Source organism: Elaeis guineensis, chromosome 15 (assembly GCF_000442705.2).
Source record: "Elaeis guineensis isolate ETL-2024a chromosome 15, EG11, whole genome shotgun sequence".
NCBI classification, from domain to species: domain Eukaryota; kingdom Viridiplantae; phylum Streptophyta; class Magnoliopsida; order Arecales; family Arecaceae; genus Elaeis; species Elaeis guineensis.
Window position 1 is genome coordinate 39,221,529 of NC_026007.2, and position 72,089 is coordinate 39,293,617.

The window sequence follows — 72,089 nt, forward strand, 5'->3', positions numbered from 1 at the left end:
TCTGAGTTAGTTTCCTGTGACCTCTCGCCCCTTATCCTGTCCATCTTCTTCGGGATCTTTAGAGTCTTCATTCGAAGTTATTCGAAATGTCATCCGGCTCTTCCGCTCCCAGCGGTTCCGGGAGTTCTTCTGCCTCAAATCCCCAGGTCCCTCGCTCTGTAGACGAACCCGCGTCTGGGGCTGGGCTTCGCTCGGTTTTTGCGCCGGGCGCCATTCCATGTTTCCTGACTTCGGATGAACTCCTTCTGATAAGGGTTCAGTATGGAGTTCCTCCAGAGTACGATCTGGAGCTGCTTGGCCCCTCTGACCGGGCTAGCACTCCCCCACCCGATCGTTTTTGCCTGTATCAGGAGGCGTTCCGTGCCGGACTCCAGCTTCCGCTTTCGTCCTTTGTTGTCGCCCTCTTCCGCTTCCTAGACATCTCCTTGGCTTCTGTTGCTCCGAATTCTTTTAGGTTTTTGATAGGATTTCTCTCCCTTTGCCACGTAGTCGAGGTCCAACCGTTCCTCTCCCTGTTTAGGCACTTCTATACCTTCAAGCATCATCCTTCGGCGAAGGACTGGTGGTACTTCTCCTCTCAGTTCGGCAAGAAGGGGTTGCTGAAAGGTGCCCCTTCTTCAATCCACAATTGGAAGGGGAAATACCTCTTCGTCCACTACCCGACCCTGAGGCTTGGCCTGCCCCCTTGGGGCTCTCTGAGGGATTCTGTCCGTCGGGCCCCCAGCCTGGGGGAGGATGACCTCCAGGCTGCCCGGAAGCTTCTCGCCTATTCCGCTCCTTCCCTTCCCAACCTTCTGAGGGAGCAATTTCTGTTCAACATTGGCCTGAGCCCCCAGGATCCTGCGAGTACTTCATCTTTTCCTTTCTCTTCTTTTCTTCTGTCCTTCTTCTTTCTTTTCTCTTTTTCTTTTTCTTTTTCTTTTTTTTCTTTCTCTCTTTTTTTTTTTTTTTTTGATCTCTGATTTCTCTCCTCTTTCTCTTCTTCTTTTTTTTTTTTAAGGGATGGACGCCGAAGCAGTACGGATGCTTGCCAGGGGCCTCAAGGCCCACAAAAGAAAGGGTGCTGCGGCCGTCGGATCGACGAAGAGGGCCAGGGCAGAGGAGTCGAGCTTGGCCGTGCCCGTCCAGACGGCTCCAGCGATTGACATTCCCTTAGACGCTGAACCTATGGCCCCCCGAGCCTCTTCGAGGAGTCCACCGACCGGGGCTCCCGCTTCGGGGGTCCGCCCCATGGAGGCGCCCGTAGCCGAGAGGGGGAAGAGAAGGAAGTCGGTGGCCCGCAGGGTGAGTAGCCGTCGAGCCACCGCTGACGAGTCCCTCTGTTCCGAGGAGGAGCCGGAGAATCCCTTCAATGACAGAGACTTGATCAGGCGGTTAATCGACGGCTGCATCTTGTCGGAGATCGTCGAGAGGATCGACCACGCCGATCCTGAGCAGCGGGTCTGGGACTCCCTAGGGTCCTTCCTCGAGGTAAACAAATCTCCATTTAATCGGCTATTCGACCCCTGTTCTGACCCCTTTGTCGTCCTTGCAGATTGGGCACCAGCTCCTCGCCAATATCGAGGCGACGAACCGGGCAAGGAGGGACGCCGTCCAGGTGGAGGAGCGCTGCCAGGCCGAGGTCGCCCGCCTTAAAGAAAAGGCAGCCGAAGTAGTTGCCCTCCAAGAGGCCCTGGAAAGAGAGAAACAAGCCCGGGAGGAGGAGAAGCAGACCTTGGAGGAGACAGCGAGAAAGGCGGAGGCCGAGGTCGCCAACTTGGCTGAGCAGATTCCAGTCCTGGTCTCGGAGGCCAGGGTCCTTGCAGTAGAGGAATTCAAGACCTCCGCGGAGATGAGGGACCTGAATGTCCAATTTGGCCAGGAGGCGTTCATCAAGGGGTTCGAGCTCTGCCAAGAGAAGGTGGCCAGAAAATTTTCGGAGCTCGACCTCAGCTTCCTAGGTGAGGAGTCCGAAGATAAGGCCAGTCCCTCGCCCGCTACCACTGCTATCGCGGCCCCCTTTTCGGGGACGTCGAGTTCTCCAACCCCTGCCCCTAAGGTCTGAGACCTCCAACCTTGTATTTTTATTTCATCATAATTTTTCTTTTCCTTTTTGTCTTCAAGAATCATCCAATCAATAAAGTTGAATTTCTTGTCATGGGTGGCTTCTCCCTCCTCCCTTTCTTCTCTCTGTTTTTCTTCCTGCGATGAGTCGTGTTTTGACGCTTTTGCCTTCCGATGGCAGTGTCCTGCAGAAGCACTTCCCCTGCCCCTGGGGATCCCGCTGAAGTCGACGATCCAGCGGCTGAAGAAGGAAGTCCTTCACTTGACAAAAAAGTCAAAGAAGATAGAAGGCGAGCTTCGCAGATTGAGAGAAGGTCATTCTGAAGCCACCGCGGAGGCCACCCACTTTCGGAATCTCCACGTGAAGGGGATCATGGAGTATAGCCGGAGGAAGGTGGATTTCGTGAAGGAGCTTGAGGAATGCAAGAAGAGCGCCAGCGGCCGAATTTGGGCTCAAGCCGCCAAGATTAGCGCCCTCAGGGTGGAACTATCGGCTGCGATGGAGAAGATCGGCCAGCTGGGAGGAAGTTCGTCCCGGCTCTTGGCTCGGGCCGACGGCGACCAGGAGTGGTCGAAGAAGGTCTCCGACTTTCAGCAGCAGCTTCAGGACGCCGAGGTGAGCTACGACGTGCATCGGGCCGGTTGGCGCAGGCAGGTAGAGGAATATAAAGGGAGACTCAGGGCGGCGACCGACGAAGTCGCCCGTCTTCAGAGGCAACTGGCTGACAGGGCTCAGCTGACTTCTGCCTGGGATTCCAATGAACTCCAGTCCCTGAGAGGAACCGTCGAAGGGCTTTCTGTCGCCCTCAGGGAAAGGACGGCTGAGCTGCAGCAATTGAAGATCCAGCTAGCATACGAGCAGCAGTCCATTGCGGATGCGGAGGCGGAATCTGAGGTCCTGAGAAAGAGGCATCGAGAGAGCCAGCGACTTCATCGGGTGCTCCAGGACGTGCTGCAGAGAAGGAGAGAGCTTGAAGAAGAAATTGAGAATCTAAGGCAGTCCTGGATGAGGGGTGGAGCAGATAATTCTAGGTCGGAGGGAGCAGAGCTTCCCTATGGCTCTTTTCGTCCTTCTGTCTTTTCATGTATATATTTTTCCTCTTGTTGTTTCATCCCGCTTTTGTCGTTTTGCTTTTCTTTCCTTTGCCTTCCGGGCTTTGTAGTGTGTATTTCGGAAATGGAATGAAAAGAAGATTTTGTGTTACCTCGTCCATGTGTTGTATTAAATTGTCGTCCGCCGAACTTTTCTTGTCGTTCGACTTGTCTGATGTTGACGTCGTTGGGAGGTGCCCAATCGTCGATACGTTGGCTTGCCTTCCTCGTCGTTCATGGCCGCAAGCTCGAGCTTGGCGGTTCGAACTCCGTATTACTTTGGGGACGTCGCTGTCTTCTTGACCTGTGTCGAGAGCCTTCTTAGAGGTCGGGGGTGTTTGGTAGGAACTCCCCATCTTTGTTGAGAAGAGGTTCTTTAGGTCTTTGGTGTGGTTCGTCCTTTATTTATTTCCGTCATAGCTCGTCGCTCTTCCTCTTTAATTTCCCTCCTCTTTTCAGAGTGAGGGCCCTCCCCTCGCTTTTTGCGGGGTTGCATAGGAGTGTGGAGGTGCCGCTGAGGGGCCTTTTCCCTTCATCCGATCTTGTCGGGCGATCAGATTTCGTCACCATCAGGACGAGGTTCTCCTCCCGTTCCCGTGGGGGCACGTAAGGGCCATCGCCAGGGTCTCTCCCCCAATCCGATCTAAAAGAACCAGACCTTCGACTTTGCTCATGTCAGGACGAGGTTCTCCTCCTATTCCTGACATGGCCGTGGGGGCGCGTTAGGGCGTTGTAAGGCCTCTCCCCCCATCCGGTCTAAAAGAATCGGGCCTTCAACTTTGCTCATGTCAGGATGAGATTCTCCTCCTATTCCTAACATGGCTGTGGGGGCACATTAGGGCGCTGTAAGGCCTCTCCCCCCATCCGGTCTAAAAGAATCGGGCCTTTGACTTTGCTCATGTCAGGACGAGGTCCTCCTGTTCCTGACATGGCTGTGGGGGCACATTAAGGTGCTGTAAGGCCTCTCCCCCCATCCGGTCTAAAAGAATCGGGCCTTTGACTTTGCTTATGCCAGGATGAGGTTCTCCTCCTGTTCCTGACATAGCTGTGGGGGCGCATTAGGGCATTGTAAGGCCTCTCCCCCAATCCGATCTCGAGATAATCGGACTTTCATTTTAGGTATGTTAGGATGAGGTTCTCCTCCCGTTCCTAACATAATTTTGTTTTAGGCGTTTGAAGGGGTTATACCCAGTCGTGACAAATCTATGCCAAATGGGAAGAGCATGTCAAGTCGAAAGGAATTTAGATTCAAGGCAAAATCGTAAGCGATACATTTATAGGTTTTTCGAGTCCCATGGTTGCGGGAGGTCTGCTCCTCCTTGAGGCCCTCCGACGATGGAGTCGATGGTCCCGATGGGAGGCTGATCTCCGGGCTGCTCCTCCCTTCTTGGCGGTTCAGGTTGCGGCAGGGCCCTTGGTCGATCTCCTCTACCCTCAGGCCGACGTCAGATGAACCTGTCGAGTCGACCTCGCCGGATGAGCTCCTCGATCTCGTCTCGGAGCTGGATGCATTCCTCCGTGTCGTGGCCGTGGTCACGGTGGTAGAGACAAAACTTGTTGGGATTGCACTTTCCGGGGTGTGTGCGCATCCTCTCCGGCCTAGGGAGCTGCTCCCTGACCTCCATCAGTACCTGGGTCTTCGAGGCATTGAGGGGGGCGTAGTTGCGGAACCTTCCCTGTGGAGAACCCCGTCGAACCCCACGATCCGGACTCCTCTGCCTGCGCACCCGGGGTGGAGTATGGGCACGCTTGTGCCCAGGAGGGGATCGAGAACGCGGCCGGGCTTCCCTCGACCTTTTTTCGATTGCGGGCTTACTCGAGTCTCCCGCCTGCCGCTCTCTCGTTGTCTCTTCATCCTTCATTTTGAAGGCTTCTTTCGCTCGGGCGTATCCTTCAGCCCGAGCCAACAAATCAGCAAAATCCCTGGAGTACTTCTTCTCCAGGAAGAACAAAAGATCATTCTTCTGAAGGCCGTCCTTCAAAGCGGCCATTGCGACTGATTGGTCCAAGTTCCGGACCTCCAGCACCGCGACGTTGAAACGGTAGATGTAGGCCCGAATGGACTCCCCTTCCCTCTGCTTGATGTTGATGAGGGACTCCGAATCCTTCCGGGGGCATCGGCTACTGACAAAATGGGTCACAAATTGGTGGCTCATTTGATCGAAGGAAAAGATGGTACCCGATTTCAGAGTCGAGTACCAATTTCTCGCCGCTCCCTTCAAGGTGAATGGGAAGGCCCAGCATAGAATGGCGTCGGGAGCACCGTGAAGCAGCATCATCGTCCAGAAGGCTTCCAGATGATCAACCGGGTCCGAAGTCCCGTCGTAGCTTTCAAACTGGGGGAGCTTGAAGTTTGGCGGGATCGGTTCCTGCATGATCATTTGAGAGAAGGGAGGGTCAGTGCAAATATCCTCACCATAAGCGAGGGGAGCATGGCGGAGTTCTTCGATCCGCCAGTTCATCTCTTGGAGTCTTCGGTCTAGGAAATCCTCCCGACTTCGAGTCTCGAGGGTCCTTTGGCAGAACGGGGGCAGGGATCTTCTAGGGGTGGAGTCGTGGTCTGATTGAGGGCTCTCCACCCTCGGGTTCATTTTCCTAAGAAGGATGGGGCGGCTGGCCCAAGTGGCCCGCCTCGCCGCCAGATTCTGGTGTTCCGGTGACACCCTTTCCAGGCGCACTGACGCCTGCGGCTGCTACTGCTGCATAGCCTGCACAGCTTCTGTGAGGCCTCTGACCTGCTGCATTAGCAGATCAAACTGCTCCGCGCTGACTGCCGTCGTCGGAGGGGGAGGAGGAGGTTGAGAAACAGGAGGGGAGGTCGAAGCCTGAGATCTAGCCGCGGAGGTCGTGGATCGTCGCGTGGACGCCTTGCGAGGAGGCATCGAGCAAGGACCAAGTGGAGAAAGGAGGGGGGAGGGGACGCCGGAAGAGATGCCCGGGGGCGGTCCCGTTGAGCGCTCCTTTAAGAACAAGGATACTGCGAAGACACAGGGCCCTTCCTCTAGCACCAATCCTGTTAGTGCAAAAATCCGCTTGCGCCGGAGAAGCTGGAGTCGAGGGAGTCGCGGTCGCCGTCGGGACCTACAAAAGAAGTCTAAACCGGAGGTGGGGTTGCTCCGGCAAGACCCTTCGATGCTCAAGTCAGTTCTCTGCCTCAACAAGAATGGAGTGCTCGAACGAAAATTTTAGCAGAGGTTTTAGGTAAAAATGAGAGCTTATGGAATAACGTATCTGGGGTTCCCCTTTTATAGGCGGAGGGGGCAACAAACTGATGGTGACGTCTGTAACCGTTTGGTAGTGGGCCACCCGTGGTCAGAAAAAGTTTGTTGCGGCGAGTAGTGGGGTGGACCCGTGGCCATTACCGGGGCGTGCCACGTGGAGTCGACCACAAGAAGCGGAGCGGCGTTCGTTGTCGCGACTTGCCAGAGGATAGGAGAATCACGCGGTATCCATCACAGAAAGTGGAGCAAGACCGTGGCCATTATTACGGCCTGCCAAGGAGTGATGGAGCCGCATGGAATCCATCGTAGGAGGTGGAGCAGGGTCGTGGAATGCTGGAGCCGCGTGGGATCTGCCGCAGAGAATGGAGCAGAATCGCGGCTGTTACTGCAGTGCGCCAGGGGGCGGAGGTCTGTCGGCTGAAGTCCGACTGGAATGTCTGGCGAGGAGAGGTAGTTAGCCATCTGTCCAAGAGGAGCTCAAAATCTGGCTTTCGCAGGGGTTCAAACGGAGTCTTCCTTTAGTCACAGTCGGGGACGGAGCCCGGCTCCCATAGGAGTCCGGGCGGAATCTTCCTGTAATTAAAGTTAGGTGCGAAGTCCGGCTCCCGTAGGAGTCCGGACGGAGCTTACCAGTAGTTGAAGTTGGTGACAGAGCCTGGCTCCCGTAGGAGTCCGGGCGGAGTCCTCCTTGCGGTTGAAGTCGTGGGTGGAGCCCGGCTCCCGTAGGAGTCCGGACGGAGTCTCCCTTGGAGTTGTGGACGGAGCCCGGCTCCCGTAGGAGTCCGGGCGGAGTCTTCCTTGGAGTCGTGGATGGAGCCCGGCTCCCGTAGGAGTCCGGGCGGAGTCTCCCTACAATTAAAGTTAGGTGCGAAGTCCGGCTCCCGTATGAGTCCGAACGGAGCTTACCGGCAGTTGAAGTTGGAGACGGAGCCCGGCTCCCGTAGGAGTCCGGGCGGAGTCCTCCTTGTGGTTGAAGTCGTGGGTGGAGTCTGGCTCTCGTAGGAGTCCGGGCGGAGTCTCCCTTGAAGTTGTGGACGGAGCCCGGCTCCCGTAGGAGTCCGGGCGGAGTCTTCCTTGGAGTCATGGACGGAGCCCGGCTCCCGTAGGAGTCCGGGCGGAGTCTTCCTTGGAGTCGTGGATGGAGCCCGGACTCCTACGGACGGAGCCCGACTCCCGTAGGAGTCCGGGCGGAGTCTTCCTTGGAGTCGTGGATGGAGTCCGGCTCCCGTAGAAGTCCGGGCAGAGTCTTCCTACAATTAAAGTTAGGTGCGAAGTCCGGCTCCTGTAGGAGTCCGGACGGAGCTCACCGACAGTTGAAGTTGGCGACGGAGCCCGACTCCCGTAGGAGTCCGGGCGGAGTCCTCCTTGCGGTTGAAGTCGTGGGTGGAGCCCAGCTCCCGTAGGAGTCCGGGCGGAGTCTCCCTTGGAGTTATGGACGGAGCCCGGCTCCCGTAGGAGTCCGGGCAGAGTCTTCCTTGGAGTCGTGGATGGAGCCCGGCTCCCGTAGGAGTCCGGGCGGAGTCTCCCTGCAATTAAAGTTAGGTGTGAAGTCTGGCTCCCGTAGGAGTCCGGACGGAGCTTACCGGCAGTTGAAGTTGGCGACGGAGCCCGGCTCCCGTAGGAGTCCGGGCGGAGTCCTCCTTGCGGTTGAAGTCATGGGTGGAGCCCGACTTCCGTAGGAGTCCGGGCGGAGTCTCCCTTGGAGTTGTGGACGGAGCCCGGCTCCCGTAGGAGTTCGGACGGAGTCTTCCTTGGAGTCGTGGACGGAGCCCGACTCCCGTAGGAGTCCGGGCGGAGTCTCCCTGCAATTAAAGTTAGGTGCGAAGTCTGGCTCCCGTAGGAGTCCGAACGGAGCTTACCAGCAGTTGAAGTTGGCGACGGAGCCCGGCTCCCGTAGGAGTCCGGGCGGAGTCCTCCTTGCGGTTGAAGTCGTGGGTGGAGCCCGGCTCCCGTAGGAGTCTGGGCGTAGTCTCCCTTGGAGTTGTGGACGGAGCCCGGCTCCCGTAGGAGTCCGGGCGGAGTCTTCCTTGGAGTCGTGGACGGAGCCCGGCTCCCGTAGGAGTCCGGGCGGAGTCTCCCTGCAATTAAAGTTAGGTGTGAAGTCCGGCTCCCGTAGGAGTCCGGACGGAGCTTACCGGCAGTTGAAGTTGGCGACGGAGCCCAGCTCCCATAGGAGTCCCGGCAGAGTCCTCCTTGCGGTTGAAGTCATGGGTGGAGCCCGGCTCCCGTAGGAGTCCGGGCGGAGTCTCTCTTGGAGTCGTGGACGGAGCCCGCAAGGGTCAATCCCGCTGAGAACTTCGACTGTGGGTATTTTATACCCAACAAGTAGGATTCTTTATGCCTCAACTATAAGAAGCCTCATGTATGCCATGCTATGTACTCGACCTGATATTACCCTTGCTGTGAGTGTCACGAGCAGGTATCAGTCAAATCCGGGTGAGGAGTACTGGATAGCTGTGAAAAATATTCATATGTACTTAAAAAGGACTAAGGATCTATTCTTGATCTTTGGAGGAGATTCTGAGTTACGAGTTGAGGGGTATACTGATTCAGACTTCATGTCTGATGCTGATGATAGAATATCTACATCTGGGTGTATTTTTGTTCGATATATTAGAAGGGTTTTGAGTAATCGATCAATAGAGGCTGAGTATACTGTAGATGTGTAGGACAAATTTTGATTGTAATGTTAGTTGTGAAACTGGATGTTATGCCATTAGATGCCATGACACAGTACTGCAAAGACAATGGCACCATAACATTTGCTAAAGAACCAAGGTCTCATCAGAAGTCCAAACACATAGAGCATCGGTATACGCGACTATCTCATGTCAAGGTGCGAAGAGTAGACTCCGTGGATAATGCGGTAGATTCACCGACAAAATAATTAAGCCAACTAAAAATGAAAGTCCACCTTGAGAAGATGGGACTTAGATTTGTGGCCAATTTGCTTTAGTCTAAGTGGGAGATTGTTAGATGTATGTCTTAAAAGCCAATATGACTGACACATTGTAATTAATGTAGAGCATAACTTTGTACTTAATACATTGATTTGATCAATAAAAGAGCTAGTATATTTTTCATTCAAGTGTGATGTGTCTTTGAATCGTTTATGGAATTAATTTTTGATACATATTCTCAAGTTGTTGAGAATTAGATAGATGTATTTAATTTTTAAATACTTTCGAATATAAGATTATCATGAGGATAGTGATCGATCAGTTGAAAAATATGTCCCAAATAACAATCGTCAGCCTGTTGAGTGTTGAGCAACCAAATATTGTAATTGATTTATTAATAAATAAAATATATTTTTGATATTTTCATCATAAGTTTTCATCTTCTAATGAACTCCATTATTGTGATGAAGTCCTTAGGATTATTAAAGTTCGATAAAGAGAGAATTTATCGATTAGTCCTTAAAACTGTTCACGATCAAATGATAGGCTGTTAATAAGGATGACAGCTTCTATCGAGCATAGGTCACTGTAGGCCATATGGGTTGGTTGTCATCTTAACCAAGGAGTGTGGAGACACTGGTATGGCATACAGATAAGATGTAAGGGTACATCATCATTAAATGTGACCAACTCCAAAGTATTTTGCTATCAAGAATATCTCTGATGGAATATAGATATAGGTGTCCCTTAGACCTGAGATCACCTCAGTGACTTGCAAGCAACTCACTGTGCTTTGGTACTGGACTAACTGAATTTCTAATTCAGTGACAGAAGGCTTCTGGGCACAGTCAAGTACTTGCAAAGTCAAAGTGTGATCGAGATGGGATTGACTACTCCAAGAGTTGGGAAGAATGAGTCGTTGTATTTCAATTTAGCAAAACCTTAGCCAAGGTAATCCATTAGATGGATTTGATATTTTGAAATACAATGTGGACAACCTGATCAGAGTTGACAATTAAACTCTAAGGTGTCCTATGAGCATTTTGGTCAAGGGGATGAATTATATGGAAAGTATATCCGTATGGATTCTAAGGATGTTTTTCTACACATTCGACCTATCCGACCGTTGGGTATCATTGCTAGATGGTCACTTCGATTGGTATAAAAATTTATTCCTATGCTACCAGATTAGGTTCGTACCTATGAGGTCACATACATTAGAGTTCACGATCCGATCGGATGGTTGATCAATGATTAAGAATCGTTCTAGGGTTAAATGATCAATACAATTGGCATTTAACCTAGTGCAAGTATTGTAGGAGGATTGATTAGCAATTCGATTGCTAATTGGCTTAATTTGATTAAACCAATAGGTTGAAATTAAGTCTAATTGAATATGATTTAATTAGATTTAGTTTGGGCTTGATTGGATCAAGTCTAATTGGTTTATTGGATAAGCCAAGTGCAAGAAAAAACTAGTCCTAGTCCAATTAGGACTTGGGTCAACCTAATTTTTAATTTGATTAAAAAATTAAATCAGATTTAAATTTAATTTAATTTAATTAATTAAATTTTTAATTGGATTAAGATCTATTTTAATTGGGTTGATTTGGTTTTGATTTGATTTGGTTTGAGAAACTAAATTTGAGCAAGTCATAGATTGAATCCTAATAAGACTAGGATTCCACCTTGCACCACCTTAGCCCCCCATGCCCACTCTCTCTTATTTTGTACAACAAAATCTTCTCTCTCAGGCCTTCATGCATGTCCAAAACTTTTCTCTCTTTTTCTCTTACATGGAATGTGGTTGTGGATCAAGTCAAAGTAGGAATTAGTTTGGATTTCAAATTCTATGAGATAGAGTTTTAGAAAACCAAAAATCTTTCCTTATGGCACTGATTTTATTCAAATTTTTTTTGAGATTTTCATGACTTTTATGACACATAATAAGTGCCCTTTGCTGGTGGTCTATGGCAGAAAAAGGAGGGGACGTCCAAGAGTTGGGTGCCCCTTGTCTTGCCTTGTTTGGATAATCCTTGACTAGGTATTTGACCTAGACAAAGACTCTTCATATCTCTCTATTTAAAATAAATTTTTTCATAAAATATTTGTGAAACATAAAGCATTGAGAGACCTTTGGGGTGTCCAAAAATCAAGGAGAAAGAGTCTTGGGGTGTGGAGATCTAATAGACACAAAACTAGGTGTCCAGGTTAGAGCAAAGAGAAGATGAAGAGGGTCTTCTTCTAGAGTTGCTGGGTTCATACCTTCCCTTTTTCCATCTGTAAGTCTTCTGATAGTTTCTCATCTAAAACTCCTCCTACTTCTCATCTTTAAAAGAGTCCAAATCAAGAAGGAGCTATCTAATCGACCATCGAAGAAGGATCAGCGCAGTACTAGTATACTATACTAATTTTCAAGACTAGGACTTCTGATCGTGATTCGTGGGCTCGTGTGGATGACTCCTAGAGGCAGACGTGTGTGCGGCTCACAACATCATCCTCAAGCCTGGATCAGTAAAGTTAGAACATCTAACTTGCAAGGTAATAGATCTGATCTATTATATTTTACATACATTAGATGTAGTATAGAAACATATTGATATGATCAACATGTAGTTCTTACTCTTTATATTTTAATTTTTGATTTAATATCATGTAATAATCATGTAATAAGATCTTAGATCTAGAAATTCTCTAATTTTACAAGATAAATTTTGATTTATTTTACTCTTCCGCTGTCTGATCTTGAAAAAGTTTTAAGATCTAATCCTGAAATCCTAGATCTGGTTCCTTCAATTGGTATCAGAGCCTAAGTTGTTTATTATATGATTATTTAAATATGCTTAGATTATTTTTTAGATTAGATCTAATTTATAATTTGATTGTTAAATCTAAAATTAAAATTTTTAGATCAATCACGAACTATAGGTTGTCCTACTGTAAGGTTTACCCCTTACATTGCAAAGGTTGTCCTAATTTGTATAGATCTATCTTTAATCATAAATTGGTTAGATGTGATCTAGATTAAATTTATGATTTATTAGATTTAAAAGATATTTAAATCTAAAATAATATCTCTTTGTTAATAATTTCCGTGCAAGAACCATCATATATTTGTCTAAAAAATTTGCGCAGTTTCAAGTTGAAATTATTTCAATTACATGAACCTGTTTAGATTAGATCTAAAGTAGTTTCATGCTTATTTCACTTGCATTTTGATTATGAATCAAACATGCAACTTGGTTGGTAGAACCATATTATAAAAATATTTTATAAATATAAAAATTATTTTCAAAAAGTCGAACACCAACCCTCAACCCAAAACTTAATTGAGAATTAAGAAGTTGTTTGATTAGGTTCTAGAATTGTGAATTGAAGAACCTAAGACACAAACCATAACACATTAGGTTAATGGGTTAGTGAAAATTAGATCCATTAATTGGGTTTTCACCAAATTTTTCCCTTTAAATCATCCCTTTAGGATTCAAATCTCTCTTCTCTTTCTTCTTCATTGGGGCGGTTCGAGCTTACCCTAGTTTCAAATCTTTTTCTCCAAACCGACGGTCTATCTCTCCAAAATCTTTGCTTTTTCTCTAAAAATCTCTTCCACTCTACCACTCATCAACTCTCCTAAGCTATTTGCAAGTCTCTTCTGTCCAAAATGGCTCCCAAATCAAAGCTACCGTAGAGAAAAAAAATCTGTTCGAGGGTTAGAGGAAGATGTGCACAGAAAAAGAATGGCTGCCGAGCCCTCTTTTGCTCCAACCCCTGCTCCAGGTCCTGCTCCAGCTACTACACAGTCTCCACTCAGCCCAAGCAAAGTACCTCTCTCCAATCGAAAAGTGGAATCCGGAAAGAATATAGACTTTAAGTTTTTTGAAAAAGAAGGGTTCTCTATTGGATCAAAAATTAAAAATCAAGGATGAAAATTTTACTGTTTATTAAAAAAAATATGTATGTTGATTTGGTCAGAGAATTTTACTTAAATTTGAGTTACTGCAATGGAACAGTAAAATCTTTGATGAAAGAGGTTAACATAGTTCTTGATCCATTGCACTTGGGACAAATCTTATACTTGCCTTGTGAAGGCTATACTCATATGGAGCTCCCAATCAAAGAAGAAGGATTAAGTGCTATCTTAGGGAGGGTATTTACTGAAAATTTGAATAAATTAGAAGCAAAAATTTTTTCGATTGAGATGAGGCTTTTACATTACATAGTAACCAAATTGTTTGTCCCTAGGAGTGGCAGACATGACCTCTTATCTGGTAGGAACATATGCATCATGTACCATATGATCACCGAGACCCCCCTGAACCTTCCTACTCTGATGTTTGAGGCCATGAGAGAAACTCTAAATTGGTCTAAGGCTCACCTGCCTTATGGTATGGCACTCACCCTGATCTTTAGGAGGTTCGGAGTCTGTTTTGAGGGGGAGGCAGCCACCAAGTTATCACACTCTAACACCATCAACCGTCACACACTGCACCGCATAGGTTTCTCAAAGACTGATGGCGATTGATCGAAGGGTGTTGAAGAGAGAGCTGAGGAGAGAGCAGAAAAGGAAGAACTGTCTTCACCTCTTTGTGATCACAGAGCATCTCCTGATATTCAGTTCGTATCTGATCACGAGGTTGGTCCCTCAGAATCAGTGAGGAGGCATGCTTCAGTTCCACAGTCAGGGAGCAGAGTATATCCTTCAGAGTTTAGACTTACAGATGATTAGATTGAGTTTATATCCCAATGTGTTGCCTCCATTTTATCTCAGCAGTTTGCCACCTCAGTCTTTGCTCAGAGGTCGACATCTCAGGCTAACTTAGACCAGACTTTGATCCCTCATATCTCTACTATCTTTCAGATGCTCACAGCTTAGTCCGTACAATTTGAGGAGCTTGAGGGATGTGTTCTAAGACTGACAGACAGAGTTCTAGATTTACAGAGGTAGGTATTAGTCTTAGCCCATCTCCAGCCGCATGAGGACATCACAGAGGTCTCCAACCTGTCTGCAGAGGTGGCTAGACTTCGAGGAGTTTTGGAGGGTGGATTTGATTTTTTGAGGAGAGAGATCAGGGGCTCCAGTGAGACTGTCTCTACTCAGATTGGTGCCTTGATGCAGTCCATGATGAGAGCTTTAGAATAATTGGACACCATCAGACTTTCTCTCTTAGCACAGTCCATAGCTTCCCAGTATCCAAGATCTTCTCGCCCTTCTGCTTGTGCCGGTACTTCTACCCGTGGCCGAGGCAGACGAGGTCGAGGACATGCCCGTGGCCTTGATCCTGAGACTCCTCAACATATCTCTGACTCTTCTGATTCTGACCCTTCTAGTCATGATATTTATTAGATCTAGCATAGTTAGCCTTTTTATGTCTAGGATCTTACTTATGGTCTTTGTATGTGTTGGCTGATTGGCTCATGGATAGTTATATTTTTTGTTATCCATGACTTTTGTATGGTCTATGTACTTTGACTTGGCTCGTATGTATTGTGACACTTATGTCACATTTTGGATATATATATATATATGCTTTTAACTTCTATGAATATCTTTGGATTGATTTTTATGAATGGTATTAATTGAAATGACTTAATATGATATGAAAAATATCTCATATATGTATTATAAAATATTATGAATTGTAATATCTTCTATATGAGCAAATTGAAATATCATTTATGATTGCTATAGTGAGGGGGAGTCTCTTTCATTTTTTTCTTAAAAAGCAAGAGTAATAATCTTAATTGATATTGTCAAAAAGGAGTAGAGAAATAAAATCGAGCAATAAGTAAAATTATCTAAAATCGAGCAATAAGCAAAATTATCTAAAATCGAGCAATAAGCAAAATTATCAAAGTAAATTTGTCAAAAGAAAATAATCTTATAAGCAATCTTAACACTAATCTTCAAACTACTCATGATGTATTTTATTCAAATAATTGGCTATCATGTTTAAGTGATGCATCTTCATAAATTTAAAATTCTTGTTTAATACTTTATATATATTATATTTTGCTTTTACTCAAGTATTTTATCCTCATCAAAAAGGAAAAAATTATTACTCCATGAATTGATTTTGATGATTACAATACATTTGAGGGGTTATTAATGATTTTGACTTGAAAAAAGATTTATTATATTTCAGGGGCAAAATCATAATTTTATCAAGTTCTGATTCGAAAGCCTCAAGAACAAGAACAGAAGATTTGTGATCTATTGAAGATAATTTCATACTTTTTAGATGGATATGTTGAGAGAAATTCAAGTTTAAAGAATTGGATCAACCCTATGAGTCGACTCCTATCAAAAGGGACTGAACGGCACGTTATTTTTGACTGGCACACCCAAAGAGGTCGACCCTATGAGTCGACCTCTGTTGTTGTGCAGGCCAAAGATACAGAATAGTGGTTTTCTATTCTATACCACAGAGGTCGATCCCATGAGTCGACCTCTGTGCAGAGGTCGACCCCATGAGTCAACCTTCTGTGACGGAAACTTCCGTAACGGCTAGTTTTCAGTTCTTTTTGATAGTATTTAATGCTCTTTTAATGATCTCCAACGGCTCTATTTCAGTCCAGATTTATCTCTACCATCTATTAAAGCTATAAAAGCACTTAAAGGAGGAAAAAGAACAAGAGATTCAAGCGTTCATTTCAGCCCTAAGCAAAAAGACCTCTTCAAGCAAAAGAAGCTTTCAATTCAAATTCACCAACCCCTCAAAAGCTCATTCAAGTCTTCAACCACCTTGAGAAAAATCAGAAAAGCTTCCTTCTTATTGTGTAAAGTATATTTAAAATTTTATTTGCTCATTAAAAGAGCTAAATTTATATTTTTGTGTGATTAACTCACATACTCTATTTTGTCTTGATCTTTACTTTTGGAAGGATTCCAAAACATGAAAAGGTTGGTCCGAACCTTGAATTGGATTGTATTAGGTTGGTTTGTACTCAAGAAATAAGTGTTCTAGCTTGAGATAGCTAGAGTCGGAGGTACCGACATTGTATTCTTGTTAAATATGGTTTAGTAGATTTGAATTTCTAAGTAGGAGCTTGGAGAGTGGATGTAAGTGCAAGGTTGGCATCGAATCACTATAAATCTTGTTTGTTTGTGTTGTGCTTACTTACTCTCTTTCTAAATTTTCTTATCTTCTTGCATTCTTGCATCTAATTTCTACACCTTGCTTAAATCACTCTCTACATATATCCTGCTCATTGTTATTTAATCCTCGTAGTTCTAAATTAATTTTAAAATTTGAAAAAGTCAATTCACCCCCCCTCCTCCTCTTGGGTTGCATAGCTGGGCAACATCTAGTTATTTAAATTTTTTTAATTAATTCTCAAATTGTAGAGAGATGCTGAGAGTGACGAGCTTCCTGGTAGGATCGATATCTACCAGCGACCCACCAGCAACAGTCGAAGGAGTGGACGACAGGGAGTCAAGAGCTCTTTGTAAGTTTTTTCAATTATTTTTCATTCACAATTTGATTTTTATTATAAAATTAAAATAATTATAATTTTAATTTTTATGATTGTATGACAGACATGAGATTCCAGCCTATCTCTGAGGACTCGACCGCACCTACAGATGATGAGATCTGTGATCGAGTGCTTGGTACAAGACTCTATTATGTTAGGGGTCTAGGGTATGGGATCACTGCTCCCTCATCCTCACGCTCATCTAGGATGGACATCCATTCTGCATGTGAGGCTCGACTGACGGAGGTGCAGAGGCAGGCTGCTGAGGATCGACAGCGAGCTTAGGACTTGGCTGCACGCATCAACGACTATCAGCACTTTCAGATCCAGATGATAAGGCAGTAGCAGACCGATCCGAGCTCTATCACCGATTTGAGCTCCATCGAGTGCTCTCCATCCCCAGCTCATTCTCTAGATGCTGATATTTGATGACTTATTGATGTACTTTTTCTTTCAAACATCTTATAATTTTAATTTAATATAATAAAATAATAAAATTTATTTATCAATTTATTATGTAATTTTTTATTTTAATTTTTTTAATTTATAAAAAATATTATACATATAAATTTAAAATATATATTCATAATTTTTTTAAAAAAAATATGACTAAATTATTAGCGATGAAATTATTTCTGATGAAATATTCATCGCCAAAAATATTTTACTAACATAATTTAATTTATCAATAAATATAATTAACAGCGATGAAAAATTATTCATCACAAATAATTATTAGTGATGTAAATTTTCATCAAAAATTATTTTATTTGTGACGAAATTTTTCATCGCTAATATTATTTAATTTTATTAATTTTTTATTAAATTAATAGCAATGAATTATTTTCATTACAAAAAATATTTTTTGCGACATAAATTTTTCATCACTAAAACTTTTGAAAATAATAGTAACGAAAATATTTTCATCGCTATTAGTTTTTTTATTTATCACCGACGGTTTCTTTCATCGCAAATATATTTTTTTAGATTAATTTTTTTATCTTTTTTTAATAATAAAAAATATTCATCACAAATATATTTTATTAGCGATGAAATTTTTTATTTCGTCGTAAAATATTATCAACGATGAGATTATTTGCGATGAAATATTAGCGATCAAAATTTCATCGCTAATATGTATTAGCAATGAAAATTGGTTATTAGTGATGAAAAGTTTTCATCGCTAATAACCAGTTTTGTTATAGTGCTAGTTGCTATAAATCTTATTTTCATGAGATTAAAAATTAGATCTTTAAGAAAATGAATTCTTTGGAGAAACAATATATCAAACACCTGGGCTGCTATACTGTGAAGCAACATCCACGTAGCCCTCCCGAGCTCTTCTTTCGTCAAAGGAGTAACAGATTTCTTCCAAGCATGTCCTCAAAAGAAGCGGGACCTGAGACATCCTCTGTTGATTGAAGGATGGCGAACTCATCCGACGTGAGGGGCTTAGGAGCTCGGGCCCTTATATAAGAGGAGATCTGGAGCTCGGAGAAGAGGTAGGAGAGATGGGCTTGGAAGCCATAGATGAAGGAGTGGAAGGGTTTTAGGATGGCCTCCATTGGATTTTCGAACATCTTGGCCGAACCATAGACAGCGGCCCAGGGGGAGGAGCATGGGCATCCTCGTCCACTGTTGTCTCCACCTCCTGGCCGATAGCGGTTGGCGGCGTCGAGATCGGGCGAGATCCGATCGAGATATCCCGTAGGGTGGTGAGACCCGTCGATCGGCAGCACTCACCGGCCGAACAGGCAGAGTGCCAAAGAGAGGGGGAGGGGGAGGAGGAGATGGCGAGCGTCGAGATGAGTCGTGGTAAATCAGAAAGAAGCAAAAGTAAATTTTAGAAAGCAAAAAAAAATTGCTTTCACCATAAAGCAAATATTTTTAATTTTTTTATTTTTATTTTTTACTTTTTAGATTATTATCAAACACTACTTTTTATTTTTTATTTTTTAAAAATCAAAAATTAAAAAAAGTGCTTTCTTATGGGCTAACCAAAGGCACCCTAGCTACTAGGTTGGCTCAGTTCTCGTAATACCCCAAACCAAAAATCTTACAGTTGAGCGGATATTAAAGCACGAACCAAAAAATATGGGAAGGCCTTAAGCCAGTACGTGTGTTGCACGTGCTGGAAAAACATGCTGCGACACCGGAACACAGGGGCCAAACGAAGAAGAGTCTTCTTCCGATCCAAAAGAGGACTCCCAACTCCTCTAAAACTCAAAATTTTTCGCTATAAATCTAACCCCTTTCTCCTCTACGGATTTTTATCGCCAAGATTCATCCTTTTTCTCCCTAATCCTTCTTCCAACTTCTTCTCTCTTTGTTCTTGGCTTGAAGAATTTTGCCGCGATTTTGAGGTCCAAAGATCTCTAAGAACCCAGGTAATCCTTTAAGAAGGTCCTCTTTAATCTCTTTTTAAAATTAAGGCGGAGATTTTGAGTTTTTATTTGCTGTATTGTGAAAGAAAAATTGGGATTTTGGAAACCCCTGTTCTACCGTCAGTATTCATGATTTTTTTCGACGCCATTTGGCCGCCGCCGGTCGTTGGACCTGGCCGGCTGTTGCCGCCGTGGCCTTCTCTTTTGGCCACAGCTAATGCCGACTGGGAGGGAACCTCCCTGGCCTCGAGAACAAGGGACAAACAAGTCCCCCGTTCCGTGAAATAGGAAGAGGATCGGATCCTCTGTTTCACTGCAGAAAAAAAAAAAAAAAAAAAAAGTGGGAGATTTTCTCTCTTTCCCTCCTCTAAATTTAAAATTTTTTCTTTATTTTTTCTTTCTAAAATTTTATCACTCTATACTATCTCTCTTTTGATGAATTTTTTTCTCGAAGTTATCTTTTTAAGATTAGTCCAGTGAACGAGCTTTCTTTTGACAATTTTGATCGAGCTTAATGAAAAATCCGATTTTAAGTAAGATTTTGATTTACGATTTATTAGGATCTAGTTTTGAATTATAATTAATATAAAAATATAATTTTGAATAATAGATTCTGAAGAGTCTCCTAAAGGTTAATCGATCTATTCGTTCAGTGGTATGTGAAAGATAAGTGATGAACTATCTTCTCGATATATTTCATAATTATTTTGAAAGCAAGTATCAGTTTTTGAATTATGCATGATTTATAAACTATTTTGAACAAAAAGTGATTTTTCTACAATATCATGATTAATTATGGAATGTGCATATGTTCAATAAAATTATGACATATATATTATGTTGCAAAAGTACTTTGATATAAATTAGATTTGTGCTCTCAGCCTAACTATATTTTGGATCTTACCAATAGAGGTTATATGTTGGTACTCTAGACCTTGCCAATGAGGGTTATGCATTGATTTTTGGACCCTATCAATGAAGCTTGTGCATTGAGTTTTGGACCCTACCAATGGAGATTATATGTTGGCACTCTATTCTAGGCCTTGCCACAAGGATAAGTATGGTCGTAGTTCAAGCTATTGAATTATATGTGTTTTGACTCGAATGAAATTTATGATCATGAATATGTATGAATATTTGAGATTATTTATTTTATTTAAATAAATATAAAATATATTCTTATATTTATTCATGGTATTATTTTTGAATATTATATAATATCTGAAATGTCTAGTTAAGATATTCATTACTTATTAGGCTATCAAGCTCATCATCCTTCTCTTTTATTTTTCAAACTCAGATTCTTAATTACAGACATAAGTACTATTTTGAAAATAAGCTAGAAGCGAGAGTCGACAACATAGATTTATTATAATGTCTTTACAAGATTATTATTTAAGATGTAATTGACGTAAGATCTTCAAAAATTATTGAAATTTTGTGAAAGACTAAAGTTGAATTTTAGTTAAATTTTGATCTTAATTTATTATGATTTACACTGTGATGCATTGATATCATTTTTAGAATGACTTGCATGCTTATGAAAAGAGTTCTTCATAAGTATGCGGCGGTTGCCATGACTCCTAGACTCATGATCTCGGATAGAGAGCATGACAATTAATATGGTATCAGAGCATTAGTAGACAAAGTATGATACATAGAATCAGACATAAGTGTAGGTGGGTAGACTTAGAGACATTGGGATAATAACTTATATTAATTGTAACAATTTAGAAATTTATATTTGATACAAAGGTATTGCTGGATTTGAATCAGAGTGTGCAGCGAAAGCATAATGGTCTGAATTATTTTTAAGCTAATAAGATTAATAATTTGATTGAAGGATATTATGATAAAAGATTCAATTTTTTTTTTGAAATTAAAGAATGACATGACTTGAGGTAAAAGTAATCTAAATTTTTTAGGACTTAGCAAGAAAAATTTTGAGGACAAAATTTTTTTTTCAAAGAAGAAAATGTAATACCCTAAACTAAAAATCTTATAATTGCACGAATATTAAAGCATGAACCAAAAACAAAAAGAAGGCCTTAAGCCAGCATGTGTCTTGCACGTGCTAGAAAAACATGCTGGGACACAGGAAAACAGAGGCCGAATGAAGAAGACCCCTGTTAAGAGTTTTCTTCCGATCCAAAAGAGGAGTCCCAACTCCTCTAAAACTCAAAATTTTTTGCTATAAATTTAACCCCTTTCTCCTCTATGGATTTTCATTGCCAAGATTCATCCTTTTTCTCCCTAATCATTCTTCCAAGTTCTTCTCTCTTTGTTCTCGGCTTGAAGAATTTTGCCATGATTTTGAGATCCAAAGATCTCTAAGAACTCAAGTATTACCTTTAAGAAGTTCCTCTTTAATCTCTTTTTAAAATTTAGATTGAGATTTTGAGTTTTTATTTACTGTATTTTGAAAGAAAAATTGAGATTTTGGAAATCCCTATTCTACCATCCATTTTCATGATTTTTTTGGTGCATTTGGTTGCTGTTGATTGCCGAACCTGGCCAATTGTTGCTGTCGTGGCCTTCTCTTTCAACTATGCTATTACCAGTTGGGAGGGAACCTCTCTGGCCTTGGGAACAATGGTATTGCTTCAAGAATTGATTTTGATGATCACAAATCATTTAAAGAGACTACTAATGAGTTTCTTATCTTTGAAAAATATTTTTGTGATGTTTCAGATAGTCCAAAATATTGAATTTGAAAAGCTCCATCAAATGTACCAAAATTAAAGTTTCTGTAAGTTGGAGAAGTTTTTGAAGCCTTTTGGAAATGTTAAATTGATTTGAAAGCATTTGGAAGTGTTCTTGTGAGTTTCAGATCTTAAATACATGAAAAATTAGATTGGCACAAAATAAGGCAACCCATCCGGGTCATCCCCTTTCATTGGATAGTCGGCACGCACTGTTTTGGCTTGTGGTACGCAGTGGGACTATCTGTGTGGGATGACCCACGCAGTGGGACGACCCATGTGGGATGACCCCTGAGACCTTGAGATCAAAATAGAAAGCCCATCTTCTGTCTGGCCAATTGGGACATCCCATGGGATATCCCATTGCCAATGGGGCGCCCCATGGGACGTCCCATTCTGACGAGCATACGTAACGACTAGTTTTCAGCCTATTTTTTTTGTATTTAATGTGCATTAAACACTCTCCAATGGCTCTTAACCGATACTAAGACATTCTCAAGTGCAAATAGTGATTATAAATGCTCTCTTGAAGTAAAAAATCATAAATTTTCAAGCATTCAAAGCTCACATCCGTGAAAGTTCAGAAAATCCCTAAAAGAGAGGAAAGAAGCATTCAATCAACTCTCCAACCACTCTCCAGCTGCATTCAAATGTGCCAATCCATTGAGGTTATTCAGCAAAGACTTCTTCTCCTTAAGTATTATATTTTTATTACATTTATTGTGCTCTTTTAAGGGGTTGTTGTACTGAAATTTCTGTACACTATTTTCTTGCTACTGTATTTTGAGTTTTGAGTTTTGGGAGGTTCCAAAACTCGGATAGGTTGATCCGAACCTAAAATCGAAGTGTTGTAGGTTGACTTGTACCCAAAAAATAAGTGTTCTTGCTGGGATAGCAAGAGTCGGGGTTGTCCGACATGTTGTATTCTTAAAATTTTTTTAGTAGATTGAATTTCCAAGTAGGGACTTGGGAAGTGGATGTAAGTGCAAGGTTAGCACTGAACTACTATAAATCTTTTGTGTTTTTTATGCTTGCATCTCTTTACTTATTTTTTGTACTTTATACTTGCTTATCTATCATTTGTGATTGATTTTATTTTCATAGCTAATCAATTCACTCCACTTAACAAGAATAGTACATTACTTGAGTGCACTAATCACAAAAATTTTAAAAAGACCCAATTCACCACCCCCCCCCCTCTTGGGCTCCATATCTGGGCAACAAAGGGGGACAAACAAGTCCCTCGTTCTATCCGGGTCCTCTATTTCACCACGGAAGAAGAAAAAAAAAAGAGAAAGAAAAGAAAGAGGAAAAAAAGAAAAAGGCAAAAAAAAGATAAAAGAAGAGAGGTTTTCTCTCTTTTCCTTCTCTCCCTTCTCTGAGTTTGAAATCCCCACTTTCTCTCTCTAAAATTTTCTCTCTAGAGTGTCTCTCTCTCGAAATTATTTTTCTAAAATTAACCTAGTGAAAGATTTTCTTTTGACAATTTTGATTGAGCTTAGTGCAGAGTCTGATCTAAAATCATATTTTGATTTGAGATTTATTTGGTTTTAGTTTTGAATTACAATTAATGTAGATATATAATTTTGAATAATAGATTTTAAAGAATCTCCTAAAAATTAATTGATCTGTTTGGCCAGTCTTCTATAAAAGATAAGTAATGACATGCCTTCTCTAGATCTTTCATTCATATATTATTATTTTGAATATCAAATAAGTTGTTAATTATATGATTTACTAATCTCATGAAAATATATTTTGAATGAAAATTGATATAAAATATTATTATCTATACTATTTACGAATCTAAAATTATATATGCATTATTTTGATTATGGTATGTGTGTTATTGTGAGAAAAAAATTTTGATATGAATCGTTTTGAACTCTGAGCCTAGCTATATTTTGAATGCTATCAATTAGAGGTTATGTATTGGCACTCTGAGCTCATGATTCTATTTTTGATCCGATCGCAGGATATAAGTGTGATATTCTGATCTGACCACCGAATATAAGTATGATATTTTGACCTAACCACAGGATATAAATATGATCATAGTGAAAGACTGATGAGTTAAGTAAAATTTATTTTGAATCAGATTTTTGAATATGATTGATTTTCAAAATCTGATAAATGATTATATATATATATATGAATATTTGAAAGATATTGATATTACTAAATTTATATTTTAAAAATAAATTTTATTACGTTTATACATTAATTATTGATAAACTATGTTTTGATAATTGCAACTCATATTATCACATAAATTATCTAGTCAAGATAATCATTGTTTACTGAACTGTCTAGCTTATTATTCTATTTTACTATTTTTACAGATTAAAAAATCTAACTGACTCAAAAATTTAATATGAAAGAACAAACTAAAGACAGACTTTGATAATTTATTTTAGATTAAAATTTATTAAAAATTGATTCAAAATCATATAATTTTATAAGATATTTGATTTAATTATTTAAATTAAAATTAAATATTAATTATTTAAATTTTATTCCACTATTATTTTATGATAGCATGATGAGATACCTCGCATGTTTATGGAGAAAATTCTTCGTAAGTATGCGATGATTGCCATAACTTCCGACTCATAGTTTCGGACCGAGGGAATGATAGTTCTCACAAGAAAAAACAATCAGAATGCCAACCCAGATGATCACATTATTAGAGAAGCTCCTAATAAGAAATCAATCAAACGGTGACTTTAAGACATTCGAGCAGTGAAGAATGATTGATTTTCATCCAGACAATGGGATCCGAGAAAACAATATGAATATGATAATTCAGAAATAATTATTCACACCAGATATCAGATAACTCCAGGATTAACTAACCCTACCACATGGTGCAACTAAACCAAATGAATACGACAATAACAATTGGCCAATTAATCAAAAAAATTGGTTTTTTTTTCTTATTTCATAGTCTGCAAGAATGTTTTGACTTTCACATCCTCATATAACAATCAGTTCCAAGCTGTCTATGACTGGACTCATTTTTTGACAGTCCCAGCCAGGATTTTCTACCATTAAGCAGATAGATACACCACTAGGTTGGTTCTCCTAGTCCAGTCCATTCATGCATCACCAGCCCTCCTTCAACATCCTAGCTTTCTCTAGAATGTACTTCCCTTCTTTGTACTTCTGACTCTCCTCATATGCCTTCTCCTGCAGCGTACATAATTTTCTTTTAAAAAAAAGAAAAATAGTGAATCAACAATCAATTAAACATAATAAAATGATTACAACAAGGGAAAAAACTTACAATCAGATGAAAGAAAAAAAACATGTAATCAACTAGGCTAAACTATACATTTGACACAGTGCAGTATCTAACTTTTCATGATACAAAATGTGAGAGCTTTTATGGATTTTGTGAATTATGAGACACCTTATTTCATGAAAATATCTAATGGAGTCCAAGCAGGATTTCAGCTTTTCAAAAGCAGCTACAAGCATGTTGACAACAAAAACATTTGTTACCCAAATCTGTTTTTGCCCCAAGATGTGTGCCCATCTGGCCAAGCAAGAACTCATTGACAACAGAGAGCAACTATTGCCTGCTTGTTGAGTACAGATTGTTTATACCACTTGATACACATGCTTTTTGACTCTGATGCATACTACAATGGCAATATTGAATGCACTGCAAATAGCATACACAGTATTGTAGACAATGCCATTAGCCTCACGCCCTTTATCACTCCTTAGAATCACAGAAGCATTTATAATTTCTGTTGTCTTGTTGCTAGATATGCTAAAAGTAGCTTAATTTGGATCACATTTCAGTCTGTCACAGCCATGCACAGACTCAATTATTTCTGAGATAGAAACAAGCCCTATAGGAGTCTCACAATATGACTATACTAATTCTAGTTGCATATGCTACAAATTGTGTTTAGAGATTAACAAATAAGGATCCAAAAAGCATATCCAAAATTGTTGGGATAAATGTGGTGTGACTGCAATCCACCTATGAATCGTAACCTTTAAACAAAGCATTTGTGGGTAATTCTTCACCCTACCTCTCAAAGTAAGATTAACCTTGTGTTTGGTTGGAGCCATGAGAGGGTGGATGGATGAAGTTGGAAGGATGGATAGCTTCCACCCATCGTTTGGTTCAAAAAAGTTGCAGAAAGAATGGATGAAAAATGAGGGATTGTCCATCCATCTTACCCACCAATATGTATCCTCCTAATTTGGGAGGATGCAAGGATGATGCATTAATGGATGAATTTTTACATTGACAAAATTACCCCGCATTAACTTTTTTTTTTGACAAAACCATAATATTTCTTCACTTTTTCATTCATATTATTTATATATATATTTTTAAGATACTATTAATCATATACTAAATTTTATTGCTAATTATTTTAATTTTAGTATATAATTTTGATAATTATGATTAAATAATTAAAATTATCTTCAATTTCTCTATTTTTAATTACCTATTTATGCAATACTAATTAACTATTTAAATTAGATTACAAATTAATTAGTTATTTATATAATTAATTCATTAAATCATTTATTAAATTTATATTAAATATTTATATAATTTTATATAATATTAATTAACTATTTGAATTAGATTACAAAGTAATTACTTATTTATATAATTAGTACATATAATTAATTCATCAATAATTAATTTAAAATTTTACTTATTAAATTAAGTTAAATTAAAATTAAATATTTATATAGTTTTATATAATTATACATTATAATGATTATAGATTTATACATTGTTTATTTCTTTAGTATAAATAAGTATTATAAATTGATAATAGTAATATTTTTATCAAAAAATAGTATGGTAAAAATATTATATAAATATCATCCATCCATCCTTTCATTCTTCTTATACCAAATAGAAGAGAAAATCATTTTCATCCATCCTTCCATCTTTTATCAAATATATGAGAGGATGGATGGAGCTTTCATCCATCCTTCCTCCTCCATCCATCCTTCTTTCAATCCATCCAAGGTGCATACATGCGTATGTGCTTAATTAGAACCTTGAAACTTCTCGTAGGCGGTGGTTTACCTCCTAGGAACCAGAAATGCTTCATCACAGGGTGGAGGCTCATGATGGGAATATAGGCTACCACAATTGTACCGAACAAGAATCATTCATATGCCCACTGTAAGGCACATGACGAGTACCATACTTAAATGGATGCATCAGATATAGCATAGTTGTTAAAATCCTAAGGTCCACAATTGAGATGAGAGAGAGAGAGCATAAAACAATTGAAAACATTGCAGCCAGCAAAAGAAGATTTGACCCAGATCTCACTTATGCCCCATTTCTACAATCAATGTGCAGGTCATTCTAAAGAAGAACTTCACAGGCCTAATGGAGCAGAAAGCTACAATAAAGCCCTGAAAGCCCAGAGAGAGAGCATGCGAGCGTGACACACATACACAGACAGACAAAGCCTTGAAATAAAGACTACGGTATCTAAAACATTTTAAGAGTAGTGAGGCTCTATCAAGGAAAAATATTGGCAATAAGAAAGAATCAGAAATAATAAGTATCTCAACAAAAATAACCTTGTTTCTAAACTATATCAAAGGAGAATTCTGTTTAGTGAGAGCTTTGTGCCTAGTAACAGAACAACAAAGCATCAAACATCTAAAGACGTGAAATACCAAAAATTAGAAAACATAAAGTAGGCACACTTATTGATGCATCCCGCAAGGACAAGCATGGAGGTAAGGATGACTTCAACCTAGAATAAACAGGTAGTATATATACAAATGAATTGCACATATGAAGTCTCAACTACAAGCCCATTCTTATTTCCAAGAACACCATCCTAATCAGGTGTAAGTCCATTACTCTTGATTCTAAAAAAAGAGTGTTGTGTGCGATGATATCATGAATCTTCTGAACTAAATAAAGAAACATGGAGAGGTGCACCAAACTGAGCGAGCACTAAAAGCTTCATGAATGCAAAAAGTATCACATCAGTAATGCAGACATAGATCTAGGCAAGCTTGAGTGATGCTTGTTTCTTGAGCCAATCCTGGCAAGCTTCTGCATTTACCTCATATACACCGCTTTGTGCTTGAAGAGGAGGATGTCCAAGAATCGCAAAACAGAAAAGAGCATGAAGCAATCATGGACATGATCTTAGAGCCAAAGTCTGAGGTTTAAGGGAACATCAAAGTACAAAGGCATGTTCCCTTTGCAACAATCTCCACAATAATCAATTTAAGACACAACAGGTTTTAGTCTTGCTAAAACTTGGGCAACAGCATGTTGAGAACTAAGCTGAAACCTAAAGGGTAACCAGCCTGGCAGGATGGAGCAGTTTGATTGCTGCAACTTGAGCTTGAACTGATAGCCACTATATAAACCTATACAATACATGAAAGGAGAGTTCAGAGCCTCCCTTTTGTAACACATGGGCTTATTTAGAGGGTTTCTAAACTCCCCACCTATACAATACATGAAAGGAGAGTTCAAAGCCTCCCTTTTGTAACACATGGGCTTATTTAGAGGGTTTCTAAACTCCCCCATGTGCAGTTAAAAAAAAACAAAAAAAAAAAAAAAAAAAGGTATACAATGGTGGGATTCACTTTTTACCTTTCGCAAGGTACATAAGAACAAAACTCTATAAATTGAAAATTTTGTGGCCAAAGAATTCTTTCAATGGAAAATCCCCAAATCCTACAAAATCATGCTTCTACCAAGATTAAGCTCTCAAAACCTCAAGGGACCAACTCACACCACCACAATTTGCATAAAATCCCATATGCTTGAGAAAAAAACCCCAACCAAAACCTAAGAAACCCCTCCGATCTCCCTCAAGTGCTCTCCTTCCCATAGATCTCCAAAAAAGAGAAAGAAATGAAAAGAAAAAGAAGCGAGAAGAAAAAGAAAATGATTAGTGTGGGAAAAGGTCTTACCTTTTTTTTTTCTATCTTTCCTTCGTTTTCATTGAGTTTTCCTATGTTTTCCCCCGGTACTTCCTCTGCTTTTTCTGTTCTCAAGAGTCTCAATTGGGTGGGAGGCTTGGAGCGACTGAATAGGAAAATTTAGACAATGGCTAGAGTTTTGTGTTGGTAGTTATATACAAGAGTTTAAAGGGCATAAATATATTATCAATTAATTCATTGATTAAGGCAGTGGTTAGCCCATCAAAAGACTTATAGTTCAAATCCTCTCGTCCTCCAATTATATACATATTTTTATAAACTTTTACCATATATATATATATATATATATATATATATATATATATATATATATATATACATATAATCGGGTTTGGGTAGTGCATACCACAGGGGCAAATCCCAAACCGATCCCAAATCCGAATGATTTTAATTTTAAATTTCAAATCCATCCCAAACTCTATAATGTATCACTAAATGGGTCCTATTAGTGTTCGGAATAGGTTGGGTGCTCGAAAAAACCCACCTGACCGCTATCCCTAAGCCCATTGTAGCATTAGATTCAGGATTGACCTATTGCATTTTCAAACCCATGTATTGTATTTTAATATGATTTTTTTAGATGGATTTTAAGAATTTATATCCAGATGTGTAAAATATTTGGATTTACTGTACGCAGGTGAAAATATATTAGAAGATTAAAAAATAAAGTTGACTTTATTAATTAGATACTAATTCATCAAAAAAGATTTTTTTTATTTTTTAGGATTAATTTTAGGATCCTATATTGAAACATATAGAAATATTTAAATTTATTATATATGGTCCAAAAAATCATCCAAAGATGAACGTAAATAAAGTTGATCATTTTGGTTGTATAAAATTACAATATATACATGTATTTGGTATAGAAATTTGATAATTACAAAAATAAATTTAAAATTATGGATCATATTTGCTGATTGATTTTAAGATTTAATATTTAATAATAAATAATTTGTTTACAGGCTTGGGTTTGCTCAAGACATGTCAAACTGAATCGGTTTAATGTTAATACTAGAAATTGGGCTTGAAAAATCAGTGGCCAAGGTTGGATTAAAATATGGAGTTCGTTTATTTTTTTCAAATTGCATTTGGGTGTATTGTTAGTCAACTAGGACTAGTTTAAGGTTGGGTTGGTAATATTTAGGTGCGTGATGATATTTCATTATGTCCAAAAACTTGCATATACAAATATTGTAAATTGTTTAATTATTTTTTTGGAGGTAAAATTACTTGCGAGACAAGTTTAGAATCAATTGACATCTCCTATGATTGATGGTACAAAAGCATGTTACAATTGTAGGACTACAGTAAAGTTTTATAGTGATATATTTTGGTGCAATCAATACACAGTAAAAATGATTAGCCTCCTATACTATAGTAAGGTTGCAATATATTTTTAATGTTATATTTTATTTACTAAAAATGAATATACCTTTTAATGTATCTATTATCTTAAGTTATAAATTAAACAGTACTATTGCAGATGAAACCGATATAGTGATCTTTATAATGTTTGGAAAATTAGTTCAGGCTACGCAGCAACTAATTGGTCTTCCAACACTTAATCTTGCAATGGACACAAACTGTGACAAATTTAGTCTACTAGTTGTTATTAGAAACATCCTCAATGGTACTCACATGTTTCAGATTATATCTTATTCACAAAGTTTCAGCAATAGCATGTATAATTTCAAGGTCATTAATATATTTTCAGAAAGTAAATCTCAGGTTGATAATTTATCAAAAAGTTCTAGTTCCGAATCTTCTTAATCTCAAATTCAACAAGAATATATAATTTCAACTCCTGAAAAACATAGTCATACCGAATTTTTTCAAGAAACACCTAAAAATCATCGAGCACAACATGGTAGCATACCTAAATTATTAGTCTTTTCCTCTTTTCTTTTTATTCCACCGGAGGTAATTTAATTTCGAACATTATGACTTATTTCTTCAATCATTTTGATTCACATTTTGTTATAGAACCTTCTCAATTCAGTAGTACTCTAATAAAATTTTTTGGTATTCCTATTTCCAATTTAAATGAAAAGGTTATGGAAGATGAAGATTAGTATGGATGTAAGTTCATTAATTAATGAAAACACTAAATGTAATATTGTTCGAAAAATCTATATGTTGATAAAATATTTTGAATTTTATCTTTGATTTCAGCTAAACCCGCCGTGGAGTGCGGATTACATACTAGTGCATAATAAATTAATTGCCCAGCTTATGGAATTAATTGAAATTATTGAAGAGTTATTAAATAGAAAGACCACTTAATTTTATTTTTTAAAAAAATTAATTGCAAAACCCATTTAAAGAGGTAGTGAAAAAAGAATGCTAGACCCACTCAATTCCACAGGGCAAACAGATGTGTCCAAACCAGAAGTCATTACACAGGCAAATATATTGGCAAATCTGATGACATTTGAAATAAAGAAAGCCGATTAAACAAGTGATTCATTAGCACCATATGTTCTAGCATTCTCGCCTAACTTGATAGGGCCTTGCTCATTTACAGCTGAAATTAGAAGATCTCCATGCTTATTGAGGAACCATAGCACATTACCGCTTAGAAAATTGTTCATCCTACAGTAGCCATTAAAAATAACAGTGCCTTATTAAGAAGAGTTTTGGGATTTCAAAATGGAATTGAACTAGGGTTTCTGTTTGCAATAAAAAGGGGCTCTTATGGTTTAATATAATCAGACTGCATGCAGATTATGAACGAAATAATGCAGTCTTCAAACCCTAGTAACCTTGTTGTAAATAGAGTTTTTTTTTTATTTACCATTTTGGTTTGATTCTGCAATAGAGGTGAGGCCTTCAAACTCAATGTCTGATTCCTAGGTTCCAGAGTTAGTCAAGTATTATCTTTTCCCTTTCTTTTATGTTTAGTTTTCTTTCTGGGCTGATCCCATAGAGACTTATTCGGTCTTGCTCCCTTTTCTCTTATCCATATCTTATTGTTCTTCCTTTTGGCCTCACTTCACAGAGAATTCTTTTGGTCATACAAATATGAGATTTGCTGAAAATATTTCAGGAAGCATTCAATTTCAGACATTCAATTACAAAAAATAAACCCTTTAAATCTCAACATAACGTCTAGAATCCTAAAACCCAGGTCAGATAGTAGCTATCTATTACCTATTCTCTTCAAAATTAGTCTTTCTAGTTACTTTTTCATTGAAAACTCAGATCTGCAATTGAAATTCCAGCACCTTTCAGGTTTCGATCATATCTTAAACCCTCCTAGATCCCCTTCCCTCAAGTTAAGAGTCAAGTTTTCCCAGCATGCACACTTATTGAGGGCAGTCTTCGACCTTTTTGGTATAGAAGTGAAAGGGATCTTTTGACACCAGAACAATGTGATGACTAGTTGATTAGCATACATGATAAACTTGATCAAATGGTGGAATCTCCACAAGCTTTTAAATATCGTTGTGCAAGACAAATTTGTGGCCAGACTGGATCACAAAACTTCTATGTTGAGAGATTGCTAGGACCACATCAAAGGCAAAGTACCAAAGCACAAAAAACCCCATAACATAAGAGGCAAGGTTCAGGGACTTCACAAACCACATGCAGGAGATATTAAGAAGGACAGGACAACACCAATGTCAGCATGCAACAGATTTTCTCCATGTGAAAATCAGATTGAGGACAATAAAGAGAGCATCATGTTTCTGGTAAGTGAAAGAAGAACCAAAGGAAGCGATGTTCTACATTGAAAAGAAATACATGTTGCATTTGCAATCAAGGCGACCATGGTAGGGGATCATCATGATTCTGAAATTCTCATTGAAAATCAAGCAGTCGTGGTGGACACATCACCAAACTCAAAGAAGATAAAGGGAATTTCCACTCAAGAGGATATTATAAAAGTTCTGACCATAAGGTTGCTTATGTCGGGTCTGAAGAATTATTTACAAGTATAGCAATCGATGACATTTCTGAAGTTTCAACGAATGCAAAATCTTCGAACATGCAATTATCATATAATCTGTCACCGCTGGTTACTTTCAACATTGAGAAATATGTTCAATTATATGTATCTTCCAAAAGATCACAAGATACTTAGGTCTACTTCAGACATTCTCTTGAGGGCATCCATCACCGGTTATTATTGCAATGAGGAATCAAGCAGAGAAGCTTCCAATTTGACTTAAAAGAACTCAGGGTGGGTTCTTGCACAGCAGAAGCGAATGATGGAAATTCTTTCCATGTTGCATCATAGGGCTGCTGCCTAGAGATTTTATTAGATTTAATTTTAATTATCATTTTATGTATTTTTCTTTCATTTTCTGGTTATCTTCAATTTTAGTGGGTTATTTTGGATTATAGGGCTGAAATTAAAAGATCTCAATGCTTATCAAGGAACTTAATTGCTGTAGCACATTACCATCGTGTTCCCAGTACAGTAACAGTGAACAGTGACTGCTCTTTATTAGAGGCAGTTTTAGGATTTTAAAGTAAAACTGAATTCGGACTCTTACTGTTTGACATAATCAGGCTTCATGCATATTGTGAGTCAGATAATGGACGCATTGGATTTTTTGTTGGTTTTCTTTACTCTTGTGATGTGATTCCACTATACAGGTGTGAGAACCTTAGGTATGATTCCCAGACTCCAGAAAGAGTCTAGTATTATCTAACCAGATTAGATAGTAGCTGTCTGTTAACTATTCACTTCAAAAATATTAGCTTTCTAGTTTAGTTTTATTGAAAATTTAGAAATTCCAGCACCATTTAGGTTTCAATCCTACTATCCTAAACCCTTCTAGATCCCCTTCCCTTGACTGTCCTACATCAAAAGCCTACAAAGTTGAATGCAAACCTTCATAGTCCAATCTTCAGCTAGGCGATGCTTGAAAGAAAGAAAGCAAATAAAGTTAAGAGGTTAAATTCCATGAACTTCTAAAAGCAAGGTCCACATAACCCATGAGATAGGCTAAAAAAAATTAAGAAGACGTACTTTTCCCCTAGAAAACTAAAATCTGGATTGACTAGAACTTGACCTCATCATAAGCAAGCTTATGGACCATGTTGGGTTAGTAAGAATACAGTGGAGAGACACACATGCAAAGAGAGAGAGGGTTGGGTTGTTTGGGTGTTGGGGAGGGGGGGAGAGGGGTGTTGGGGGAGTGGCAGTGGTGAGCGAGAAAGAGATCCTTCCTCCCCTACTAGCACCCGCTACACCCCTTCCAAGGAGCTTGCTTGTTGCAAGCCCAAATCCTAAGCCAATTCTACCCATGTACAAGCATGCTATGTTCATCTAACCCTTCACAGACCTCACAGTGGCAGGAAACTTGTACACTGGACCATCCAGTTCTTACAAGCATGCAATGTATATTGCCAGAATTTTCATAGTTCCATCAAGGACAAGTGACATATAATGCATGATTCAAGATCTATGAAGGCAAAAGAAAAAAATTCTCATGATTTGCTACATATTCAACAAGACTTCAAAGACTCCACGTTATTAGCATAATTTATTAATTTGTCCCCAAGTGAAATGTAGAAAATATTTTTTAAAAAAAAAAAGTGAAATGAAAGGGGCATTGATAAATATATCTAATATAGATTTCCTTCCCATACAAGCACATGAATATGTAGATGAGTACTCAGAAGATATACAATGAGAGATTAGTGTCTTCTTACTTACATATCTCCAACCCAGAATTTGTTGGCAGCAGCTACAGTAGATGTCATTCACAGTGTGTAATCCAGTCAAGAGGTGGCGATCCTCATTGGGGCCCAGGGAAATGTTCACCCTGAAATTCCATAAATAATGTTCAAGATAGGAGTCTAAGACAAGAAGATCCGCCATATAAGCTCTCCTATTTGAAAAGATCAATATAAATCAAAAATTATTTGATTTTCGACAAGCTTTCCTTAATGTAACACCTTTCCAAAAGATAATTGTCACATGAAGGAATATGAAAAAGAGGGATCCCCAGAAGTTTTGTTTTTGAAGATTTCTTTGGGCTTACTGTAAAAAAAACTGAATATTTCTCCAAATGTCTAAATTTTGAATGTCAAAAACAGATGCAAGCATTCATAGTCAGATGTCTAAAGAAGTCAAAACATCCAAAAAATGACATTTGGCTCAACATATCAATGAAATTATAGATTGTTTTTAAAGGCAAACCATCTTAAATAAATAACCAACCAATCATAATATTGTTCAATTCCTAGTTATTTTAAAGACAAGTATAAAGATACACAAAAGAAACATATGATGTGAGCAAAAGCACATGATCTTTATTTCGTTTTCTTTTCTTTCTAAGGAAAGTGCTGAAGTACATGTTCACCCTGACATCAATGTATTCTGTATTACATGGGTCCATGAACAACAACTCATCCAATTGCACATTAGCTGGGCCAGATTCCCCTGTGGAATACTCGCTGACCTTCCAGTAAACATAGGTAAAGTTTCAAACAAAAGATCACCTCTTGCAATGTGTTGCATGTTGGTTTGACTTTTGGGATTTCACACTACATTAATGATATAGTTCTGCATCTCATATGCATCAAGCAAAAAGTAAATTCAGCAAGGATTTTTATATACAAAACCTGCACACTAGGGTAAATTAAACTGCTAGCTCTTACAAAGCTGTACTACTGTCTTGTCCCCCCGAGAAAGAAAATCCTCTGGAAAACAGAAATGCAAGTTTTATACAATTCAAAATGTCCCCTCGATCCTCCAGTTATTAAGACCACCATTTGCACTCCCTAAAAATGCCATATCAATACAGCAAGTTGGCTGTTTTTCTTTACATATCAACTCACGATACAGTTCTAGCATCCTTTCCAGAGTCAGAATCTCATAATCGCATGTCTCAAGGCAAAATCCTGGTAATGCGATCCAGTAACTGATATACCATATAGCAGCAGATATAAAGATGTGTTGTAAAGGAGAGGCAGAAGGTAAGATTCTTCTTCAAGCCATTCTAGGAAGGAAATTAATTGTACCATGTGACAAAAGATGAACACAATTTGCTCCCCTGGTCTTCAATTATACAATGCCAGGTAAGTTCCCCATCTGCACTGGTATTACACCTTTATACCATACTAGTTAACTTTTTGTTTAACAAGAAAATTCACATAAATATGATGCACATAGAAACTACAGAAATACATGGGTACACGAAGAGCTTTGCATCTTATAATTCAATATTGAATTATCAAAGGGAGGAAGAATTAAAACAAAAATCTGGGAACTACTGAATGCAATAATGCATCTTGGATAAACCATAGGTTATAAATGATAATTATAACTCTGCATTACGGAGGATTCGGCTAATTATAACTTTACATAATTACATCATGGACGATACAAACTTCTTATTACCAAAATCTAAGCAAGAAGCAATCCAGTAAAAAGTCAATTCATTTCATATATCTATTCTATGAATACATGCATTACAACACTATTTTATGTCTAAGCTTCTGTAGCCTTCACAGAGAAAATATGCATATTAAAAACATTTATCAATAAATGGAAATAAAGTTACATTATCCAATTTCTTAGACAATAAACTATGCTTGATCTGTGAACACACTCAAAGATTACCAATTTGGATAATGAAAACCATGAATGCAATTTAAGAAAAGAAAGCAAATGTAGGAATTATAAATAACAAATGCAGGTTAACAGATGCTGATTCAAAGGTTAAAGGAACATAAAACAGAGCTGTTAATAGCACAGCCACTGAATACAACAGAGGTGACTCAAAACAGGTTATATGGGCAGAAGAAAAACAAATTTAAAAATATATAGCATTTGCACATCAGGGTATTTGATTAGTAAGATATACAAGCATATAATTTCATAAAATAATGAGAACAAACTACAGATAAGCAGTACTTAAGGGAAATTTTAGAGAAGCATTACAAGTTCAAATCAGAATGTAAAAAATGCTCCAATGAGAAATGTTATTTGTGAGATGAAGTAGATATACAGCCTGGGGAATGAATATTTTCTTTTGCATTTATGCAGTTCTAATTGAACAGAAAGAAAGTCATGATATAAATGCAACCTCATGGACTTAAACAATATATACCTGAACCAAAAGGACTCTGATCATTCTATTATTTGATGGTAGACTCTAGTTTGCCATTGCTAATGGTATATAGATTGGCGCATAATTCACAGTTGCAAGGAAATAAATTCTTAATCAGGCCCTGGCAGCATCTGAGTGCCATAAGCTTCAAAAGATATCATTCATCGCAATACAAAGTCGGAAATTATAATCAGATAGATCAGCATTTTCTAAACTATAACATGATGAGAATTTTGCAATTGTCGCTATTCAGAATTGTTTCATATCATTGACTATGGGTGTCCCTCTATATGGCTTCTTTAGAATCTCTTAAGGCTTGATCAAGCTGGCCACTATCAAAACCAGTATATGCATATTTTTTGTTCATTGGGTTGTTGAATTGACAAGTTAAAAAGAATTCAGCATGATGCTGTGGATAATATAGTGTTGACCCTATGACTGATTTTGATGATTACCAAACTTTGAGTAATTATAATCGTTGGGTATAAAATAACCCTAGCCAAAGTTCGTAAAAAGCCGACCCTTCCAGAACTCTTCCGGCTTCCGACCTTATGTGGCGTCTTTCCGAACTCCCCCGACCGTCCGAGCTTCCATAATACCATCCGGACTTCTCCGACAATGAGCTCCTCCATTCATCTACCGGGCTGCTCCAAACGCTTTCCGAGCTTCTCTGACAGCAGGACGTCTACAGTAACCAGACTCCATCCAAGTTTCTACAGCGATCGACCGTCTTCCGAATTTCATCCGAGCTCCTACAAGAACCGGACTCCATCCGAACTTCTACGGTGGATGGATCACAGACAAACTTCTACGACGGATAGGCTCCATCGGATCTCTACTCCGAACTTCTTCCGGACTTCGTCAATGATCGAGCTTCTCTAGCAGCGGAACTTCTACAATAAGAAGTCTCCATCCGGGCTTCCACGGCAGCCGGCCTTCGTCCGAGCTTTTACAATAAGAAGTCTCTATCTGAACTCCTACAAGAGTCGGACTCCGTCCGAACTTCTACGACAGAATTGAATCCCGAACTCCTCCAACGTTCGACCTTTCCCAATATCCTCAAGACTCCTCCAGCGGACGAATCTCCACAGCGCCATCCGAACTCCACTGTCGGACAACCCTCTGCCGGATTCCTCATGAAACCGGACCTCTCCGGCAGACAATCTACAGACGAGCTTCCATATCAGGCAAATCCCAGACGGGCTCTCCTAGCAACCGGACTCTTACCGGACTTCTCCAACAGAAAGTCCATCCGAGCTTCTACAGCAGATGATTTCCGCCTGCAGCATCAGCGCCCAAGGCATCCGACAACAGCAGACTCGTCAACAACCTCGGAAACATCCGAGCTTCTCCTGGATTGATGAGACAGAGCCATTCCGCTCCATCAGACGTCCCAACCGAGCTTCAACCGTCAGGTCCAAACTCTCTGACAAGTCACGACAATGGCCACTACCTTACTCCACTCTCTGTAACAGATTCCACGCAGCCCCACTACTCTCTGGCAAGTCGCGACAACAGATCCCACTCCACTCTCCATAACAAACTCCATGTGGCCCTGAACGGCCCCCTGACGCCACTACTCTCCATAACAAACTCCGCGTGGCCCTGAACAGCCCACTATCAGGCGGTTACAGACGTCGTTGTCAATCAGTTACGCTATCCATCTATAAAAAGAGACCCCCAGATACGTTCTTCTCTAAGCTCAAAACTCTATTTCGAAACTTTGCTAAAATCCCATTTGAGTGCTCCATTTCTGTTGAGGCAGAGTACTGACTTGAGTGTCGGAGGGTCTTGCCGGAGCACCCCCAACTCCGGTTTAGACTTCCCTTGCAGGTCCCGGTGGCGGACGCGATCCCCTCGACTCCAGCTTCTCCGGCGTCGGCGGAATTCTATACTAACAGAATTGACGCTAGAGGAAGGGGTGTGTCTTCGCAGTACCCTTGTTCTTAAAGGAGTACTCAACGGGACTGTCTTCGGTCATCTTCTTCGACACTTTCTCCTTCTTCCCCTGCCAGATCTCCACCTGATGCCTCCCCGAAAGGCATCCACCAGGCGATCCACGGCCTCCGCGGCCAGATCTCAGCGAGCCCCGCAAGCTCCGGCCTCGTCTCCAGTTCTCAGGCTCCTCCTCCGACAACGGCAGTCGGCATAGAGCAGTTCGACTTGCTGGTTCAGCAGGTCAGGGGCCTTACCGAAGCAGTATAGGCCATGCAGCAGCAGCCGCAGGCATCAATGCGGCTAGAAAGAGCATCGTCGGAGTTTCGAAATCCGACGACCGAGCGAGCCACTTGGGCCAGTCGCCCTGTCTTCCCCGGAAAGGGGAAGCAGAAGGCGGAGAGCCCTCCATCCGATCATGATTCCACCTCCGGAGGGTCCCTACCTCCGTTCCACCAGAAGACCCTCGAGACTCGCAGTCGAGAGGACCTCCTGGATCAAAGATTCCAGGAGATAAACCGACGGATCGAAGAGCTCCGCCATTCTCCCACTGCTTACGGTGAGGACATCTGCACTGACCCCCCTTTCTCTCAAATGATTATGCAGGAATCAATCTCGCCGAACTTCAAGCTCCCCCAATTTGAAAGCTACGACGGGACCTCAGATCCGGTTGACCACCTGGAGACCTTCCGAACAATGATGCTGCTCCATGGCGTGCCAGACGCCTTCCTGTGCCGAGCTTTCCCATCCACCTTGAAGGAAGCAGCAAGAAATTGGTACTCGGCACTGAAGTCGGATACTATCTTCTCCTTTGATCAGATGAGCTACCAATTTATTGCTCATTTCATCAGCAGCCGGCATCCCCGAAGAGGTTCGGAGTCCCTTATTAACATCAAGCAGAAGGAGGGAGAATCCATCCGAACTTACGTCAATCGTTTTAACGCCGCCACGTTGGAGGTTCGAAATTTGGACCAGTCAGTTGCAATGGCCGCCCTGAAGGGCGGTCTTCAAAAGAACGATCTTCTGTTTTTCCTGAAAAAGAAGTATCCCAGGGACTTCGCTGATTTGCTGGCTCGAACCGAAGGATATGCACGAGCAGAAGAAGCCTTCAAGATGAAGGACGAGGAGGCCGCGAATGAGCAGCAGGCGGGAGACTCCAGCAAGCCCGCAGCTGAAAAAGGACCGAGTGAAGCTCGGTCACGTTCTCAAACTCCCTCCGGACACAAGCGTGCCCAAACTCCTCCCCGGGCTCGTAGGCAGAGAAGTCCGGACCGCAGAGTTCGGCGAGGCTCTCCCCCAAGAAGATTCCACAGCTACGTCCGTCTCAATGCATCGAAAACCCAAGTGCTGATGGAGGTCAGGGAGCAGCTGCCAAGTCCGGAAAGGATGCGCACACACCTCGGAAAGCACAACCCTAACAAGTTCTGCCTCTATCATCATGACCACGGCCACGACACGGAGTGCATTCAGCTCCGAGACGATCGAGGAGCTCATCAGACGAGGTCGGCTCGACATATTCATTCGATGCCGGCCTGAAGGTAGGAAAGATCGATCGAGGATCCTGCCACAACCGAAGCCGCCAAGGAGGGAGGAGCAGCCTGAAGATCAGCCTCCAATTGGGATCGTCAACTCCATCTCTGGAGGACCCCGACAAGGAGCAGACCTTCCGCGAAAAATCTACGAATGTATTACCAATAACTCTGCCTTAAATAAAAAATTTTTCATATTTGCATATCTTTTCTTTTGGCATGAGCTCGTAACGACAGGAAGTAGCTCCTTCCGACAATCGAAACTAAGCGTGTTAGGAACAGGAGGGGAACCTCGTCCTAACATGAGCAAAGTCGAAGGTCCGATTATTTAAAGACCGGATGGGGGGAGAAGCCCTTGCAACGGCCCTTATGTACCCCCACAGCCATGTTAGGAACAGGAGGAGAACCTCGTCCTAACATGAGCAAAGTTGAAGGTCCGGTTATTTAAAGACCGGATAGGGGGAGAGACCCTTGCAACGGCCCTTATGTGCCCCCACAGCCATGTTAGGAACAGGAAGAGAACCTCGTCCTAACATGAGCAAAGTCGAAGGCTCGGTTATTTAAAGACCGGATGGGGGGAGAGGCCCTTGCAACGATCCTTATGTGCCCCCACAACCATGTTAGGAACATGAGGAGAGGCCCTTGCAACGGCCCTTATGTGCCCCCACAGCCATGTTAGGAACAGGAAGAGAACCTCGTCCTAACATGAGCAAGGTCGAAGGTCCGGTTATTTAGAGACCGGATGGGGGGAGAGGCCCTTGTAACGGCCCTTACGTGCCCCCACAGCCATGTTAGGAACAGGAGGAGAATCTCGTCCTAACATGAGCTGAAATTGACTGTGTGAGGAATAGGAGGAGAACTTCATCCTGACACAAACGAAGATCCGATCGTCAAGACCGGACGAGGAGGAAAGCCTCCTCAACGGCTCCTCTACACCCCTCGACCCCATTAAGAGCAAAGGGAAAACCCTCATTCGAACACAAAAAAAAAGGGAGAGAGAAAAAGGGAAAGCGACGAGCCACGCCAGTAATAAGGAAAAAACAAACTACATCAAAGATACAAAGAACCTCGTCTCAACGAGGAAGGAGACTCTTGTCAAAAATCCTCAGTCTCTAAGAGGGAACCCAACACTGGCAGAAGAAAATCGACTTCCTCAAGGTAACGAGAAGTTCGGGCCCCCAAGCTCGAGCACCGGAAGGAAGCGTCAAACTTGAGTGGCCTCGAAAAGACCTTTGGTCATGAACAAAAGGGGCAAATCAACACGGCAGCGATCAGAAACCTTCAAATAACGTCGACATCGAACAAGACAAAAAAAATTCGGTAAACGACAACTTAATGCAAGAATGGACAAGGTAATGAAAAATTTTCTTTTCATTTCATTAGTGAAGTGTACATTACAAAGCTTTTGAAAGCCAAAAAAGAAAAACGACAAGAAAAGGAAAGAATACATAGAATAAAAGGTAAAGAAGCTCTAAGAAAGCCTGGCTTCTTCAGACTTTGAACTCTCGGTTCCAGCCATCATCGAGGATTGCTTTAAGTTTTCGACTTCTTCTTCCAGTTCTTTCTTTCTTAACAGCATCTCCCGATACATTTGGTGGAACCGCCGACTCTCGCCCTCCGACTCCCGAAGCCTCTTCCTTAGAACTTCGGACTCCGCCTCGACGTCCTTGACCGTCTGCTGCTCGTAGGCCAACTGAATCTTCAGCCGTTGCAGTTCGGCCTTCTCCTGCCCAAGAGCCACGGACAGTTCTTCCATGGTCCCCCTCAAGGAGCGGAGCTCGTCGGAGCCTAGTGCAGAAATGGCCTGGACTCTCTCAGACAACTGCCTCTGAAGGCGGGCAACCTCGTCGGTCGCCGTCTTGAGCTTCCTTCGGTAGTCGTCTACTTGCCCGCACCAGCCGACTCGGTAGGCGTTGTAGTTCGCCTCGACGTCCTGCAGCTGCTTCTGAAGGTCGGAGAATTTCTTCGATCAATTTCGATTGCGGTCGGCCTGAGTTGTGAGCCAGGACGAGCTCCCTTCCAACTGGCCGATCTTCTTCTGTGCAACCGCCAGCTCGACCTCAAAGGAGCTAATCTTGGAAGCCTGAGTCCAAGATCGGTCGCTGGCATGTTTTCGAAGTTCCTCAAGCTCCTTCACGAAGTCAACCTTCCTCCGGATGTAGTCCATGAAGCCCTTTTTGTGGAGGTCCCGAAAGCGAGCAGCCTCCGCAATGACTTCCGAATGGCTCTTCCTCAACCGGTGAAATTCGTCATCCAGCTTCTTTGATTTCTTCGTCAGGTGACGAACTTTCCTTCTGAGGTCCCAGACCATCGACTTCAAAGGAATCCCCTATGATAGGGGAAGAGCTTCGGCAGGACACTGTCATTGGAAGACGAGCGCCACAACACAAATCAGTGCCAGAAAACAAAAGAGAAGAAAAAGAATGCAGAGTAAAAAAGAGGAGCCCTCTGTAAAGAAGAGTCCGATTTCATTGATTAAATAGTTCTTAAGTACAAGAGAACGAAGAAAAGTTGCAACAAAGAAAAAAAAAAGAGAGAATACAAAATTAAAGGTTTCAGACCTCTGGGGCAGAAGTGGGAGAGCTCGACGCCCCCGAAAGGTCGGCCGCGGCAGCCACGGCAGTCGAGGAAGTCTCGATTGGAGGAAGACCGGCAGTAGCTTCAGAAGGCCCGGCTTCGTCATCGGATGCCTCATCCAGGAAGCCGAGGTCCAGCTCGGAAAACTTCCTGACCACCTCTTGGTAGAGCTCAAAGCCCTTGATGAAGGCGGTCTGGCCGAACTCGACCTTCAAATCCCTCATCTCGAAGGAGGTTTTGAACTCCACTGCCCGGACCATTGCTTCCGAGACCAGAGTCGGGATCTGCGCCTTCAACTCGGAGATCTCGACCTCTGCTTTCTTTCTCTCCTCCTCCAAGGTGGCCCTCAAGTCTGCCGAGGTCTGCCCCTCCTGCAGCACCTCTTGGAGACTCGCAACCTCGGCAATCTTCTCCTCGAGGCGGACGGCCTCGGCCAGACGACTTCCTCCGCCTGGGCGACCTCCTTCCTAGCATCATTCATCGCCTCGATGTTGGCGATGAGCTGGTGTCCAATCTGCAAGAGCGGTCAGGGAGTCAATATAAAAATCGAGGAATAAGCAAAGTAAAGAGGCAAGAAGGAGTAAATTGACCTACCTCGAGAAAGGACCCCAGAGAGTCCCAGACCCGCTGCTCAGGATCGACGTGGACGATCCTGTGGACGACCTCGGGTAAGATGCACCCGTCGACCAATCTCTTTATTAGATCCCTATTGTTGAAGGGATTCTCCCTCGGATCTTCTTCGGAGCCATCGACCCCCTCGATGGCAGCCCTGCTGTTGCGGCTTTTGCGGGCCAATATCTTCTTTCTCCTCCGTTCGGCCCGTGGTGCCTCCTCGGGCCGGGCCTCTGGAGCGGGAACCTCGATCGGGGGACTCCTTGAAGAGGCCCGGGGGACTGCGGGCTCGACGTCGGAGAAAGCATCGACGGCAATGACCGCCTGAGCAGACGCGGCCGAGCTGACCTCTTCTGCCCTTGCCCTCTTCGCCGCCCCCGAGGATGCTGCGCCTTTCCTTTTGTGGGTCTTCAGACCCTGGGCTAGCATTCGAGCTGCGTCAGCGTCCATATCTGCAGTGAACGAGGATCGACATAGCTTAACAAAAGAACAAGAAGAAAGGAGAGGCAGCGAACGACAAAGAAAATATATATATATATATATAACAATACCGACAGAGTTGAGAAGGCTTAGGCCGATGTTGAACAAGAGTTGTTCCTTCAGGAGGTTGGAGAGAAGAGGAGCTGGATAAGCCTCGAGTTTATTGGAGGCTTCAAGGTCGTCCTGTCCCAGGCTAGAAGCCCGACAGACGGAATCCCTCAAAGAGCCCCAGGAAGGCAACCCCAACTCCAAGGTCGGGCATCGGACGTAGAAGTACCTCTCCTTCCAGTTGTGGATAGAAGAGGGGGCACCTTTCAACAACCCTTTTCTACCAAACTGAGGAGAGAAGTACCACCAATCCTTTGCCGAGGTATGACACTTGAAGGTATAAAAATTCCTAAACAAAAAAAGGGTTGGCCGAACTTCAGCTAAACTACAAAGGGAAAGAAATCCTATCAAAAATCTAAAGGAGTTCGGCGCTACAGAAACTAAAGAAATATTTAAGAAGCGAAAAGAGAGCAATAACAAAAGGGGAAGTCGAAGCCCGATGCAAAAAGCTTCTTGGTATAAACAGAAGCAGCCGGGGGGAGGGGCGCTAGCCCGACCAGTCGGCCCAGGAAGCTCCAGCTCGTACTCCAGAGGAACCCCGTATTGAATCCTAATCAGTGAGAGTTCCTCCGGAGTCAGAGAGCTGGGGATGGTGTCTGGTACAAAGACCAGACGAGGTTTATCTACAAAACTGAGATTTTGGGGGGCTGGAACCGACGGACTCCTAGAACTGCTAGAGGAGGAAGTGTTGGAGGATATTTTGAATCAAGTGAAAACCCTATAAATCCTGAAAAAATTGAGAAAAATAAGAAATGGGGCGCTCGTGGAAAACCGAACAGGCGGAATGTAAAGGAAGAAAAATGGAAGAAGAACAGCAAGAAAAAATACACGACGAGAGTTCTGGAACTAACCTAGGCTGGTCCGAAGGATGCAGAGATGCAGAGATGGGGACGACTCGAAGAACGCCTAAGACCGAGAAGGACGCTGGAGAAGAACGAAACTCTCAGGAAGGAGGAACCGAAGAAGCTTCCAGGCAAAGTGAGACCCCTGAAGGAGGGAGGCGGGTTTAAATAAGCGACGAGGTCCAGCGCAGTAATGATTGCGGATCTCCTCTGACCGATCTACAACCGCCACGTGTCCCACTCACCATGACAAACGACTAGAAGCGGCTGACGGCTGGCAGAATCATTATTGCGCCGTACCTAGAGCAACGCTCCAGCGAAAATTTCGAAAAAATCTTTTCGGATCACCTCTATTTGAAAAGACTCCAGCACCAACGCGCCAAACGCCAAAATATCTGGAAACAACCGAGTACGGAAATCGAGGGAGGCAACTTCGACTGTGAAAATTTCTCTGTACTTCATTCGGAACCCGAACTCGGAAGTAGGGGAACTGGTGTTAGGTATAAAATAATTCCAGCCGAAGTTCGTAAAAGGCCGACCCTTCCAGGGTTCTTCCGACTTTCGACCTTGTGTGGCGTCTTTCCGAACTCCCCCGACCGTCCGAGCTTCCATAATACCATCCGGACTTCTCCGACAATGAGCTCCTCCATTCATCTACCAGGCTGCTCCAAATGCTTTCCGAGCTTCTCCGACAGTAGGACGTCTACAGTAACCAGACTCCATCCAAATTTCTACGGCGGTCGACCGCCTTTCGGATTTCATCCGAGCTCCTACAAGAACCGGACTCCGTCCGAACATTTACAGTGGATGGATCACAAACGAACTTCTACGACGGATAGGCTCTACCAGATCTCTACTCCGAACTTCTTCCGGACTTCGTCAATGACCGAGCTTCTCTAACAGCGGGACTTCTACAATAAGAAGTCTCCATCCGGGCTTCCACGACAGCCGGCCTTCGTCCGAGCTTCTACAATAAGAAGTCTCTATCTGAACTCCTACAACAGCCGGACTCTGTCCGAACTTCTACGACAGAATTGAATCCCGGACTTCTCCAACGTTCGACCTTCCCCAGTGTCCTCAAGCTCCTCCAACGGACGAACCTCCACAGCGCCATCCGAACTCCACTGTCGGACGACCATCTGCCGGATTCCTCATGAAACTGGACCTCTCCGGCAGACAATCTACAGACGAGCTTCCACATCAGGTAAATCCCAGACGGGCTCTCCTAGCAACCGGACTTCTCCAACAGAAAGTCTCCATCCGAGCTTCTACAGCAGATGATTTCCGCCTGCAGCATCAGCATCCAATCAGCGCCCAAGACATCCAACAACAGTAGACTCGTCAGCAACCTTGAAAATATCCGAGCTTCTCCTGGATTGCTGAGACAGAGAACCATTCCGCTCCATCAGACGTCCCAACCGAACTTCAACCGTCAGACCCGAACTCTCTGACAAGTCACGACAATGGCCACTACCTTACTCCACTCTCTGTAACAGATTCCACGCAGCCCCACTACTCTCTGGCAAGTCGCGACAACGGACACCACTCCACTCTCCATAACAAACTCCACGTGGCCCTGAACGGCCCCCTGACGTCAATACTCTCCGTAACAAACTCCACGTGGCCCTGAACAGCCCACTACCGAGCGGTTACAGACGTTGCTGTCAATCAGTTACGCTCTCCATCTATAAAAAGGAACCCCAGATACATTCTTCTCTAAGCTCAAAACTCTATCTCGAAACTCTGCTAAAATTCCATTTGAGTGCTCCATTGCTGTTGAGGCAAAGTACTGACTTGAGCATCGGAGGAGGGTCTTGTCGGAGCACCCCCAACTCCGGTTTAGACTTTCCTTGCAGGTCTCGGTGGCGAACGCGATCCCCTCGACTCCAGCTTCTCCGACGTCGGCGGAATTCTGCACCAACAATAATTCTAATCATGTGTTTCAAAATTAGATGTAGGATTTTTCAAGTGTCCAAAATGAAGAATTTATCTTAAGGATAAGTCCTCTCAAGATGTTAAGCCAAAGCACTCAAAAGAATAAATTCTCACAAGTTTGGATGGCTCGTTATGAAGATAAATGAAATTGAAAGAAATAAATATCATATGGAAGCTTTGGGGCCAAGAAAATTCAAATTTGAAATGTTGAAATATGAAGAAAAATAATGTTGGAAGATTTGGAGCCGACTCCGGGAGGTTTCAAATCAACTCTGACATGTTGGAAGAAAACTGGCACAGATTCGAATCGACTCGATTTCAATCCAAGCCGACTCTCTCGAAGAAGATAGAAAACGATAATTTCAGGATCCCTGCTCGAGTCAGCTCGATTTCAATCCGAGCCGACTCTCCTACAAACCGAGCCGACTCATCTGTAAATGGAGTCGACTCCATTCACGGAAACAGTAATAATAGCTAGTTTTCTACACTTTTTCAATAGCTAATTTTTGGGTCTAACAGCTATTTCAGCGCTTCCAACAGTCAAAACTCACTTTAAAACCTCTTCTAGGTCTATTAAAAGCTAAAGAATCATTAAGAAAGGAAGATTAAAAGGGATTAAAGAGGGAAACATTCAAATTAGTGAGGTTCATTAAACATCTTTGAAAAAGAGAAAAGAAGAGAAAAGTTGAGCACTGATCTTTGAGAGCTTTCAAGGGCAATCTTCTTCAACATCTTCCACATCCTCTGAAGCATCATTTGAAAAGAAGTCAAGCCTCAAAGAGAAATCCTTCAGCTTCTACTTCGAGCTAAAAAAAAGTTTATTTTCTGTTTTTCTTTTGTGCTAAAATTTTTGTTTATTGTATTTTATTTTCTTTACAAGTTTTTTTTGGGAGAAAGAAACTTAGGTTAGGCCCGTTCAAGCCCAAAATTAAACAAACATAGGTTTGGTTGGTGATCTCGTAAAACCAACTGGATTGATTGTAAATCCAAAAAATAATCAATGTAGGTTTTGGTTGGTGATCCTGAAAAATCAACTGGATTTGTTTGTAAGCCCAGATAAAACAAACAGGCTATAATCGAAAGGATTATAGTAAAATTTTCAAGGGGCTCTTGAAAAGTGGACATGGGTGCAAAGTTGCACCGAACCACTATAAATTGTTGTGTTTGTCTTGTGCCTTTTGCTCTCTTGCTTTGCATGCCCTATATCATTTTACTTCTTGTATAATTTTACTTATTCCGTGCCACACATTATTTACTCTTCACAAATACTCAAATAAGTTTAATTTGAAGCACATACTTATTTAGATTGTTAATTTAGTTAAAAATTTTAAAAAATCCAATTCATCCTCCTTGAGTTACTATCTTTCTGAACAACAATTGATATCAGAGCAAGTGCTCTGTTATTTATTGTTGACCTAGCAGTCTTGAGCCAAAGATTATGATAATCCAAATTGAATCTTTTCTTATTGAAGGCCATTCTATAGATAGACCCTCTCTTTTTAATGGCTCTAATTATATGTATTGAAAAGCTAGAATGAAAATTTTTATACAAGTATATGATTATAATGTATGGAAAATTATAGTCGATGGCCCACACACACCCCATGTATTAAGTGAGCGTGATAAAGAAATGATCCAACTAAATGCTAAGGCCATGATATGCTTTATTGTTCATTGGATATAAATGAATTCAATCTAATTTTTTCTCGCATTTCAGCAAAACATGTTTGGGAGAAATTGAAAACAACTTATGAGGGAGCAAATCAAAAAGAAGAATCAAGTTTCCAAGAAAAAGAAGTTCTTCCCAACATATGCCTCATAGCTCATAAGGATGAAAAGAAGAAAAAGAAGAAAAAATAAAGAAGAAAGAAAGTAATGATTAAAGGGGAGCAAGGCAAAGAAAAGCAAAATGAGAAAGAGGAAGAAAGTATTACAAATTCTTGCCTCATGATCAATGACAATGAGATAAATATTAATAACTCTTCCAATTTTACTTTTGATGAGTTATCTGAAGCCTTTAATGATCTAATGGATGAATTTAAAAAGATAAGGCTGAAAAACAAAGAATTAAAGAAATCAAATCTTCTATTAGTTGAACAAAAGAATAATCTTTCATTAGAAAAAGAACTTTCAAAAGAAAAGAACTCTTTGATTGAAAGAAAAGAAAAATTATCAAAATCTGAAAAATCTCTCATAGAAGAAAATGCTAAACAAAGAAAAGAAATTGAAATATTAAAGCCAATTGCTGAAAAGTTCACATCTAGTTATGAAAAACTTCAATTAATGTTGAAAAATCAAAAATCTATTTTCCGCAAAACTGGAACTGGCTTAAACTCTTTAAGAAAACAGAAAATAGTCAAAACTATGTTTTCAAGAGCTTCTCATGAAAACCATTCAATTATTTGCCATAAATGTAATAAGGTCGGACATAAAATCTTAAAATGCAATATTAAAAAAATTGATCATACTTGAACAAATTTGGATTCCAAAAGAAACCATATGCACTAACTCTATTAGACCTAAGATGGCTTGGGTACCAAAAGTTAATAAGTGATTTCGCAGGTATACCAAGCATCCAAGGGTGTCAAAGGAGCAAACGCTTGAAATTGAATGCTTAGGACTAAAAATGGATGGTTGATGATCCTTAGTAAAAGCTGAACCTTTCTCGAATCATACTATCATTGCTTGCTAAATTTACTTTGCTTGATTGATTGATTTTGATGACTTTTCAATGTTTGCAATGATCCTACTCTATGACTTGAATGATTTGATTTCAAAATCAATATGCTCTCTTCTATGTATCATTTTAATTGTTATAAGCATAAGTTTTCACTTTAAATTCAACATGCTCCTAAACCCTTCATCACATGATATTACTTGTAAAACTTAAATTAAAATGAGCTTGATGGCATATAAAAATATTTGGATGCAAAACTCTTCAATTAATTTTTGACATTCTCATAAAACATGTAATCATTGAAATATGTCAAAAAATTACATGATTCAAGGAACATCAAGATAAGTCATCAACTCATAAAAGATTGTATGCTCGATAATTTGCATTGCATACTAGGTTGACCCCTAAAAATTTGAAAATCCCCTAGTTGAATCTAAACCATAAAGCCTACATCTAGTTTCCCCCTAATTGGATCTCATTGATTTTAAACCCCCCAATTGATTAATTTTTGATCCTCCTAATTGATTTGTATATCATTCTTAATTCCTTATTTTATGGATTTTAAATCCAAATTGATTATTCTTATTTCCCCAAATTGCTTTGAATATCATTTTTTATCATCAATTTGATTGTCCATTGATCCCCAGCCAAATTGATCAATTTTTTTTTGATTTGAAACTCCTTGAACTATTTTCTGTATCGAGGAGTCAACTCCTGGCTTCTTGAAGAAAAATAGTTCTATGAGGAATCGACCTATATTCAATGTTTCCTCAATAGATTCGAATCTTCTTAATCTAGGATGGATTTCTTAATTGAAATATCCCAAGGCTCTGTCATTCCATTTTGATTTCTTTCAAGCCGAAACCATTTCCAAACCCCTCTCCCATCAAAATTGGACCTCCCCTCTCCATTTCTATTTGATTCTTGTGGTTCTTGTTCTCCAATGGCACCCCGAAAGCAATTCATCCAAAGGAAGAGGAAGTCCCATGCAGAAATTTAAGAATCTAAGGATTCTCCAAGTGGCTCTTTCGTGCAAAAAAGGACCAAGCCAAGTTTCTGGAGCAAGAAGGATCTGTAGTTGGACAAAAAGTCAAAAGATTAGGCTGGAAATTTCTATGCTTTTTGGATCTCTTGACCTATCCGAACCTAATTCAAGAATTCTATGAAAATATAAAATTCGGGATTGAAAACTTGGAATCAAAAGTTTAAAATATCCATATTGGATCAAGATGATGTTGAGGGCATTAAGGATTTCAGTGTCAGCACTTATACTATAGCAGATGATGATGATGAGACTCCTACAGCAGAATCCATTGGATATCAGAACTGAGGAGCCAACAAAGCAGCATGAGAGACCACTTCTCCTTCACAGATCAAACGTCCAGAGAGTTTAGATTGATTGTTTGATAAACTAGATGAGGATTCATTGATTGAGTGAGTTTTCACTAGGATCGATTCTTCTGTTTGTGCAAAGATTCAAAGATATCCATCAAAGGCACAACAGATGAGATAGATCTGATGAAGGTTCTATCTTTGGTTTAAGCAGAGTCAGTCAGATTAATTCAGGTACTTACTTCAGCATGAGAGGATGTTTGTGACCAAGATCAATCATCTAAGACATCTGACCATCTCTCCTTCTACTCAATCTGGACCTACATCTTAGGATTATCCTGATCTATACTTAGGATGCTAGGATTCTTTTCATAGAGCTTTAGTAACTCTAGCAATCCACTTTTGTCATTAGTATAGAAATTAGTTCTCATACATATATGTTTTCATATTTTTATCATATTCTATATTCATGTTTCGAATAATCAATGAAAATTTAATCTTTTATGGAAATTCAATATGCTTGATATTTATACTTGTGCTTGATTGAATATTTGCTTTGTTTATAAAACTAAGAGAGAGAAAAATATATTCTTGCAAAGCTTAAAATGAATATGCATGTTTTGAAAAAAAAAAAGGAAGAATTAAGAAAAATAATTTTTTCTAGCATTAATTATGAATAATAGGAGAGAAAATATTATTTGAATATTATAAGAAAAATATTCACACTTTGCATGCTTTTAGTACTTCTATTATTTTTGCTTCTTTGGATTTTTGAAAAATCTATCTTGAATTTGCTAAGAGAAATCATTATTAATCTTAAAAGAGAGATCATTGATAAACAATTGCATTTTGCTTTTCTTATGGATTTATTTGAGCATTCTTGTGGTTTTGATTGTTTAAATTATTTTAAGCAACTGTTCATACTTCACATGTTTTGATCATATCAACAGTTTTAGATAATTAATTGGTATCAAGAAATCATTTTTGATCTGAAAAAGGAATTTATTAGTAAACATTTATACTTTGCTCCAATTGATTGATATCGAAAAATAGATTTAAAAAATATTTTTCTTGAATCTTTTGAAGTTGATATCAAATAAAATATTTTAAGAAAGCTGCCATTTATCTGTAAAGCTGAATATTTAAAGAAGACTTTAGTTTTATTTAATTGGTATCAAATAACTTACTGTTTGTCTTATATTACATTGATCTACATTTTGGCAAAAATAAAAGAATATCTTTGTCTCAATCTAATTTTGTAAAGTTATATTTTTGATAAAATATCATTTGATACAATTTCAAGAAACCAATACCTTTTCTAAACTTAATTACTTAATACTTCTTATGAAAAGGATGAAATGATCTTTTTGAATAATAACTAAAAATCTTTTAATTTGAATGATTTGCTGATATCAATATAAATTATTTGTCATTCTAAAATTCTTAAAACTATTTGATTTGAATTGATATTTCTTTATCACTTCAAAACTAAAATAATTGGTACCAAAAATCTTTTGAAAAAGTTGCTAATTCAAAATATCTAGTGTCAAGCTAAATTTGAAATATATTTTCGTATTTTGCTACGATTGATTATTTTTGAGAAATAGATTTAAAATGTGTTCTTTTCAAAATCTCTAATTGATATCACGATAACTGCTATTTGATTTGATTTTCAAAATAATTGATATTAAGAATATTAATTTTCATAATTGGTATTAGACAATCTAGTTTTGTATTATACTCCATTGCTTTATCTCTTAGCAAAAAGAAAAGAATGCCTTATCTCAAATATATTTTGCTTTGATACCATGTTTTGCTCCGATTTTGCTCTGATACTACATGTTAGGACCATATTATGCTCTGATAGATTCATGATATTATCTTTGAATTTAATTGATTGGTACTTATTTTTTAAAAAAATGATAATAAGTTTTTTAAATATCTCATATACTTAGCTTTGATACTTAAAATTTTTTGTTCTGAAAAGCTTTATCCCTCTCGAATCCTTGAAGCTCAAAGCCTATTTGTATTTAAATTTGAGATGTCTTTTAATGCATCAACTTTATTCAAAAAAAGAGAGAGATGTTTCTAAATTTATATTGATCAAATGAAGGAAGATAATTCTTTTGATAGTAACTATTTGGATTGAATCTGAAGAAGAATTAAATTGATTATTTTTCAAAGATATAAACTCAAACTTCTTTCAATTGGTATCAAGTAGAATTTCTCAAAAACATTATTATAATTGGTATCATAATTCTCACAATTGATATCAAATAGTCTAATTTTGTCTTAAATTCTATCGCTTTCTCTTTTGGAAAAAAAATACTGTCTCAAATCTGAATTTTTATGACTATATTCTTGCTATTATATTGTTTAAGATAAATTCTTGTGATATATTTTTGAATGATCTACTTTAATATCAAAAAGGAAAGAAATATTTTCAAGCCTATATTGTTCAAAAATTTGATTTCTAGTAAATCTTTAAAGCCCAAGTACTTTTAATTGAAATCGGAAAGTATTTTTGCATCTATATTTTTTAGAAAAGGGAAAAGTTTTAAAATCTGAATTTGAAAGTTGAATCCAAGATTTGAAAGAAAGAAACTAAAATCAAATTCTGAAAATTGAATGTATGTATATTTCATTTAAATTGATTTTGATAATTTATGTTAAATCCTTTCCTTGTGTTTTTTGATGTTGTCAAAAAAAGAGAGTTATGTTGAGTATATGCTTAAGATACTCATTTTACTTGCTTGAGAAGATCATATGAAATAAGTATGTTATATTGAATATAATTTTGGATGTATGCACTCTTGAATATAATAGTAACATTCATGAAGTGTATGCTTACATGTGCCTAGTTATTCACTTTACATTGAATATTGAAAAATTAATTGAAACCCATAATATGCTTATTACGCATATACTCAAAGTTTTGTCATCATCAAAAAGAGAAAGATTGTTGATCCTATGATTGATTTTGATGATTATCAAACTTTGAGTAATTATGATTCTAATCATGTGTTTCAAAGTTGGATGTAGGATTTTTCAAGTATCCAAAATGAAGAATTTATCTTAAAGATAAGTCCACTCAAGATGTCAAACCAAAACACTCAGAAAGAATAAATTCTCACAAGTTTGAATGGCTCATTATGAAGATAAATGAAATTGAAAGAAGTAAATATCATATGAAAGCTTTTTAGAGCCAAGAAAATTCAAGTTTGAGAGGCTAAAATATGAAGAAAAATAATGTTGGAAGGTTTGAAGCCGACTCTGAGAGGTTTCGAGTCAACTCTGGCACATTGGAAGAAGACTAGCACACATCCGAATCGACTCGATTTCAATCCGAGCCGACTCTTTCAAAGAAGACAAAAAACTACATTTTCAGGATCCCTGCTCGAGCCAACTCAATTTCAATCCGAGCCGACTCTCCTACAAATCGAGCCGATTCGCCTGCAAATGGAACCGACTTCATCCACGGGGACAGCAATAATGATTAGTTTTCTACACTTTTCCAACAGCTAGTTTTTGGGTCTAATGGCTATTTCGGCTCTTCCAACGATCAAAACTTACTCTAAAGCCTCTTTCAAGTCTATTAAAAACTAAAGAATCACTTGGAAAGGAAAATTAAGAAGGATTAAAAAGGAAAACGTTCAAATTAATGAGGTTCATTAAACATCCTTGAAAAGAGAAAAGAAGAGGAAAGTTGAGCAATGATCTTTGAGAGCTTTCAACGACAATCTTCTCCAACATCTTCTACATCCTCTCAAACATCATTTGAAGAGAAGTCAAGTCTCAAAGAGAAATTCTTCGGCTTCTACTTCGAGCTTAAAAGAGTTTATTTTCTATTTTCTTTTGTACTAAAATTTTTATTTATTATATTTTATTTTTTTTACAATTTTTTTTGAGAAAAAAACTTTAGATTAGATCCGTCCAAGTCCGAAATTGGATAAGTGTAGATTTGGTTGGTGAGCTCGTAAAACCAACTACGTTGATTGTGAATCCAGAAAATAATCTGTGTAAGATTTTAATTGGTGATCCTGAAAAATCAATTAGATTTGTTTGGGAGCCCAGATAAAACAAATACGCTGTAATCAAAAGGATTATAGTAAAAGTTCCCAAAGGGCTCTTGAAGAGTGAATGTAGGTGCAGGATTGCACCGAACCACTATAAATTGTTGTGTTTGTCTTGTAGAGCTGCCAATTTGGGTTGGATCCGTCAGGTTGGCCCGCCCCATCATGTAAATGAGGCGAGTTGGGTTCATGTTTTAGCAATCCGTTTACAAGTGGGTTAAATGACCCGCCTTGTTTGAGTTGGTGGATTAGGGCGGGCCGGCCCGTCTTGACAGCTCTACCACAAATAATGATGCTTGGCACTTGCTTTGAATAGTTAAGACTTAGAGTTAGAGTCTTTGACTTTGTCATTGTGAATGTGAATTGAGATGTGAGACTTTGATAGGTTGATTTGAATTTGAATTGGATATGAAATTCTGTTTATACTGTTGTTTTACAGTTTTTTTTTTTTTTTGAAAATTTTGACGAGTTGGCCTGTTTAACCAGCAGCCCATGGCGGGTTGGATCGGATTGGGGTTTTCCCAACCCGTCAGTTAAACGGGCCAGCCCACCCCATCCCATTTAGAGGCGAGTTGTGGCGGGTCGGGGCAGACCGGCCCGTCTTAACAATTCTATTATCTTATGCCTTTTGTTCTCTTGCTTTACATGTCCCACATCTTTTTAATTCTTATATAGTTTTATTTATTCCACTGCTACATATTGTTTACTCTTCACAAACACTCAAATAAGTTTAATTTGAAGCACATACTTGTTTAGATTGTTAATTTAGTTAAAAGTTTTAAAGAACCCAATTCACCCCCTTTTGGGCTGCCATCTTTTGGACAACACATAGTTAACATACTATTGTTTTTACTTACTCTAAAAATCATGTTGATGAAAGTGCAGAGCATCATAATCCTTACTGAGTGTTTAAATTGCTTAAGTATAGAAAATACTCATCTTCTTACAAAGAAGAAGGGTAGTAAAATGATTGGATTAGAGCTGCCAATTTATTTTATAGGCCTAATATGTCTTTATGGCAAGGTTTGCCATCTCAGTATGGGACCCCCTACTAGTACCGTTCTATTATAGTGTCAATATATAGTATAGTATCAAACAATGAGGTATACCAAGTATCGATACAATATGAGACTACATACCGATTTGGTACTAATATGATACATCTAGTACAATATGCTACCAACCAGTACGATGAACCTTGCTTTGTAGTTGCTAAGCAAGTAAAAGATTAATCCCTTATAGTTAGTCTTATTGTAGCACAATCATGTTTGATAACCTACATTAAGTATTAAATCATACCAGAGATCCCATAAGAGACTTTCTTAACTGAAATAAAGCTAAAAATCATGTTGATGAAAGTGCAGAGCATCATAATCCTTACTCAACTTCTTACAAAGAAGAAGGGTAGTAAAATGGTTGGATTAGAGCTGTCACTTGATTTTATAGGCCTAATATGTCTTTATAGCAAGATTTGCCATCTCAGTACGGGACCCCACACCAATACCATTCTATTATAATGTCAATATGTGGTACAGTATGAGACAATGAGGTATACCAAGTGTCAGAGCAATACGAGGCTACATACCGATTCAGTACCAGTATGATACATCTAGTACAATATGCTATCAACCAATATGATGAACCTTGCTTTGTAGTTGCTAAGCAAGTAAAAGATTAATCCCTTATAGTTAGTCTTATTGCAGCACAATCACGTTTGATAACCTGCATTAAGTATTAAATCATACCAAAGATCCCATTAGAGACTTTCTTAACTGAAATAAAGAAGACTAGGTTAATTTATATCGATTCACATAGCAATTTCAAATTAGAGATTCCTATTTGCCACCATGTCTTATAATAGCAGACAATGTGCAACCAATCAGGTAAAATTCAAGAACCAATGTGTGACTAATTAGCTTAGAAAGATACTCTTTACAGAAAGCCAAACAAATATTAAGTAGCAAGATTTCAAAATGTAAAAAACTTTCCAGTAACAATTCAGGGAAAAAATCCTTTTCCTTTCCTGATTACAAACATTGCCTCACTAATGTCCTTTCACTTCGTCCTTCTAAAGGTCAACATTAACTTTTCAATTCTTCTACAATACCCTTTTTTTCATGGAGACAAATGTTTCTTGACCTTCATCTGACATCTGACATTGCAGCAATCAATCACTCAGCAATTTGTATCCTCCAATCCATGCATATGCAGGAATTGCCGCTAGGCATGCTAAAAGGATAACGCTGAGAGAATTCTAACAAAATTATATTCTCGTGTTGTTTCTAATCCATTCTTGAAATCATAGAATTTTGTTTCTATCCATTTATCTTTACTAGGTAAGATCTTTGTTAATTAAATGCTAGTGCATTCTAAACAGATAAATTCACGTCCTACAAATCAACTTTGAGTCATACAATATCAGCGGAATACTTTGGACACAGATTTATAATCTGCCGATCCAAGATCCAGTTCAGGCTAACCAGAAGAGTAAACACTATATACCCACACCATTTGGTAACTCATACGATCCAAATTACCAAAATCGCAACATCAACATATCAAGAAAGAGGCAGCAATCATATAGCAGAGATACTCATTTACGAAACACTAAAAACTACTAAATTTCCAAGGAATCCCAAAAAAAAAATGTCCCACACAAGACCAATTTCAGGATCGCAAGAGCGCATTCAGGGTGGGAAGAGCAACTCACACGCTCTTGAAAAGATATGCCCGGCCAAACCGCCCGTGGAAGTCCTTCGAGATGATGGCATCGTGCGAGGCCGAATCAACCTTGCAGAACTTGCACTTGAAAACCTTCGGCCCAGGCAGCGACTCCACGAAGAGCAACCCCATGGACGGCTCAATCAACCTCTCAAGAACCGGAACCCCCTCAACCCTAACCCTATATCTCTGTTCCTCCTGCAACCAGGGACCCCATCAAGAACCAACCAAGCACCAAGAAAACCTCAATCGGAGGAGGAGAAGTCGAAGAGACCTGAGATTCCCCCTCGAATCGCCATTGGAGAGGAAGGATTGGCTCGGAATCAAGGGGATTTTTTTTTTCTCTTTTTTGGGGGGGGGGACTAATCAAGGGGATCTTTTTGGGGCGGGGGGACGACCAAGAAAACGGGAGAGAAGCAGCGGGGAGGAATCTCTCACTAGCTTTCGGTTTCAAAAAGAGAAGACGCGAGGAACGGCTCGGAGTGAAAAAGAAGCGACCCGTACTGGAAAGCGAAGGCTGGTATTTATAGATGGGAGCCGGGAGGGGTTCGGATTACCGTCGGTCGATTCGTTCGCTTGGTTGAGGGTTACGTGGCGATTTTTTATTGGCGATATTTTAAAATATTTTTTGGAGTTGCGAAAGGAGCCTTTAACGTTACAACAGGTCACACACTTTTCAGAGTAGGAGCCGACCATGGTCCAGAAAACGAATGTGAGCATGAGACAAATTACATTCTTTGGAACAAATGTATTTCAACGTAGAAGCCAGGTTTTTTTTTTATTCCTTTCTTCCGAGTCCACAAAGTTTCCTTTCCCTGAGTAACGGACAAGAGTATGTGGAAATTTATCAGCTTTTAAATATTTCGAACCATGGTATGGGTGGTTCCTGTAGTCATCCTATTAGCAGTCCGTTGAAAATCTAATAGGATGTAGCTTTTCTTTTAGGATTGTAGTTTGTATTATGTAATCATTTCATTTTCTCATGAAAAGAATTTGCATTTTTGTTTCCTAATGAATTGTGAATCTATATGTATACTATATATTAAAGAACTTCAGTGTTCTCCAAAGCATATCGCTACATGTCAGTTTTTTTAGTGTGCCATGTGCCTCATTAACAGCACGCTACCCGGCACTCGAGTGCAGACTCGGACCTACTAGCCAAGTTGAACCCATCCTCCGTCTAAGAAGAGGGGATGATACCTTTGCCATGCCGACACATGTCCTCCTCACTCCATGCTCTGCCCCTTCACTCTCCGCATTAGGCTGAACGTGGTCCACAATCCCATTGGCATGGTGAGGGGATGAGGAAGGCATGCTCAAAGGACCTTCATTCTACTTTATTTCTTCTCTTCCTCCCTCCCTCCCTCTCTGTCCCTATAGCCACCCAAACACTCCCATCACTAAATCCCTACTCTCTATTTTGTTGGTGGATGTCTGGCCAGGACACCACCTCTCAAAAACTTTTCGATACCACGCGATGCAGTAGGAAGAAAGAAGAAAAAAAACAAAAAACAATCAAAAACGTAGATCAGCTAAAAAAGAGCTCGTCTCCAAAGGACATACAAACTTCACTATGAGAAAAAAAAATATTACAAGAGGCAATCTCATCCTCAACCCTCGTACACTCAATTTCTCCCTCACAGAAAGTTCTCCCTCACAAAAATTCTCTCTCTAGGAAGACCCCCTTGAACTCCTGAAGCGACCGCCGTCCGCTATCCAAGAGTCCTGCTCCTTATCCTCACGGTACAACATCTGCTCTCTCTCTCTAGTTCGGATTCTCTATTTCCGCTGAAGAAAACCATGCCACCACCACCCATTCTGTTCCTTGATCTGCCTTTTAAAGGCTTAAAAACCAATTAGAATAGGATTAGGAATCATTAGAGCACTCAAACAAACACCCTGAATCGTTGGATCTCGACCGCAAGCGTCCCAGACCACCCGATCTCACGTCGGTCTATGAAACAGTGCATAAACCGTGAGAAACGACCTAGAAACACCGTGCGGTCCATGGTGGACCGTGAGAAACCGAGGGGAAACGCTCCCTCGGTCCACAGGCCTCCCTGTGCACCGCCCGATCCACGATGGACCGGACTACGGGCTCCCAGGAGTGGGTTTGCGTGGGCCTGGGCCGCGCCTGCACACTAGCAAACCTAGGCCTGGATCGGCCCGCACGCTCATGCGCCCAGGCCTAGGTCGCGCCCGCGCGCTCGTGCGCCCAGGCCTGGGCAGCACCCCCGCACTGCTGTGCCTGGGCCGCACACCACCGCGCATGGCCACGCCGTCACCGCCGTCTCTCGCACGTATCTTCTTCGTTCGAACTTCGTTTGAGATAATTTTGGACTCGTTGGACTCTATTTTTCATTGCAGACCTCGCTGTAGACTCAATATAGATTGAATTTCGAGACATCAAATCCTAACAATCTCCATCTCGACTCAATATTCGGCCTCCTCCTAACTTTGAGAGCTTCTAGATCTCCTTGCCCCCATGCCCTGGGGCAATCGCCTGTTGATTATGGATGGGCAAACATGGGAGTCGAGCTAGACTGCTCGATCTCATCTTCATTATATGCTGTGCTCCTTCTGATCTGAGATCTGCTCGGGATATCATCCTGCGACAATAAGAATCTCATCTTACAATATCGCCTTTCATCCTTCCGAGTCTCCTATCTCATGCCCGATCCACTTCTATCTGGAGCTCCACCTCGCTCTAGTCTCCTCTTGGCTCCTGAAGCTCCACCTCGCGTTGGACTCTCCGTCAGGTAATAATGTCCTCTCCTCTTCTTCTTCCCCTCCAGAACAATCCTATCGTCGTATAGCACCTTTAGGATTCCTTCACCAGCTACCGTCCTGTAGCCTCTTGAATCTAGTCTGCTCAGTAAGATAAGATTCTGTCTGAAATCGAATATGTATCAAACCTCTCCCAATCTTCTCACTGCACCATCATGTATCCTCCAATTGATCATCCCGATGCCTCTAATCTCACAGCTCGATCCATCCGACAGATAAACAGTGCCCTTACTGCTCTCCAAAGAGTCAAACTGCTCCTCTCTACAATATATATGATAGGTGCATGCAGAATCTAAAATCTATTACTGAAAAGAAGTAGATACCTCATCAGATATCTTCTGGATATCTCCCTCTGAATCGTTATTGGCCGTCGCTACAACAACCATTATCCGATTATTGAGTTGAGGGCAATCTCTAGCTAGATGTCCCAACTCATCATATCGGTAACATCTGATTTTGCTCAAGTCCCTCCTAGACTTGGACCGTCTTCGTCGCAATCTTCTGTCGCTCTGTCTACCACCTCCTGCTCCTCCACAAACCACCAAAGCTGAGCTACCACCACCTAAGCTCGAAGCTGGATTCTTCCTCTGAAAACCTCATTCTAGAGAATTACCGCGGTGACCTCGTCCATCTTGATGGTGCTCTTTTCCACTAGAAAAGTAATCACCAAAGACTCATACGAAGGAGAAAGCGATGCTAGCAAAATCAGCACCCTGATTTTCTCCTCAACATTCTTACCAACATTGAGAAGGTCAGTGAGAATCTTCTAAAAGTGGCTTAGATGCTCTTACACGCTCTGTCCCTCAATCATCCGTAGTTGGTAGAACTGCCTCTAGAGGAAGAGAGTGTTGGTGAGAGATTTCGTCATGTACAACTCCTCGAGCTTTGACCACAGCACCACTGAGAAAGTCTCGCTAAGCACAAGGATCATCACCTCATCTGCTAGATACATACGGATGGTACTCACCGCCTCCATCTGTAGCCGTCTCCAAACCTACACCTCTATGGAGGTCGGCTTCTTCTCACATAAGAGAACATCGATCAACCCTTGCTGGATGAGCACATCCTTCATCCTTGCCTGCCACAAAGAAAAATTACTCTTTCCATCAAACTTGTTGATCTCTATCTTGATTAATCCTGACTTCTCCATCTTCAATCTTGCTCACCATCGCTGCAATCTGCATTCTTGTACTGTCTCACTCTGATACGACTTGTTGGTGGATGTCTGGCCAGGACACTACCTTTCAGGACCTTTTTGATATCGCACGATGTAGCAAGAAAAAAAATAAAATAAAAAATAATCAAATACGTAGATCAGCCAAAAAAGGGCTCATCTCACGGGACATGCAAACTTCACTATATTACAAGACAAGATCTCATCCTCAACCCTCATACATCCAATTTTTTTCTCACAGAAAGTTGTCCCTCATAAAAGCTCTCTCTAAGAAGACCCCCCTGAACCCTTGAAGTGACTGTTGTTCGTTGTCCAAGAGCCCTGCTCCTTCTCCTCATGGTACAATGTCTGCTCTCTCTGGTTCGAGTTCTCTGTTTTTGCTGAAGAAAATCGTGCTGCCACCACCTGTTCTATTCCTTGATCAGCCCTTTAAAGGCTTAAAAACCAATTAGAATAGGATTAAAAATCATTAGAGAACTCAAACAAACACTCTAAATTGTTGGATCTCAACCGCAAGCGTCCCAGACCACCCGATCGCGCACTGGTCCACGAAACAGTGAGTAGACCATGAGAAATGACCCAAAAACACCGCGCAGTCCATGATGGATCGTGAGAAACCAAGGAAAAATGCCCTCTCGGTCCACAGACCTCCCTATGCACCACCCGGTCCACTGCTCGTGTGGGCTTGGGCCGCACCCGTGCGCTGGTGCACTTGGCCCAGCCCGCACGCTCGCGTGCCCAAGCCTGGGCCGCACCCGCACTTTGGGCCGCGCCCTGCGCACCCGGGTACCACCGCACGCGGCCGCTCCACTGGCCCGCCACCGGCCACCAACGATTCTTCGTCGCTCCGAGTTTTGTGCCAGCTTCTTTCGCACGTATCTTCTCCGTCCAAACTCCATTTGATGTGATCTTGAGCTCGTTGGACTTCATTTTTCATCGCAGACATCACTGTGGGCTTAATGTGGATTGAATCTTGAGATGCAAAATCCTAACACCTTTCTCTTCTCTACAGCTTTAATGAGGAATCCAGGTCAGGGATGAAGTAAGAAGGAGAGGAGGTGGCAGTGGGTGAAGGAGATGGCAGTGGCGAAAAAGGAGAGGCTGACAAGATGGACTTGAGAGTGGCAGGCTAGGCAGAGGATGGATATGCATTTAAAAAAAAAAAAGAAAAAGGGAGAGAGAGAGAGAGAGAGGGAGAGAGAGAGGAGGAGCAAAGGAGTCGAGAAAGGTGAAGAAAAAGAGAGCAGGGAAGGAGGGGCTATAACATCTCCTATAGAACTATTATTGGGATCCAGTGATGGGGAAAGAGAAAGAATGATAGTGAGAGAGAGAAGATAAGGAAGGAAGGGAAAGAGAAATTTAGAAGGCATTTAGTGCATTACATAGGTAATATTGCTATAGCAATATAATTGCAGAGAGAATGTGATTTTTTGATAAAATAACAAAGAATTCTATATTGTAGTATTTAGTATGTACAGTAATGTTGTTGTAAAATGACAGAGAATTTTATATTGACATGTTTGGTATGCAATTTAGATTATATAGAATATAAGCTAATTTTTCTAAACTATTTCAATTTTTGCTTATTGATTATTGTCTATTTTCTACGAGGATAACTTAATTTCAGCACCCAATCATTTTCAATGACGTCACTAGTTGGAACCACCCATTATATATTTTTTTTATTTTTACCAACTGGGACTGTCCATAATTTATTTAATATAGATTTTAATTTATTTTGATGAGGATATTTTGGTTCTGAATTTATCTTGTTGCAAGATTGCAGGGTTACAAAATTATATTATATGTAATCACATAGCCACATCCTTCTAGACAATCAGATTACTTTTTTTTGAGGTAATACTACATTATATGTAATATAATATTATCTGTAAAAGTAGTGAAATAAACAGTGTAATCTGATTATCTATTGCAAAATTACATATAATTCTGATAGGATTACATGCTACCAAATGCTCTTTAGTATTTATGCTTGTCTGAGATCCCATACAGTTTATCTCACCACCATTCTTTAATTCCACCATTGCCAATGCCACTGAGATCGTTGAAAGAATAATGCCCTACTGAAGGAACCAGATCTAGAATTTTAGGATTAGATCTTGAAACTTTTTCAAGATCAGGCAGCGAAAGACTAAAATAAATCAAAATTTATTTTCTAAAATCAGAGAATTCCTAGATCTAAGATTCTATTACATGATTATTACATAGCATTAAATCAGAAATTAAAATATATAGAGCATGAACTATATGTTGATCATATCAACATGTTTCTATACTACATCTAATGTATGTATTAAACAATAGATCATATCTATTACCTTGTAAGTTAGACGTTCTAACCTTGCTAATCCGGGCTTGAGGATGATGTTACAAACCGCACACGCATCTGATCTCTAGGAGTCATCCACACGAGCCCACGAATCTCGATCAGAAGTCCTGCTTCAGAAAATTAGCACAGTATGCTAGTACTGTGTTGATCCTTCTTTGATGGTTGATCAGGTGCCTCCTTCTTCTTGATTTGAGCTCTTTCAAAGATGAAAAGTAGGAGGAGGAGTTTTAGATCTGAGATGCTCTCAGAAAACTCAAGATGGAGGAAGGAAAGAGATGAAACTAATAATCCTAGAAGAAGACCCTCTTTTTCTTCTCTTTACTCTCTCCTAGACACCTTGTCTTATGTCAATTATATCTCCATGACCCAAAGGTCTTTTTCTTTGATTTTTGGATGCCCCAAAGGTCTCTTAAATCTCTATGTTTACCAAAAATTTTATGAAGAAACTTATTTTATAGAGAGAGATATGATAGAGTCCTTATCTAGGTCAAATACCTAGTCAAGACTTATCCAAACATGGCAAGATAAGGGGCACCCAACTCTTGGGTGCCTCCTCCTTATTTTCATGCATGGACCACTAGCAAAGGGTGCACAATATGTGCCCTAAAAGTCATGAAAATCTCAAAAAAAATCTGAATAAATTCTATGCAAAAAGAAAAGAGTTTTGAATTTCTAAAACTCTATCTCATAGAATTTGAAATCCAAACTTATTCCTACTTTGATTTGATCCACAACCACTTTTCATGTATGAAAGAAGAGAAAAAACCTTTTGGATGTGAGAAAGACCTGGGACAGGGCTTTTGTCACACAAAATAAGAGAAGATTGGCATGGAATAAGAGAGAGGGCGTGGGGGGGGCTTATGTGGTGCAAGGTAGAATCTTAGTCTTACTAGGATTCTATCTTATGACTTGTTTTAATTTGGTTTCTCAAACTAAATCAAACCAAAATTAGATCAATCCAATTAAAATAGGTCTTAATTCAATTAAAAACTTAATTTAATCAGATTAAATTAGATTTAAATCTGATTTAATTTTTTAATCAAATTAAAAATTAGGTTGACCCAAGTCCTAATTGAACTAAGACTAATTTTTTCTTGCACTCGACTTATCCAATAAACCAATTGGACTTGATCCAATCAAGTCCAAACTAAATTTAATTAAATTATATTTAATTAGACTTAATTTCAACCTATTGGTTTAATCAAATTAAGTCAATTAGCAATCGAATTGCTAATTGATCCTCCTACAATATTTGCACTAGGTTAAATGTCAATCGTATTGATCATTTAACCTTAGAACGTTTTTAATCGTTGATCAACCATCCGATCAGATCATGAACTCCGAACCTAAGTTGGTAGCACAGGAATAAATTTTTGTACCAATCGAAGTGACCATCTAGTAATGGTACCCGACGATCGGATAGGTCAAAAGTATAGAACAATATCTTTAGAACCCATGCGGTTATAGTTTTCATATAATTCATTCTCTTGATCAAAATGATCATAGGACACCTCAGAGTTCAATTGTCAACTCTGATCAGGTTGTCCACATTGTATTTCAAAATATCAAACCCATCTGATGGATTATCCTGGCCAAAATTTTGCTAAATTGAAATACAGTGACTCATTCTTTTCCAACTCTTGGAGTGGTCAATCCCATCTCGATCACACTCTGACTTTGCAAATATTTGACTATGCCTAGAAGCCTTCCGTCACTGAATTAGAGATTCAGTTAGTCCAGTACCAAAGCACAGTGAGTTGCTTGCAAGTCACTGAGGTGATCTCAGGTCTAAGGGACACTTATATCTATATCCCATCAGAATTATTCTCGACAGCAGAATGCTCTGGAGTTGGTCATGTTCAATGATGATGTACCCTTATATCTCACCTGTATGCCATACCAGTATCTCCACACTCCTTGGTTAAGAGGACAACCAACCCATATGGCCTACAGCGACCTATGCTCGATAGAAGCTGTCATCCTTATTAACAGCCTATCATTTGGTCGTGAATAGTTTTAAGGACTAATCGATAAATTCTCTCTTTATCGAATCTAAATAGTCCTAAAAATTTCATCATAACAACAGAGTTCATTAAAAGATGAAAGCTTATGATGAAAATGCCAAAAATATATTTTATTTATTAACAAATCAATTATAATACTTGGTTGCTCAACCGTCAATAGCTTGACGATTGACTTTTGGGACATATTTTCCAACATACTAGCCTGACCAACTCTGTTGGTATCTAAAAAAGCTACGGAGAGCCTCCCACCTACTTATTTGGTCAATTTGGTCTTGTTGATTTTCGGACTTAGATTGATTAGTGATGTAGACGTTACAAGGACCTTCCTTCAAATTTGGTAGATAGAGTATATCAAGATCTTAGTGAGCTTGTTATGCTATCCACAAGACTTACTATAGAAATTGACATGATGTTGATCAAGTGCATATTGATGTTTATGGCATATTTGAATGGTGTTGCTTTGTTATGCTATCTATAAGAGCAGCATTGTTTAAGTATGACTATATGGGATTGAAGGGTCAACTTAACTAGAACACTATAGTTTGTTGTGCTATCCACAAGACATATGTGATCTAGAGGCCAGAGTGAAAGATGTTGAGATTATAGAGGTACAATTGGTAAAGAGTTACTTACTTTTGAACTCACAAATGCTTATTGTACTATCCACAAGGTGCTTGTGAGGAATAGGGATCTCAATCCCACTAAGAAATATTAGAGTATTTCTCAATTTTCATATTTGAGGGCTATAAAGTTCAATAAAATAGTGTGAGACGCAATTAGATAAAAGTCCTAATCTAGTTGTGCATGTTATCATGAGTTGTCTGCTTATATTATTTCTTGTTGTTGTAGATTATCTACACTCATGACATCCTCACTTTCACTTCGAGGTATCTTAGATGTAAACAAGTTGACTGGACCCAACTATATCGACTAATTAAGAAATTTGAGAATTATTCTCATTCAAGAGAAAGTCTCCTATATTCTGGATACATCTGCTCCAGATTCTCTTGGAGAAGATGCTTTCGAGGAAAAAAGGGCTACATATAAGATGTGAAAAGATGACAGTGTGACTGTCAAATGCATCATGCTTGCTTCTATGAGCAATGAGCTTCAGAGGCAGTATGAGAACATGGACGTTCCCTCTATTCTCCTTAATCTTAAGGAGTTATATGGGGAACAAAGTCGAACTACTCGATATGAGATATCAAAGTAATTATTCCATGCCCGCATGATTGAAGGCACCTCCGTGCAAATACATGTCCTAAAGATGATTGATTTGATCACTCGTCTGGGATAATTGAGTTTTGCCATGGATGGTGAACTGAGCCAAAATTTGATCCTGCAGTCTCTCTCTGACTTCTTTTCTCAGTTTGTTATTAATTATCATATGAACAAACTGAACATTAGCCTGCCTGAGCTGTTGAATATGTTGAAAACAGCAGAGAGCCATTTTAAGGGTGAAAAGGCTCAGTCCTTCATGTTGATAAAATCAGCAAGAAAAAGGCAAAAAAGGGTTCTAAGAAAAAGATGAATCCTAAGGCTAGCATCTTCAAGAAGAAGGCAAAGAAGATCTCCACCAAAGGTACTTGCTATCAATGTGGCAAGGAGGACCACTGGAAGAAGAATTGTAAGGAGTACCTTGCAACTGTGAAATCAGCAAATGTAGCTAAAAGTTTGTATATGATACAAACTAATTTATCATTAAGTACTTTATTTTCAGATTCTTGGGTATTAGATACCGCCTGTGGCTCACATCTTTGCAAATCATTGCAGGGTCTACAGAAAGTAAAAAATCTGAATAAAGGTGACTTCGAGCTATTCGACGTTAGTGGAGAGTCCATTCAGACCAAAATCATAGGAACCAAGATTTTGAAGTTGTCTTTGGATAAAATTTTAGAACTGAAGATCTGTTATTATATTTCTGATATTGTTAGAAATATTATTTCTGCACCATTGTTATTGAAACAAGGTTTTAAAATAATTGCAAAGAACAATGGTTGTTCTATTTACTTTTCTAATGAATATTATGAAAATACTTTTATTGATAATAGTCTTTTGTTTCTTTCACTTAATGATAATGTGCTTCATGGTGATAATATGAAGAAAAGAAAGAAAGAGGATGTGAATGTCATATACCTCTGACACTACCGACTTGGCCATATCAATGAGTCAAGGATTAACAAGTTATTCAAAGATAATTTTTTTGATCCTTATGATTATGAATCATATAGAACTTGTGAATCTTTTCTCATGAAAAAAATGATCAAGACTCCATTTACTGGATATGAAGAAAAGGCGAGTGACATTTTGGACCTTGTACATACTGATGTATGTGATCCAATATCGACTCAAGTCAGAGGTGGATACTCATACTTTATCATATTTACTGATGATAAATCTAAATTTAGATATGTATATTTAATAAAATATAAATATAAAATTTTTGATAAATTTAAAGAGTATCAAAGAATGTTCGAAAAACAAACTGATAAAAGTATTAAAACTCTTCTATCGAATCGAGGAGAAGAATACTTATCCAGTGAGTTTCTCAATTATTTAAAATAAAATAGAATTTTTTTCTCAATGGATACCTCCTTATACTCCATAATTAAATAAAATTATAGAAAAAAAACACACCTTATTAGATATGGTGTGGTCTATGATGTGTTTCATGGATCTTCTGATATCTTTTTGGGGATATGCCCTCGAGACTGCAGCGTATATCTTAAATAAAGTGCCTTCGAAATCTATTTTTAGCACTCCATATGAAATATGAAAAGAAAAAAGATCCAATCTTAGGCATCTTAAGATTTGAGATTGTCCGGCTTATGTGAAAAATATTGATGGACATAAGCTAGATGCTAGATCAGAAAAATACAGATTTGTAAGTTATCCCAAGGAGAGTATAGGATACAACTTCTATAACCTTACTCAACAAAAGGTATTTATTGATAGGCATACTGTTTTCTTGTAGAAAGAGTTTATCCAAGAAGGAGGTAGTGAGAGGTCTGTTAAACTTGAGAAAGTTCAAAACCTACAACTCATCCAGGATTCACCTAATAGTTCTCAACCAGTTATGTCCATTGTTGAGGTATAGCCACTTCACACACCTCCTCTTCGAAGATCAAGTAGAGTGCATAGTGTACCACTCATGTATGGATTTGTCATTGAGAATGACAATACAACCCATATCATTGAGAATAATAAACTTATGACCTATTCAGAAGCTATCATAAGTAGTGACTCTGACAAGTAGCTAAATATCATAAAATCTGAAATGAACTCCATGTATGTCAATCAAGTATGGACTTTGGATGATGCACCTGAGAGTGTGATCTTAATAGGCTGCAAATGGATCTTCAAAAAGAAGATTAGAGCAGATAGCCAGATAGAAACCTATAAGGTCAAGCTGGTGGCAAAAGATTTCAAACAAAAATAAGGTGTTGATTATGAAGAAATCTTTTTATCAGTAGCCATGCTCAAGTCTATTCGGATAATGCTTACTATTGCAGCATACTATGACTATGAGATCTAACAGATGGATGTCAAGACTGTCTTCCTCAATAAAAATCTTGAGGAAGAAGTCTATATGACTCAACTAGAGGAATTTGTCTCTAGTGGGAGAGCAAATCAGATATGCAAGCTGAATAGATCTATTTATGGATTGAAGCAAGCATCGAGGAGTTGGAATATCTATTTTGATGAGACAGTCAAATCGTTTGGCTTTATCAAAAATATGGATGAACTTTGTGTGTATAAAAAGACTAGTGGGAGTGCTATTGTCTTTCTAATCTTGTATGTGGATGACATACTGCTCATTGAGAATGATATCCTGATATTGCAATCGGTCAAGACTTGGCTATCACAAAAATTTTTCATGAAAGACTTGGGTGAGGCATCCTATATAGTTGGTATTAAGATCTATAGGGATAGATTGAACAGGATGCTAGGCTTATCCCAATCTAGGTACATTGACCTTGTGTTGAAGAGGTTCAACATGGAGGAAAGTAAAAGAGGTTACTTGTCCATAGGTCATGACATACAACTCTCTAAGAAGATGTCTCCTAAGACATCTGAAGAGAGAAATCGAATGAGTTCTATTCCTTATGCTTCGACAGTAGGATCAATAATATATGCTATGTTATGTATCAGACCTGATGTTGCTTATACCTTAGGCATTGTAAGTAGATTTCAGGCTGATCCCGGAGAGGATCATTGGAAAGCTGTGAAAAATATACTCAAGTATTTGAGAAGGATTAGACATGTTTTTCTGATATATGGTAGATTTGATTTAAAACTGAAAGGTTATACCGATTCTGATTTTTAATCTGATCTAAATGATAGCAAATCTATATTTGGATATGTGTTCACCTTATATGGTGGTGTAGTAAGTTGAAAAAATTTCAAACAACAAATTGTTGCTTACTTGATCACTGAGGCTGAGTATATTGCCATAAGTGAGGCTGCTAAGGAGGCTGTTTAGACGAAAAAATTCATCACAGAGTTGGATGTGGTTCCAGAGATTGAACAACCAGTGCCTCTTTATTGTGATAATATTGGGATAGTTGCTTAAGTCAAAGAATCAAGGTCTCACCATAAATCCAAGTACATCCTAAGACGGTTCCACCTCATTCAGAAGATTGTCGAAAGACGCGATGTAATCATGGAGCGAGTTGACATCAAGAATAATATAGCGGATCCGTTCACTAAGGCCTTGTCAATACAGCAGTTTGACCACCATCTATAAGGGCGATTAGCTTTAAGTGCAAGTGGAAGATTGAAAGAATAACGCCCTACAAGCCAATTGCATATGGGATGCGATAGGACGTTTATTGTAATTTATTTTTCAAACTCATGTAAATTGATATTTATATTAATAAAATAAATATTTTTGATTCATTATATATTGCATCTTATTAGTTTTAAGATTATAATGAACCCCATAGGTTTAGACAATAGTTTTAGGGTCGTGATGAGATCACGTCAGTGAGATCTAATTCCTCGATAGTCCTGATCTAAAATATTTTTAGTCATTGGTACATTAAGTAGGAGATCAATGATATCGATAAGACTGTTGTTGGTGCAAAAAGCTGCCTGCGTCGGAGAAGCTGGAGTCGAGGGAGTCGCGGTCACCGTCGAGACCTGCAAAAGAAGTCTAAACCGGAGTTGGGGTTACTCCGGCAAGACCCTCCGACGCTCAAGTTAGTTCTCTACCTCAACAAGAATGGAGTGCTCGAACGGAAATTTTAGCAGAGTATCTAGGTAAAGATGAGAGCTTAGAGAATAACGTATCTGGATCCCCTTTTTATAGACGGAGGGAGCAACAGACTGATAGCGATGTCTGTAACCGTCTGGCAGTGGGCTGCCCAGAGTCAGGGGGAGTTTGTTGCGAAGAGTAGTGGAATAGAATCGTGGCTATCATCGGGACACGCCACGCGGAGTCTGTCGCGGGGAGTGGAGCGGTGTCCGTTGTTGCGACTTGCCAGAGGATGGAAGAATCATGCGGTATCCGTCGCAGGAAGTGGAGCAGGATCGTGGGCATCATAGCGGTCTGCCAGGGAGTAATGGGGCCGCACGGAATCCATCGCAGGAGGTGGGGCAGGATCGTGGCCATTGCTGCGTCACGCCAGGGAGTGCAGACCTGTCGGCTGAAGTTCGGCTGGAGCGTCCGGCGGAGAGAGGTGGTTAGCTATCCATTTGAGAGGAGCCTGGAGTCCGGCTCCCATAAGAGTCCGGACAAAGTCTTCCTTCAGTCGAAGTTGGGGACGAGGTCCGGCTCCCGTGAGAGTCCGGACGGAGTCCTCCCGCAGTCAGAGTCGGAGACGAGGCCCGGCTCCCGTAGGGGTCTGGGCGGAGTCTTCCTGTGATTAAAGTCAGGGGCGAAGTCCGGCTCCAGTAGGAGTCCGGACGAAGCTTCAACTGTTGGGGAGCCGGGCGGAGTCTTCCTGTGATTAAAGTCAGGGGCGAAGTCCGGCTCCTGTAGGAGTCCGGATGAAGCTTACCAACAGTTGAAGTTGGTGACGGAGCCCGGCTCCCGTAGGAGTCCGTACGGAGTCTGCTTGCGGTCGGAGTTG

At 40.1% G+C, this 72,089-nt stretch overlaps 1 protein-coding gene across 3 annotated transcripts; it reads right to left on the minus strand.

The window, feature by feature from the left end:
* Positions 1 to 24,592: 24,592 nt before the first annotated feature.
* LOC105034935 (putative yippee-like protein Os10g0369500) lies at positions 24,593 to 58,164 on the minus strand. Of its 3 annotated transcripts, XM_010910284.3 has the most exons (4): positions 57,955 to 58,164; positions 57,670 to 57,878; positions 34,459 to 34,567; positions 24,593 to 25,004 (listed from the first exon to the last, which is right to left on the minus strand). In XM_010910284.3, the coding sequence occupies exons 2-4, from the start codon at positions 57,810 to 57,812 to the stop codon at positions 24,921 to 24,923; spliced, it is 336 nt and encodes a 111-aa protein (XP_010908586.1). In that variant the 5' UTR covers positions 57,813 to 57,878; positions 57,955 to 58,164; the 3' UTR covers positions 24,593 to 24,920. The 3 variants fall into 3 exon arrangements, with proteins under 3 accessions (XP_010908586.1, XP_010908588.1, XP_010908590.1); XM_010910286.3 differs by having other exon boundaries at positions 24,593 to 25,023; positions 57,670 to 58,164; XM_010910288.3 differs by having other exon boundaries at positions 34,455 to 34,567; positions 57,670 to 58,164.
* Between the last annotated feature and the right edge of the window lie 13,925 nt (positions 58,165 to 72,089).

Coding starts and splice junctions, on each gene's coding strand:
- LOC105034935 (XM_010910284.3), bottom strand. CDS start 57,812: ATGGGGTTGCTCTTCGTGGAGTCGCTGCCTGGGCCGAAGGTTTTCAAG. Junction 34,568..57,669: donor GCATATCTTTTCAAGAGCGT/GTGAGTTGCTCT, acceptor ATGGAATTTCAG/GGTGAACATTTCCCTGGGCC. Junction 25,005..34,458: donor AAATTCTGGGTTGGAGATAT/GTAAGTAAGAAG, acceptor TGTACGCTGCAG/GAGAAGGCATATGAGGAGAG.